The following is a 72,089-nucleotide window of genomic DNA, read 5'->3' as shown; positions in this document are numbered from 1 at the left end:
ACCGCACAATGCAGTTCTTAAATTCAAGGAACCGGAACCTAAAATACAGGTTCCGGTTCCTTTCCCGGGTACCCTATAAAAAATCAATTACCCCCTATTAGTTTAAAAAATGACAAAAATACCTTAAAAGTTTACAAATACACCCCTAACAAATTTTGATTACTCATTCATTTGCGTCCAATGTAACTCATAAATCCTCTAATTTCTAGGCAACACTTGAATTCAATCGATTCATCATAATTCACATAAAATTTCTCAATCAAAACCAAGAGACAAACAATTATTCATCTGTAAATTGTTAATTTAATGTTATAAATTGTTAATGTTTATAATGTAATATAATAATATTGTAATTAATTAAATAATTATTTAATTATAATATAATGTTATAATTAATTAAGTAATCATACTATACATGTATAATATAATGTTATAATTAATTAAAATTCTAATTATTTAATTAAATATTGTACTAATGTTTATAATGTAATGTTATAATTAATTAAGTAATCATACTATAAATTTATAATGTAATGTTACAATTACTTAGATTTTTTAACCATTTAATTAAGTAATATACTAATGACTAATATAGTAAATTAATAATGTTTATAATGTAATGTTATAAATTTGTAACTAATTAAGTAATCATTTTACTATGTAATGCTATAATTAATTAAATGATCATAATATAATGTAATGTAATAAAGTTATAATTAATTACATAGTAATTTAATTAAGTAATCATTTGTTTATAATGTAATGTTACAATTAATTAAGTAATCGTACTATAAATTTATAATGTAATGTTAATATGTTATAATCAATTAAATTTCTAATCATTTAATTAAGTATTGTGCTAATGTTTATGTAGTAAATTACTAATGTTTATAATATAATGTCATAATCAATTAAGTAATCATTTAATTATATAATGCTATAATTAATTATGTGATCATACTATAATGTAATTTTATAATGAATTAAGTAATCATACTATAAATCTATAATTTAATATTGTAATTAATTAAATTTCTAATCATTTAATTAATATACTAATGTTTATAATGAAATGTTATAATTGATTAAGTAATCATACTATAAATGTATAATGAAATGTTATAATTGATTAAAATTTTAATTATTTAATTAAGTAATGTAATAATGTAGTAAATTATTAATGTTTATAATGTAATGTTATAAATTTATAATTAATTAAGTAATAATTTAACTATGTAATGCTATAATTAATTAAGTGATCATAATATAATGTAATGTAATAATGTTATAATTTAATTAAGTAATTATTTAACTATAATATAATGCTTAATTAATTAAATTTCTAATCATTTAATTAAGTAATCATTTGTTTATAATGTAATGTTATAATTAATGTTTATAATATATTATCATAATCAATTAAATACTCATGTAATTATGTAATGTTATAATTAATTATGTAATCATACTATAATAAATTAAGTAATTATATCATAAATCTTTAATATAATATTATAATTAATTTTTTTATAATATAATGTTATAATTAATTAAGTAATCATTTAATTATAATGTAATGTTATAATTAATTAAATTTCTAATTATTTAATTAAGTATTGTGCTAATGTTTATGTAGTAAATTAGTAATTACTAATATTTATAATATAATGTCATAATCAATTAAGTAATTATTTAATTATGTAATGTTATAATTAATTATGTGATCATACTATAATGTAATTGTAGACATAAAAATCTACCTATACGGAAAGGGGGGTCTGATCCCGTGAGGTTGAGGCCACTAGCGATCTGTTGTACCTGCACACGTAGAGAAACACACGCGTGAAGCGGACGGGAAACACCAGGGTGGTGTTTGCCGTAGGCACTCCGACGCTCAAGTCAGCAAGGCTGAAAGACTAATATAGTGAAGGCTAGAGGGTAAGAGATTACCGGAAGTCTAGTCGGGGACTGTGACTACGGTGGTGAAGCGAAGCTCTCAAGTAAGAGCTCCGGTTGTGGAGGTGTAATGTCGTGTCCTTTGTGAGATGGCTGGCCTCTGCTTATATAGTGATCGTCTTGTCTCCCAATCCTGGTGGGAGTAGGAGTCCTAGTATGACTCTGATGCCAACCCTAGAAGAATCAGGGCCGTAATAAGCTGTCTTACCAGTGTCCAGATAGGAAGGTGATTCTGATTAGGAGAATAACTCCGAGTAGGAAAGTGATCAGGAATGGGAAGGCGACCTTGAATAGGAGATTGATTAGGAATAGGAAAATACTCTGAGGGGCTATAGGCTCTGGACTCGCCCATGGACCTAGGAAATGGACTGGGATTAGGAGGCTCGCGTCCATGTCGTTTGGGCCGGCGATACCTCGTATCAAATAGGACTAATCTGAATTGGACCTCTATAGGACTGGGCCTGGTCTTTCTTCATTAGTGGTCCTGTTTCCCTATTTGGGCCATGGACAATTTTTGTCCCTAACAGTTTGTCCCCCACTCTCTGAGTTGAGAGTACCTTAAGTCAGAGAGTAGGTTACGCTCAAGGCGAGCTCGGTCTTTCCTCATGGACGAACGATCATTGGAGTGAATGCTCTGACCATTGCAGGTGATCCTTGATTGGACGTCGTTCGGTATCCACTCCTGACCAAGAGCATGCCACCATCGCGATGTGCCTGATCGGTTCGACGAGCCGAAGAGCAGAGAACTAGATATGGTCGCTCGGTACATCCACGCGACTAGCAAGGAGACTACGTAAGGGGTAGTCATTCGTCATGCCAGATCGGACGGGTTCAGGAAGTTCACTAAAAAGCTTCATTCGGTCGGGATGTTGGGACGACCAAGTGGGTGAGGCACCCCAACTACACGTTGTCCACTCGTTCGCCATGGACGGACGAATGGGAGAGGCTTCCAGCTTTGTTTTGAAGAGGGCTCAACCCAGGCTATTCCAAGCTCATGCATCGGTCGACCAAGCCTTCCGGGCTGGCTGAGCATGGGATGCTTGGGAGGGCTCCTGAACTGAAAAGCTGAGTCGGTCGGACGGATCGAGTGGCCAAGTGGACTCGTTGGGGTGTGAAGGTTGGATGCGCATCGGACTCATTTTGGGAGGTACAAGCTGAGTCGGTCGGAAGAGCCAGGCGACCGAGACGTAACTTTCGTACAGGGCCACGGTTTCCCAGGTGGTCTGGATCGCTGCCACATGTATGGTGGCGATCGATCTGTCGTTTCGAGAGCGAGAAAACGAAGAGAACCCCTGACAACTGGCCAATCACGAACTGCCACGTGTCTGCATTTTCTTTACAAAACGGAGGAGCAGACTGTTCATCTTCCGTCCGCGTTTGTTTCGTGTTTTCACCAAAGGAAATCTTTTTTTTTTTTGTTCTTCTTTTTCTCTTTTTTGTCCTAGTTTCTTTGAGCGACGGTGGTCTTTTCTGTAACAAGGTAACCATTTTTTCTTTTTAGGCCGATTTGCTGTTCTGTTTGTGGTTTTTTTGTGGTTGAAACTTTGGGAGGTAGGATGAAGGTTTTTTTGAACTTTTGAGGGGGTTTAAACTGGGTTTCCAAGTGTTTTGGTGTTAGGATTCAGAGAATAGGTATAGATTTGAATTTTTTGACAGATATCCGGGAAGAATCCGGCAATTTCGAGCATTTTCTGGGTTTTTTAGTCGGGATCGGGAAGACGAAGTCGTGCTTAGTACGAGGTCGTTCGGTCAGTCCGCTTGACCGAATAAGGTGTAATCTCGCTGGAGTTAAGAGTTAGGTCGTCCGCTCCATCCAACCGGGTGAGAGGGGGCGCGTGGAGCGGACTGAAGAGGCGGTCGGTCATTCAGGGCGAGTGGGAGTTTTTAGGTTGGTGGGTTAGTGAGCAAGGCGAGTAGGTAACTTGGTTTGAGCTTGGAGATGGGTCAGTCGCCTGGGGCGAGCGAAGTACTCTACCGAACCTAGTTCCAGGGTCGGTCGGTCAGTTGGAGGGGTCGACCAAGGGTAGGGTGAGATCTGGTTATCGGGCAGGTCGACTGGTAGCGTGCCTCTTCCTTCGGTCGGTCGGTCAGTTAGGTGGGGCGACTAATCGTCTAAGGTTCCGTATTCTCGATAGGACGGGTCGACTGAGATTGAAGAGGCTAACTTTCGAGGGTGTCAGACGGTGTTGAAGGGCGACCGGTAGCTAGGTTGACACTTGAGCGTTTCTTCTAGTTGAGTTCCATAATAAGGAACGAGTCGGTCGGTTAGGACGGGCGAGCGATCCGATATGTCAGACGATACGTCAACAGAGTCGAGTCGAGATGTGGTGGATGTTGGGGATGAGTATGAGCGTGCCCCGACTATTGTGATGATGCCTGAAGGGAGCGTCCCGGTAGGCGTGCTGACCGGAGTTAGTGTAGCCGCTTCGGGTGCGAGTCGGGCTGGGCCGAGTGGCTCGGGCAGCCATGGTAGGAGTGGGGAAGACTCCGGAGGGGCTGGCAGTCCATCTTCGTCCGGTAGTAGCTCCGAGGAAGAGCCAAGCCAGCAGGGCAGTGGGATTCTGACCAGGGATTATCCGCCCGTGCTGAAGGATAGTGACGTGTGGTGCATCCGTACATTGTATCATATCCCTGGTTCGGTCAAAATTCGGACCCCGCGGTCGTACGAGCGGGTTGATTGGGAAGCTGAGGGCTGGGTCTGTGTGTATGAGAAATGGTTTCACGACGGGTTGAGGTTGCCTGTGCCTCGCCTCGTCTGGGAGGTGCTGAACCACTTCATGATCGCCCCTTCCCAGCTTATGTCGAACGCTTGGAGATTGCTGATGGCCCTGGAGAATCTGTGTGTTCGGCACCAAATTGTGTTTGGGTTGCACGAGCTGTTGTACTTCTACTTCCTGAAGGAGAACGATAAGGAGAAAGGCCGATATTTACTGAACTTGAGGCACGACCGGTCTCATCTGGTGACCGACCTGCGGTTCAGTGATAAGAACTGGAAAGACCGTTACTTCTTCTTAAGGGGTCAGGCCGTTTTCGGAGAGAGGGGCCTGGGCGAGATCCCGATCGGCTGGCGAGCCACTGGTGAGAACTTAGTCGTTTCTTTCATACTTTTGATTACTAAATCTTGATTGTGTTTTTTGTTTAAAGAAGTTTGATTTCAATCGTGCTGGGCAGAGCGGGGACGGCTTGGACGTAGCTACCCAGAAGGTGTTAGCCATCCTATTGGAGCAGAGGGATTGGCGAGTAGTGCTAGCAGAGTCCAATCTAAGGACCATCATTCTTTGGGCTGGAGTAGAGGCTATTCAGAGAGGTACTCCCTTCCCCTCGCTGAAGTAGACATGGGATGTGCTTCTTAGCCGATACTGCAACCATATCATTTTTGGTGAGTCCGGGCTGAACCCACTAACAGTTGGAGAATTTGCCCTTGCAGAATCGTTGATGAAGAAGTTACCGTCCCGAGCGCAAGTGAATCTATTGCCCGGCGCCGAGAGAAGAGGAGGAGAGAGTCCTTGGCTAGGGAGGATAGGAGGGTAGGAGATGTGTTGGCGACACCGCCGAGTCAGCAACCGCCGAGTCAATAGCCTTTAGTAGGAGCCGGTTCGTCCCAGGCTGCCGTTGTAGATAAGGAAGCCGGGATTATTACTATCACGATTCCGGCTACTGCATCGACTTATTTCGACGCGACATCTATGAGTAGGCTAGCAGACTCTTTCCTGTTCCCGACGGACGAGGCACGCCTAAATCAGATGGGTGCAGTTGCTGCCGCCGATTGGGGTGTATCCCGTGCCGTTCAGGTACGACAATACTTTTTATTTTTCCTATTTTTGGCTTTGTTCTCGTTGCTGAGTTTTGTTGTGCAGGTACTCACTAGCAGTCTTCATCTGAGGAAGTCTGTCGTGGCACAGGAGAAGCGGATGCAGGAGGTATCCAAGGCCAACACTGGTTTACAGCGGAGGCAGGCAGCATTTCGGAAGGCTGAGCAGGAGAGCTAGCAGCGCCTCAGGGATAGTGAGGCCGAAGTCGAGAGGTTACGGCGCGAGCTGGCCGAGAGGACCGCGGAGGTCGAGTCCCTCAGGGAGCAGTGCATCTCCATTACTGATGACGCCATCATTAAGGCCCGAGGCGAGCTCATGCTGGAGTTCAAGGAAGGGCGGACCTTTCATTGGGATCTGGATGAAGACATTCTGCTTATGCAGGAGTTGTTGGAGGAAGGAACTGGTCATCCGGGGGGCAGGACGAGGAGCAGGCGCCTGACCTTAGTCAGCCGGGGCAGTCAGGTGTTGGGGACGTGAGCGACCAGGTCGCGGAGCAAAGCGCTAGTGGTGCGGACATGGCGACTGATTTGGTGATGGAGGATGAGGCTCGTGCTAAGGATGCTTAGCGCTCTCTAGGTTTTGTATTTTGGGGCCTGCGATGCCCTTTTGTCTGGCGTCTATACCGTTTTTTGTATTCTGAACTGGGGCGTTTGATGCCATATATACCACATTTGACTGTTTTGATTTCTAGTGTTGTCTCCTTGGATGAATAAACTGTTCTTTTATTTCTCTTTTGGTAGATGCATTATGTTTGTGTATGTTACCTCAGCGTGGCCCAATGGCTAAGGCATGTAGGCTTTATGTTGGGCTGGGTTGGTGCTTTGTTTGTCAATGGTGTAGGAATTATCCATTCGGTCTGGCCGACCGAGTGTGAAGTCCCCTGGATGAATGACGTTGCATCTTCAGTTCAGCTTTTGGGTCGAATAGGGCTGGTCCCAAGGTGTCGAGTCTGGGATTGGGCGAGGCCGATCTGAAGATGTCATTGTGAGTCGAGCGGGGTCGATTCGCGGGTGTGAGTAATTCATCAACCGGGGTCGATTTGAGAGGTGTCCGTATGTATCGGGCAAGGCCGATTTGAAGGTGCCCGTACTTTTATCGGGCAGGGCCGACTGAAGGTGTCCGTACGTTCATCGGGCAAGGCCGATTTGAAGGTGTTCATCAGGCAGGGCCGATTTGAAGGTGTTCATCAGGCAGGGCCGATTTGAAGGTGTCCGTACGTTTATCGGGCAGGGCCGATTTGAAGGTGTCCGTACGTTTATCGGGCAGGGCCGATTTGAAGGTGTCCGTACGTTTATCGGGCAGGGCCGATTGAAGGTGTCCGTACATTCATCATGCAGGGCCGATTTGAAGGTGTTCTTACGTTTATCGGCAGGGCCGATTTGAAGGTGTCCGTACGTTATCGGGCAGGGCCGATTTGAAGGTGTCCGTACGTTTATCGGCAAGGCCGATTTGAAGGTGTCCGTACGTTTATCGGACAGGGCCGATTTGAAGGTGTCCGTACGTTTATCGGCAGGGCCGATTTGAAGGTGTCCGTACGTTTATCGAGCAGGGCCGATTTGAAGGTGTCCGTATGTTTATCGGGCAGGGCCGATTTGAAGGTGTCCGTACGTTTATCGGGCAGGGCCGATTTGAAGGTGTAAGCAATTTGTCGACCGGGGTCGATTTGAAGATGAGAACTCCTGAATAATACTTCATTAAATATCTAGGCCATGAGGCCGATTATCTAAGAGGAGGTGGATAGGCCCACTCATCCTTTTTTTTTTTTTTTAACAATGAAAAGAAATGACAAACAAATCCTCAAAAAATACAGGGTTCACCTAGGAGTAGTAGCATTTGAGGTGAACGACATTCCAACTGTTGTTGATGTCTTTGCCCTCGGGGGTCTGGAGTTTATAGACGCCCTTCCCTGCTTCTTTGATTATCTTGTAGGGGCCTTCCTAGGTGGGGCCGAGTTTGCCAGAGTTAATTTCCTTGGTGTTTTGGAAGACCCTACGAAGGACCCAGTCTCCTATCTTGAAAGTGCGGATCCTCACGTTGCGGTTATAATGTCGGGCGGCCTGTTACTGGTAGACTGCATTGCGGATGCTCGCCTGTTCCCGTAGCTCATCCATAGTGTCTAGGTTCTGGCAAAGGTTTGACTGTTTGATTTCTCGTCCGCCCATTGGAGCCTGGTGGACGGAACTGATACTTCAACTGGAATGACTGCTTCGGAATCGTATGTCAGGGAGAAAGGGGTTTCACCAGTTGATGATCGAGCCGTGGTTCTGTATGACCAGAGGACTCCGGGTAGCTCGTCTGCCCATGCGCCCTTAGCTTTCTGTAATCGCTTCTTCAATGTCTGCATGATTGTCTTGTTTGATGACTCGGCCTAGCCGTTAAACTGGGGGTTGCGGGGTGTTGAGAAGCTCAACTTTATTCCCCACATGTCACAGAAATCCCTGAAGCCTGAACTAATGAACTAGGATCCATTATCGGTGACAATCTCCTTCAGTATTCTGAACCGACAGATTACATTCTTCTAGATGAAGGCCTTTACCTCTCGATCTCTGACTTGTGCAAAGGCTTCGGCTTCGATCCACTTGGTGAAGTAGTCTGTCACCGCCAACATGAAGACTCGTTGCCTCGGTGCAGTAGGTAGCTTTCCCACGATGTCCATTCCCCACTTCATGAATGGCCAAGGTGTGAGAATGGAATGGAGTCGTTCTGGTGGGAGGTGTGAGATATGGGCAAACCTTTGACAGCTGTCGCACTTCTTCACGTAAGCGGTCGAATCGGTGCGTATGGTCGGCCAGTAGTATCCCGCAGTGATCACCCGGTGAGCAAGACTGTGCCCCCCTGCATGGTTGCCGCATTCACCTTCATGGAGTTCGGCTAGAACACTTTGGGCCTCTTCTGGGCTTATGCATTTGAGATAGGGGCCCGAGAACGACTTTCTGAGGAGTTGGCCCTCATCTAGGGTGAATCTGGCAGCTTTTGCTTTCATTCGGCGTGCTTCGTTCTTGCCAGCCGGGAGCTCATTGTCTTCCAGGTACCTTACTATCGGGGTCATCCAACAGTCAGCTTGTTCAACGCCTATGGCTTCTACAGGAGACTTGTTTGGTGGCGGTTCCTTCTAGTTGGCCGGCCACTGCATGAATAAGAGGGGAATGGACGACTGGGAAGAACATGGGAGCGCTGAGCCAAGGTTGGCGAGGGCGTCGGCATGATAGTTCTCAGCTTTGGGGATCTGTATGATTGAGAACTCTTCGAATTGGGCTTGCAGCTCTTTGACCATGCTCAAGTAGGATGCCATCTTCGAGTCGCGTGCTTGGTACGTGCCTTGTAGTTGGTTAACCACGAGTTGGGAATCGGACTTCACTTTCAGCCTTCTTGCTCCCATTTCTCTGGCCAAGGAAAGTCCAGCTAGGAGGGCCTCATATTTGGCTTCGTTATTCGTGCACTTGAACCTACACCGCACTACTCGTTGGACTATGTCTCCCTCTGGTGCGATCAGTACTATCCCAAGTCCGCTCCCATTCACATTACTCGATCCGTCCATTAGGAGGGTCCACTTTGAGGGTGGTGCACCATTCATGCATAGTAGTTCCCTTTCCGCTTGGGTGATGGTGCTTGGTGTGAAGTCAGCAATGAAATCCGCTAGTGCCTGGGACTTGACGGCGGTGCGTGGTTGGTAGGATACGTCGAACTCGCTGAGCTCTACCGCCCATTACATGAGTCGGCCTGATAGTTCTGGTTTGTGCAATATTTTCTTAAGCGGGAAGGAGGTGATCATAACTATAGGGTGGCACTAGAAATACGGTCTGAGCTTCCTGGATGCATGGATAAGGGCGAGGGCAAGCTTTTCCAGTTGGCTGTATCGGGTTTCTGCGTCGAGGAGCGACTTGCTAATGTAGTAGACCGTTGATTGCTTTGTTTCTTCTTCCCGAACTAGCACCGCTGATATGGCTGTCTTTGAGACCGCTAGGTAAGTGTAGAGCTTCTCCCCGTCCATAGGTTTGGAAAGAAGCGGGGGGGTGGTCAAATACCTCTTCAGCTGTTGTAGGGCTTCTTCGCATGAGGGGGTCCAATCGAACTTGTTGGATTTTTTGAGGGCATGGAAGAACATATGGCACTTATCAGCTGACCTGGAGATGAAGCGGCTCAGGGCGGCCACTCGTTCTGCAAGGCGTTGGACGTCTCTGATGCACGTCGGGGATGGTATGCCAAGGATCGCTCTGATCTGGTCGGGGTTGGCTTCTATCCCTCGCTGAGTGACCATAATGCCTAGGAATTTGCCTGATGAGATGCCGAATGAGCATTTGGTTGGGTTCAGCTTCATGTTGTATTGTCGTAGAATGGCGAAAGCCTGGCTGAGGTGGTCGAGGTGTTGTTCGGCAATCAGGGACTTGACGAGCATGTCGTCGATGTAAACTTCCATAGTCTCTCCTAAGTAGTCGGAGAACATCTTGTTGACTAGTCATTGGTAGGTGGCCCCGGCGTTCTTGAGTCCGAATGGCATTACTTTGTAGCAGTAGGTCCCTCTCTCTTTGATGAAGGCTGTCTTCTCCTGGTCATCCGGGTGTATCAGGATCTGGTTGTATCCAGAGAAGGCGTCCATGAAGCTAAAGAGCTCGTGGCCTGCAGTCGCATCTACCATCATGTCGATGTGCGGGAGCGGGAAAGAGTCCTTGGGGCAGGCCTTGTTCAAGTCAGTGAAGTCGATGCAAACTCTCTATTTCCCGTTCTTTTTCTTTACTACCACGATGTTCGTTAGCCATTCGGGGTAGTGTACCTCTCTGATCATGTCGTTGCTTAGGAGTGTGTCAATCTCTTCGTTGACGATTCGGTTCCATTCTGGTGCAAACTTCCTTCTCCTTTGCTTTACTGGTGGGTGATCCAGATTTACCTTTAGCTGATGGACCATTGCTTCCGGACTGATTCCGGTCATGTCGGCGTGGGACCAGGCGAAGCAGTCTTGGTTTTATCTAAGGAACTCTATCAATTTCTCTCTTGTCTCGGGCTCGAGGCGGGAACCTATGTGGGTCTTTCTCTCGGGGTCATCCGGGTGTATCTGTACTTCCTCCAACTCTTCTATTGAGGGCTGATTTGGCTCGGTTGGAGGGGTTGGATGAGACTGTAATTGCTATGAGGAGTTACCCTTGCTCTTGAAGGCGTTCTTGTAGCAATCTCTGGAAGCTTTGGGGTCGCCCTTGATCTTTCGTACCCCCCACTTGGTTGGAAACCTGATCGTCTGGTGGAAAGTAGATGGGACTGCCCACATGTCGTGGATCCAGGGCCACCCCAAGATGGCGTTGTAGGGGGATGGGCAGTCGATCACCAGGAAGACTGTCTGTTTATTTACTCCGCCGGCATAGATAGGAAGGATGATCTCCCCGATAGTGTATTTCTGCTCCGAGCTGAATCCAACTAGCAGTGTCGGTCGTCTGTTGATATTTGCTTCTTCCAACCCCATTGTTTTTACTACTTCGAGGAATAGGATATTTGCTGACGAACCTCCATCTACGAACACCCTTTTCACTAGGATGTTGGCTATTTGCAGGGAGAGGACTAAAGCATCGTGGTGAGGAGCTGCCAGGGTGACCGGTTCGTCATCCTCGAACTGAATTACTTGATGAGAGTATGACCTCGAGACCGGATGGATGGACTAGACTTCATGGTGGTTGTTGGTTCTAGCATACCGCTTCGCCAATGAGTAACTTACCCCACTGATTTTTTATCCTTCAGAGATTAGCGAGCAGAAACCCTTCGGTGTGGGTTCTTGCGGAGGGGGCGACTGTTGTTTGGAGCCCTTCTGGCTAATGGTGTTCTTTCCCTTGTCAGTGAGTAGATCACGGAGATGTCCCCTCTTCAGAAGTGCGGCAACCTCGAGCCGCAAGGCGATACAGTCTGCGGTGTTGTGCCAGTGAACGTTGTGAAACTCGCACCACTTGGTTGTGTCTCTCCTTGCCTCGGGATTGAGCTTACCAGGCTACTTGACGGCGGATCCTATTCCTTTCATTATCGCTATGACCTGGGTTGGTTCGACGTTGAGGTTGTACTCTGGTATTTTGTGCTGGTTCGATCCGAAATGCCTGTTATCATTTCTCGCAGGTTGGCGATCATAAGGTCTTCTGGTTCTGCCCATATTGCGTGCTAGAGGTTGGTAGCGGTGTTCTACCGGTCTAGGCTCTGGCTTCCTGTCGCTCCGCCTTGGTTCATATCTGGAATGGGTAGCTCGGTTCATCTCATCTTCCTCCCACCTTATCTGGATAACGGCTCGGGCTAGAGCGTCTTCCATTTTGTTGCAGCCCAGCTTTGTAAGTTCTTTGTATAGTTCTCCATCCATGAGGAGGCCTTTTCTGAAAGCTTCCACATCATTCTCGGGGTTACATGAGGGAATAGAGATCTTCTCTTTGTTGAATCTGCTAACATACTCTCTTAATGGCTCTCCCCTTCGTTGGTATACTCGGTACAAGTCGACCGACAACTTCTCTAGCTTCTTGCTACTGGCGAACTCTTCCATAAAGGTGTCAGTAAGCTGAACGAATGAATCGATGGATCCGTTCGGAGGTTTGTGTACCATTGGAGTGCCGGGTCGGACAAACTAGAACCAAAACTTTTGCACATGCAGGCTTCTCTAAGCGGTTGGGGTATGGAGACAGTGAACATCCGCTGCTTGTATGAGGCTCTGTGGTCATCCAGGTCGGTGGTACCGTCATATGGTTTCATGTTGGGGATGGTAAATTTCTGGGGCATGTCACCCAGGGCGATCTCATCCACAAAGGGTGAATCGGCGTAGCAATTTGGCCTGCTCTTCTTGGTTGGGATTGGCATTCCTGGGATGCGTCTCATTACTGCCTCAACGTCGACCAGTCTCTTGGCCAGTAATTGTTCCACAGGGGAAGGGGATACTATCGGGTCATCCCGTCTTACCGGGTCTGGTATATTTCGTTGGGTCATCCCTCGGGGGGTAGTCTGATAAATCATTCTGTCGTGTGCTCCTTGGTAGCATGTGTCTTCGTTCATCCCTTCTGGTTGGATGACTCCCATTGTCACTGTTCTATTATTCTTCCCTACATGAATGATCAGGGGAGTTGTCTAGTAGTCGTTCGGTCCGTCAGGATGGATGGGCTCAAGTGCTGGAGTTGGTTTGGTTTGGCCGTTCAACCCGCGAGGGTGAGCCGAGCCGGATGGGGTTTGTGTTTGGGTTGACTGGAGGTGAATTGGGATGGTGGGGATGGGTTGATCCTGCGGGCTCTCTATTACTGGATCGTTTTGATCATGAGGCTGGGATGGGTCGACTGGACCCTGGACCGCACGCTGTTGGCATATCTTTATCTCCGTTAGTCAGAACGGAGTAGTCGAGCGCCAGTGCGTTTAATTGACGCGGCCCTTTACCAGAATTCGAGGGTCGATGCTCTGGTGTGGAGAGAGGTTGCATGGATAGGATAGTGGTGCGGAACCAATTGGGGGGTGCTTGGTCGGGCAGAAACTCGAGATCGTAGAATCGACTTACTTTCTCCTTTAGCGACTAGTTCTCAACCCTGATGGAGGTGTTTTCGGCTTCCAGCGTGGCCACCTTGTCCAAGTTTTGTTGCATGAGAGCGGTCAAAGCCTCCAGTTTGGCCTTGAGGCCTGAGTTAACGTCGTCGGGATTGTCAGCCATGGAATATTCCTTCATGTAGCAAGATTCGTCAAGCCGAATGATTGCTAGAGGCCCCACGGTAGGCGCTAAACTGTAGACATAAAAATCTACCTGTACGGAAATGGGGGTCTGATCCCGTGAGGTTGAGGCCACTAGCGATCTGTTGTACCTGCACACGTAGAGAAACACACGCGTGAAGCGAACGGGAAATGCCAGGGTGGTGTTTGCCGTAGGCACTCCGACGCTCAAGTCAGCAAGGCTGAAAGACTAATATAGTGAGGGCTAGAGGGTAAGAGATTACCAAAAGTCTAGTCGGGGACTGTGACTACGGTGGTGAAGCGAAGCTCTCAAGTAAGAGCTCCGGTTGTGGAGGTGTAATGTCGTGTCCTTTGTGAGAGGGCTGGCCTCTGCTTATATAGTGGTCGTCTGGTCTCCCAATCCTGGTGGGAGTAGGAGTCCTAGTATGACTATGATGCCAACCCTAGAAGAATCAGGGCCGTAATAAGCTGTCTTACCAGTGTCTGGATAGGAAGGTGATTCTGATTTGGAGAATAACTCCGAGTAGGAAAGTGCTCAGGAATGGGAAGGCGACCTTGAATAGGAGATTGATTAGGAATAGGAAAATACTCTGAGGGGGCTATGCGCTCTAGACTCGCCCATGGACCTAGGAAATGGACTGGGATTAGGAGGCTCGCACCCACGTGGTTTGGGCAGGCTATACCTCGTATCAAATAGGACTAATCTGAATTGGGCCTCTGTAGGACTGGGCCTGGTCTTTCTTCACTAGTGGTCCTGTTTCTCTATTTGGGCCACGGACGATTTTTGGCCCTAACAGTAATGTTATAGTGAATTAAGTAATCATACTATAAATCTTTAATGTAATATTATAATTAATTAAATTTTTAATCATTTAATTAAGTAATGTAATAATGTAGTAAATTAACAATGTTTATAATGTAATGTTATAAATTTATAACTAATTAAGTAATCATTTAACTATGTAATACTATAATTAATTAAGTGATCATAATATAATGTAATGTAATAATGTTATAATTTAATTAAGTAATTATTTAACTATAATGTAATGCTTAATTAATTAAATTTCTAATCGTTTAATTAAGTAATCATTTGTTTATAATATAATGTTATAATTAATATTTATAATATATTGTCATAATCAATTAAATAATCATCTAATTATGTAATGTTATAATTAATTATGTAATCATACTTTAATGAAATGTTACAATGAATTAATTAATCATACTATAAATCTTTAATATAATATTATAATTAATTTGTTTATAATAGAATGTTATAATTAATTAAGTAATCATTTAATTAATGTTACAGTTAATTAAGTAATCGTACTGTAAATTTATAATATAATGTTATAATTAATTAAACATCTTATCATTTAATTAAGTATCGTGTTAATGTTTATGTAGTAAATTAGTAATTACTAATGTTTATAATATAATGTCATAATCAATTAAGTAATTATTTAATTATCTAATGTTTTAATTAATTATGTGATCATACTATAATATAATGTTATAGTGAATTGAGTAATCATACTATAAATCTTTAATATAATATTATAATTAATTAAATTTTTAATCATTTAATTAAGCATTGTACTAATGTTTGTAATGAAATGTTATAATTAATTGGATAATTAACTAATTATACTATAAATCTATAATGTAATGCTATAATTAATTAAATTTCTAATTATTTAATTAAGTAATATACTAAATGTTATAAGTCAATTAATTAAGTAGTAATCAATTAATGTAATGCTATAATCAATTATACTATAAATCAATTAAGTGATGTTATAAAATTATAATTAATTAAGTAATTATTTAACTATAATGTAATGTTATAATTGATTAAGTATGATATTTAACTAGTAATTAAATTTATTAATGTTTATCAATTTATCATATATAATTAATTAATTGGTAATTTACTATAGATATACTTATAACTTGATAATTGAAGTAAATAACTAAATATATTATTATTCAATCAAATATACTATTTTATTCAAAAATGATTCTTTTAATAACATTAAAACACTTTTAATTGGACCCTAATTCTAATTATACACTTAATTAATCAAAACTTTAATATTAATATATTATAATATATTAAAGTTTTTAATATAGTGTAGTTTATATGTAATAAGTATCATTATATATTTATTTAATTAGGTTATTCTAAAATTTTAACTTTTTCTATTTTAAAATTTGTTATATGTAAAATAATGAAACCCCCCATTATTCACAAATATTTCATTGGAGCCCAGGTTCCAAAACAGGTTTCAAAAATCGGTTCCAAACAGGTTCCAAATCGGGTACCCTTTACAGGTTCCAAGTAGGTTCCAAACCGGGTACCCGTTTCAAGTTCTTTTTCCAGGTTCCGGTTCCAGTTCCTCCACACATAAAAACTGAAACCGAAACCGCACAGTGTCGGTTCCAATAAAATGGAACCGGAACCTACCCACATAGTGCCAGTTTTGGGTAGGTTCTGGTTCTGGTTCTACCCGCTACCCGTGCTCACCCCTAAATTTGCGGCTGAAATAGGAAGGTGCAAAGTCCACAGAATATTGGTAGATAATGGGAGCGTTGTTAACATCTTGTTTCAGCGAGCATTCAAGGAAATGTAGTTAGAGAAGACAGATCTGAAGCTTGTCTCCATTCCTCTTTATGGCTTTACCTGGGATCATCTGATTCTCAAGGGAACAATTGCACTTCCTATCACTTTGGGTGAGACCCACAAAGTGACTAAGATGACATAATTTTTGGTAGTAGATTGTTCGTTAGCTTTCAATAGCATCTTGGGACGACCTCTATTATGGAATTTTAAAGCTGTCACTTCCATTTATCATTTGAAGATGAAGTTTCCCATTCCAACAGGGTATGGGGAAGTCAAGGGGTCTCAATATGAATCTCACGACTACTATGTTAGAGTAGTGCAGATGGTATGCAAGGGAAAGGAGAAGCCTATAGGCATTTCCTAGTAGGCAATGGTGATCAGTAGGATCGAACCACAGCCTAGTCTAGTGGAAGACAATATTGATCCTCGTGTTCAGGAGGAGTATTCCCCCAGTAGGCCTGTTAAGACTTTATCTAACGTTTTTGTCAACCAGAATGAGCCAACTTGTGTGTTGAGAATCAGAAGTAATCTTAGCCCTTAGCCTGCAACTGATTTTACAAGCTTCCTCAGACAAAATATAGATGTTTTTGCATAGACTCATGCTGACATGGTTGGGATCAGCCTAAATGTTATATGTCATGCACTTAACATTGATAGTGAATTTAGACTAGTTCGCCAAAACAGAAGAGTTATGAACCCAAAGCGTTATGCCGCTTTTAAGGTTAAGGTGGACAAGCTCCTCTTAATTGGGTTCATTCGAGAAACTCATTACCCTAGTTGGGTCGCTAATCTTGTTTTGGTGAAAAAACCCAATGGTAAGTGGCGAACTTGTGTTGATTTCACTTATCTCAAAAAAGTATACCCAAAGGACAATTTCCCTTTGCCCAAAATTGATCAGCTCGTTGATGCTACTTCTGGGCACGAGCTATTAAGCTTCATTGATGCCTACAGTATAATCAGATCCTAATGTTCACGCCTGACGAGAAACATACCTCGTTTATCACAGATTGAGGACTATACTGTTATAAAGCCATGTCTTTTGGTCTGAAAAAATGCTGAGGTGACTTATCAACATTTGGTTAATCGTATGTTTTCCAAGCAGATCAGAAAGTCGATAGAGGTCTATGTCGATGACATATTGGTCAAGTCGCATGTCGCTTCAGATCACATAGCTAACCTCGCAGAAATGTTCGATATACTCCGGAGGTATATAATGAAACTTAATCCTTTTAAGTGTTCATTTAGAGTATCCTTAGGAAAATTCCTGGGATATATGGTTAACCATTGAGGAACTGAAGTCTTGCCAATCGCAAACAAGTCTAGAGCTTGAATGGGAGAATAACAGCTCTCAATCACTTCATATCAAGGGCAACAAATCATTGTTTGTTGTTCTTCAATATACTAAGGGTCAATAAGAGATTTGAATGGACTCCAGAGTATGAGCGAGCCTTTCAAAGCATAAAAGAGCATCTCGAAAAATCACCTCTTCTGTCTAATCCTCTTCCCAAGGAAATTTTATTTCTCTACCTGTCCATCTCTTAATATGCGGTTAACGTAGCTCTCATTTGGGAAAAGAACAGAATTCAGTGGCCAATGTATTATACAAGCAAACGACTGCTGGACGTCGAATCAAGGTATCCAAATATGGAACTATTAGCTTATGTCTTGCTGATTGCTTCCAGGAAGCTGCAACCATAGTTCCATGCCCACACCATTCATGTATTGACCAATATCCACTTAGGTAGGTCCTTTAGAAGCTAGAGGCTTCGGGTAAATTGCTCAAGTGGGCTATGGAACTGAGTCAGTTCGATCTGCATTATAGACCGAAAGTAGCAATCAAAGGGAAAGTTGTTGTTGATTTTATTTTGGAGTTCTCCTATCAGCCAAATCAAGAACTCGAACAATCAACTAGTGAGGTTATCCAAGAAATTGTTTGACACTTGTCAACTTGGAGTCTCTTTGTTGATGGGTCTTCTTACAAAAGAAGAGTAGGAGTTGGTCTTCTGCTTATTAGTCCTGAGGGAATTCGCATTTATGGAGCCCTTAGGTTCAGATTTAAAGCTACTAATAATGAGGCCGAGTATATAGCATTATTTGCTGGTTTACGACTAGCAAGAAAGATGTGTCAGATATGATTCACATCAATAACGACTCCCAACTGGTAGTCAATCAGATTATGGGAGAGTATCAAACCAAAGAAGAGAATATGATCAGTTACTTGAAGAAAGCCAAGGCTGCACTCGAACTCTCCAAGCATTACATGATTAGACAAATCCTAAGAGACAGTAATTCAATCACGGATGCTTTGGCAAAGATAACCTCATCATTAGACTCCGATGCGCTAGATAGTGTTCAGGACAAATACATCAAAGTTTCCAGCAACAACTCACCCAATTAGGTAGTAGCTACAACTAAATCTTTGTCTTGGATGACTCAAATCATTCAATATCTCAAAGATGAGGTTCTTCTCAATAGTAAGACTAAGGCAAGGATCCTACAAACTAGAGCAGCTCGTTACATCCTCATTGGAGTTTAGTTGCATAAACGAGGGTTTATCACTCCCCTCATTCGATGTGTAATAGATGAAGAAATAGACTACATTATGGAGAGATACATGAAGGGATCTATGGTAATCACACTGCTACACGATCTCTCGTCAATAAAATTATTCGTTAAGGATATTATTGGCCTCTACTTCATGAAGATGCTTACAACTTTGTGAAAAAGTATGACAAGTGCCAGAGATTTGCAAACATCTTGCGAGCTCCTTCCCACTAGTTAACAATGATGACCAGTCCTTGGCCATTTGCTATATGGGAAATTGATCTCATCGGTCCTATGCCAACCGGTAAGGTGGTGTCAAATATGTTGTGGTCATAGTAGATCGAAGCAGAACCTTCGGTCGCGATCATTACTAAGAAGCTTAAAGACTTTGTCTTCAAGAACATAGTGTGCCGCTATAGAATTCCTCATACACTCATCTCTGATAATGGGAAACACTTCGACAATGAAGATTTCAAGTAGTTTTGCAAAGAGCTAAGGATTCATAAGAAATTTACCTCAGTAGCAAGACCGCAAGCTAATAGTCAAGTTGAAGCAGTCAAAAAGACTATCAAGCACACATTGAAGGCCAAGCTTGGCGCAGCCAAGAGCAATTGGGCCGATGATCTCTCAAAAGTTCTATGGCCATATAAAACAACTAGGAGGACCTCTACTTCAGAAACATCCTTCTCACTAGCGTATAGCTGCGAGGCAATGGTTCCAGTAGAAGTATGAACTAGTTCACTTTGGAGAGATTTCTACAATGAATAAGACAATGAAACACTTCTGTGTGCAAGTCTGGACTTAGTTGAAGAACACCGCAACAAAGCTCGGTTAAGGATAGCTTCCTACCAATAGCGGGTAAAAAGATTCTTCGACTTTAAAGTAAGAAGAATAGACTTACTAGTTAGTAACTTGATTCTAAAAGAAGTTCTTCTCGATATAAGAGAACTAATTGCGGGGATATTGGGACCTAACTAGGAAGATCCATATTGCGTCTCTAAGGTGATACGACCTAGAGCATATCATCTCAAAAGGCTTAATGGTTCTGAAGTACTACAAGCTTGGAATGCTGAGCATCTGCACCTTTATTATTAGTAATTCTGAACTCTTGTATAGCTTAAACGATCAGTTTTACTTGTAATTTTCCTGTTGTAAAGGTCATAAATAAGATTATCTCATTTCTTCTCAAGAATTACTTGTGTCGTAATCTCCAGTTTTAATAATCTTATTGCTTACAATGTTTTACAAGTTTTAATATCAGCAAAGCTATATTTGTTTTGTGAAGTACTTAAAATAGAAAAGTGCTATCACAGTTAGTTAAAAGTCTATTTATATATTGCAACGATATGTACAATGGATGACCAAAAGCTACAATGAAAAGTGAAGATAAAAAAGACTCTTTGTAAACAAACAAATGAACAGACAGAGAATAGGTCGATCACTTGTCTTGAACTTCAGAATCCCTGGCTTCGGTCACTACAACCTCGGGGTCGTTTACTTGACCTACAAGGACTTATGTTTCTTGCTAATCTTCCTCTTGGGAGGATTCCTGATCTTCTTGCTCTTTAACATATTGCATTGAAACAAGAGTTATTTGATACTCCTCGGGGAGGTTTGAAATGTCTAAGTTGGGATTGTTCGATTGCAGGCTATGAATGGCTTGCAGGCCCAATGAGCCTCGAGATTCAGTTGCTTCATTTGCTTTGTTAGCAAAATGAGCCGCCCATGAGCTATCTCGAGATCTCATTTTTTTTTTTTTTTTTGTGAGCTTTCCCACAACTCAGCTTGAGTCTTCTCTATTGCCTTCTAGCGCTCTATGCTCTCTTGCAACTCTTTTTCTCTTTGGCCCAACTCTTTAGTGAGCTTCGCTATTGTTATTTGAAGCTCTTTGGTGTTATCGTCTTTCTTCAGAAGCTCGTTCTTCTGAAACTCTATTCTTCACAGATTAGAGTTCCTTTTTGTTAGGGATATGTTTGCTTGAACCTTAGCGGTGTTTGTAGCTTCGTTTGAAGTTGCAAGGGCTTGCTTGAACTTGGCAACCTCATTCTTCATTTCATGAAATTTCTAGAGGAGTTGATTTTCATCTTGTTGTAAGCAACGTTCAAAGTGAGCAGAGACTACAAAAGAAAGGGATAAAGAGTAAGTTTTTTAAACCAAGGAATCAACTAATATAAAAGAGTTCTCAAAGAGAAAGAGGTGTCTTACTTGACTTTGCATTTGAAGGGCAGTGGCTTCCAGGTCAGTAGGTTGGGAGGCCACGTACCTCTTGAAGGTCGATGCCAATTGGCATTCTAAAAGGGTAAAGACCACCGGCCTTAAATGCTCTGACATTTACCCTAAGAGGTCCAATACAGACTGGTCTTACCTTCTTGTGGTAGAGACCTCTTTGGTTCGCTCTTCGCTAGTTTCTCTTTGAGTGGCCATGCCTTCGCCCGCTTGCTATGTTCCTTCCCTTGCTTGCGAAGTTCTTGGGGCGCCTTGTGAGGTGACCTTAGAAGAAAGAGGTTGGTAGGGCTGTTGTCCACCCGGTAATATTCCTAAGACTTCTAACTTAGATTCAGATTCTTTGGTTGGTATTATTTTTCTTTTCTTTGTCTTCGAGACCGTGGTTTTCTTCCTCGTTAGACGATTAACAGTAGGTTGGGGAGCTTCTTCATATCACTTTGCAAGTGGTTGCCTTTCGACACTAGCTTATGTCCTCGTTACAAAGGCATTGCTAGAGGTCACTCTAGTTGTTCCAATTGAGTTTTGTCTAAGGAAGGTGAATCCCGCAGACTTCTTCAATGCCTTTGACTTCTTCGGTTGCATGGCTACTACATGGCATACGAATCGTTAGTAAAAAGAGTCTAATTTTATAAAAAGACTTGGGTTTTTTTTTTTGTTTAAGAAACACTTACGAGCTGAACAGTCTAAGTATGCGTCAAGAGGAAAAAATATGTACTTCCAGAGATTTTCAATTGTCACCAGTAGTCTTGTGTCGCTACTCTAGTCGAGCAGTCGACCAAATGTTTCTATGCAGCTGCGATCAGCTAGCATCAATAATCTGGTCGTTTTATTTTCTGCAAAGAAACAAAAAGTTCATTAGATTATTGTTTAAAAAGAATTAAGGTTAATAGACAAACGACTTGAAAATTGAAAGGAAAACCTACTCGATTTCGTAAATTTACAGACACTGTCATACTTGAAGAAAAAATATTTGGTTTCGTAAGCCCCTATGTTGCTGGGGTGACCAAATATCACTCTTTTGATTGTTGATTGCTTGGAGAGTTATTACAGATCTTTATCTTTGCTCTTCTTTAAGACGTAGGCATAAACAAGCTCATGCGTCCTTGGCTCCCTAAGGTCGTACTCATCAAATGCAATATATATAGCGACAACTATCATATATGCATTTGATGTCAGCTGGAATGGCGCGACCTAGAAATGGTCGAGGATCGATCTGATGTAGGGATGAAGGGGTATCCTCACTCCACATTTGAAAATGGCTTCCGAGATCGCGACCATTCCCTTAGGAGGATCCATTCCCTTAGGAGGATCTTGAGTAGTGTGTGACTTGTGTTGATACACGTCCACATTGATCGTGTACTGATTTATTACACTCTGGATCTCTTCTGCAGTAGCAGTAGATTGTATCACCTTTCTGAGACCTATCAAGGTGCCCGGTGGTTGCGAGCTCCCCTCTCCAACTACTCTTGTCTTAGGGATCTCCATTGCCTTTTGAGTCTGTAAAGGTGTGACATGTAGGGGTGACTTAAACCCTAAATAATCTACCTCGTACGATGACTCAGAAGAGTAAACGAACCCTAGTTTCTCTTTCATAGCTGTCAAAGCCCCTAAAAACCCTAAAAACTCTTAAGAATAATCTTTTAAAGATTTGTACCCTAAGTTTTGAATCTTAAAAGTGTTTCTTTCGATCACTACCTAGAAACGTTCATCATCTAAGCCTACCAGATGCCCATGCCACTATGACTGTAAAAACTAAGCTTTTTTGCATAAATGAAAAATGAGAAAAAGGGAGAAGTTTCCTTACCTCTTGGTTGCTGGGAACAGGTGCTCTACTATAGCGTTGAGTTCGCATTAATTGGACAAAGATGAACTTATGTTTTGGAGCTTGAAAACATTGTTTTTCTCTCCAAAGAATATGAGTTCTCTGAAAACTTAGGGTTTTATAAGGTGGAAGATGACGCTTCGCTTTCTTTTATAAGTGGCGTTTGGGTGGGAACGCGCTCCTAGCCGTTGATTACGATCACATGTCGTCAATCCACACAAAAAGTAACCCCCACGCTTCGTGAAAATCAATCGGTGCTTTTCTTTTTTGAAATTACCAAGCGCCGACGTGATTATCTCCTCCGCATTAAAGGCGCCCTCATCTGCATTTAATGCTCTAAAAGGGAATGTCGTTTCAGCATGATTTGCATTTAATGCTCATGGCTGACACTTATTACGCAGAGACACGTTTGTCAGATAAAGCTTATTTTATTGATCGAGCCAACTGTCAAGTACAACAGATAATATCTGAAGAGGTCGTTCCAAATAAGACATTTATTCAACATGTTAGACTTGGACACCGAACAAGATGGTTCTCAGTTTTCAACAATAAAATGTTCTAAGTGTTTTCAGGTCATGAAATGACAATTAAAGTTCAAAACACATCTTGATAGCACAAGACAAGATCAAACTCAGGTTGATGAACCTCTGCAAACAATCACGTTAGGTCGTTTGCATTACTCTCAAAGTCTAGATCATGACCTACACTCAGTTTCCTAGTCATATCAAGCAGTCGGCTTTAGCTCGCCTGCAATGATGTGACTATTTTCAGCTTTCAGCTCGAGCAAACAATTCTAAAGTCAAGTCAGGTCGCGGCATAATCATGAAGTTCTCAAGATCCAATTCCTTGAATCTTAAGAATTGAGGAGCTTCTGTTATGCTTAAAAAATCAGGGCTATCATCAACTTACATCAGCAAGCATCAATCAAAATTCAAGAAGGCTTTGCACCGTCCAGGAGCTGCTACATTGCCCTAAGACAGAGAGGATACAACTGTCACCAACCCAACAGATTCAGGTTTTGTCTACAAGTGAATGGGGACCGCACACTTGTCCAAGCCCCAGATAGTTTGAGGATATTTACTAAGTTATCAACCAATAGGAGGCAAAGAAGAACTTGCACGACATCTATCCACTTACAGATTTGTAATCGTTACCTTGAATTCAGCAACTATAAATAGAGGATTCTTCCTCACAAATTCGGGATCGATCATTCTCTGATTTTCATAATATTCAATAGCAAAGACGACATACGAGAAAGAGATTGACTTACTATTCTTTCTAAATATACAGTCATTGTACCTCTGTTCGCTGTTTGCTATACGTGACCTCTTGTAACACATTTATATAAAAGAAACAGTGGATGTAGGAATTGTTTTAAGCATCCGAACCACTATAAAAATCATATCTTATTTATTATTTGGTCTTTGCATTCAATCCAACTCAAAATAATTTCACGTGTAATTTTTAAGATCCTCTTAGCATTTTACACGTGCGAGGTCGTTGATGTCAAAATCATGCATCAACAAAAATGTTATCAAATAACTTTGGCTATTGATTAGGTGGTTGACTAAACAAATATGAATCAGATTTTTTATCAGTTTCGCTTTCCCCCTTCCCCCAAATTGTACTATTAGTTAATTAGCATGTGGCTCTTATGATTTTTAAGTTTTCTACAACACACTTATCAGTTGGTCCAACATATAAAGAATGATTTTATGTATACTTTTTTTCTTTAGTGCATAACCTTTTCTTGATTGCTTTAGTGCATGAATCTTGCTTTTCCTCATCCCATGTGACTAGGAGTGAGCAGCTCTGGGTATCCTGTATTTTTTGAGGGAACCAGAACCACACAGTATATGTTCTTAAATTCAAGGAATCGGAACCCAAAATGCAGTTTCCGGTTCGTTTCCCGGGTACCCTTTAAAAAATCAATTATCCCTTATTAGTTTAAAAAATTACAAAAATACCTTAAAAGTTTACAAATACACCACTAAAAATTTTTGATTACTCATTCATTTGTGTCCAATGTGACTCATAAATCCTCTAATCTCTAAGCAACACTTGAATTCAATCAATTCAGCACAATTCACATAAAATTCCTCAATCAAAATCAAAGGACAAACAATTAATTAAATTAATTAAACAATCCTACTATAAATTTATAATTTAATATTATAATTAATTAAATTTCTAATCATTTAATTAAGTATTGTATTAATTTTTATAATAGAATATTATAATTAATTAAGTAATCATACTATAAATCTATGATATAATGTTATAATTGATTAAATTTTTAATCATTTAATTAAGTAATGTAGTAGTAAATTACTATGTTTATAAAGTAATATTATAAATTTATAATTAATTAAGTAATCATACTATAAATTTATAATATAATGTGCTAATATAGTAAATTACTAATGTTTATATTATAATGTCATAATTAATTAAGTAATCATTTAGTTATTTAATGTTATAACTAATTATGTGATTATACTATAATGTAATGTTATAATGAATTAAATAATCATATTATAAATCTTTAATGTAATATTATAATTAATTAAATTTCTAATCATTTAATTAAGTATTGTACTAATGTTTATAATAAAATGTTATAATTAATTTAGTAATCATACTATAAATTTATTATGTAATGTTATATTTAATTAAATTTCTAATTATTTAATTAAATATTATACTAATATAATAAATTACTAATGTTTATAATATAATGTTATAATTAATTAAGTAATCATTTAATTATGTAATGTTATAATTAATTATGTGATCATACTATAATGTAATGTTATAATAAATTAAGTAATCATACTATAAATCTTTAATGTGATATTATAATTAATTAAATTTCTAATCATTTAATTAAGTATTATACTAATGTTTATAATAGAATGTTATAATTAATTAAGTAATCATTTGTTTATAATATAATGTTATAATTAATTAAATAATTATACTACAAATCTATAATGTAATGTTATAATTAATTAAATTTATAATTATTTAATTAAGTAATGTACTAAATTACTAATGTAATATTATAAACTTATAATCAATTAAGTAATCATTTAACAAGTAATGTAGTAATGTTTATTAATTAATTACTAATTTACTACAGATATACTTAGAACTTGATAATTAAAGTAAATAATTAAATAATATATTATTATTCAATCAAATATACTATTTTATTCAAAAATAATTTTTTTAATAACATTAAAACACTTTTAATTGGTCTTAATTCCAATTATACACTTAATTAATCAAAACTTTAATATTAATATATTAAAATTTTTTTTATATGGTGTTGTTTATATGTAATAAATATAATTGTATAGTTATTTAATTAGGTTATTGTAAAAATTTAACTTTTTCATTTAAAATTTTTTTATATGTAAAATTACAATAGACCCCCCATTTTTCACATATATTTTTCAACCCAAGTTCCAAGCCGGGTACCCGCTACAGGTTCTTTTTTCTAGGTTCTGGTTCTAGTTCTGGTTCCTCCACATGTAGAAACCGGAATGAAATCGCACAGTGTCGGTTCCAAAAAAATGGAACCGGAACCTACTCGCACGGTGTTGGTTCCAGGTAGGTTTTGGTTTCGGTTCTGGTTCTACCTACAAATTTTGGCTCTACCTGTGCTCACCCCTACATGTGACTATTCATTATCTAATCTTGATTTTAATACTTTTTGTCTCTGTACTTTTAGCATTTATACTTGATATTTGATTGTTTACTTATGTTTGTGGGGATTTCAAATTTCTTAATCATATGTTTATCAGCAATAATATCTCAAGAAAGTCTTTGTTCATGATATTTAATAAAGAATAATACTATATTTACAAAGAAATTTTACAAAGATTTTCTTACAAAATGATGTGGCAAAAAATGAATAGAATAGTGAATTTAATGAGTTTGACTTTTTGTTTAATAAAATGCTAGGACTTATGATCATTTTGTTTCGTGAATTCTCAGAATCCTCCTTGGGAAACTTGCCTCTGTCAATTTACAGAACCTCACCCGTCAGGAGAAGCTTGCATTCTGGATAAACATTTACAATTCCTGCATGATGAATGTACATGAGCCCTTCTTTGAACATAAGTAAAACCTCCTCAACTGTTATTTTGAATTCAATAGTTTTTTAGCCATCAATTTTCAAATATGTTTTACTACATTACTTTATCTAATCCATGTTTGTGATTATTTATGTTCAGTTAAGTGGTAAATTTGTTCTGTGCCTCTGCATTAGAACCTTGAAGAGTTACCTAATTTAATTGGACTTTCTTTCTATTTCTAATAAAGTTTTGAGTTTTGGTCCAAATTACTAAGACTGGAAGAGTACAAGAAAGGTCATGTGGATGCAGCCAAAATATTGAACATTCCTTACATGTTTAACACACAGAGGGTATAAAATTTTGTTTTTACTAATGATCTTTACCTTCTAAATTAAGTTCTTTAGTAATTCAGTTCAGTGAGTTTTAAACCATATGATTTATGGTTTCAGGTAGAGTGAAGAATCTTGATTTCTTGAAGGAAGTTACATCCCTTTGCAAGGAGGAAGATATTTATGTCGTGGTAATTTGTCATTTTCTTTAATTATTATTACAGTTCAGACTTATCTAATTTGAAAAATTTAGACCAGTAATAAAAATTATATAGTTTAATGACATGTGATTGATTCTGTAAATAGGGCTGTCAAAGTGGAGTCAGATCTCTTCATGCAACATTAGAAGATAGTGCAAAATATATTAATGGCTACTGCACTCTTCAGGGAAGTTGTAAAGGAAGTAGATGAGTTTTGCAACCTTTAAGTTTGAAGAATAAAAAAAGTTCAGCAAGTACAGGAATTCCAGTTTAAGGGAGAGCAGATTGAATGTGTGTTGGCAGATTGGCAGTTTGGAGAAATTTGGGAAATTTGGATTTTACAAAGGTTGATCGTGTTACATGTCTTTTTTGCAGATGTGCAATTAATTGTAATAATAAAAATATATTAAATAAATTTCACTTCAAAGTTAAGATTGCTCAATATTAAATTGACTACTTGATTCTCTATATGCTACTTTATTTTGCTTTCAATTTTAATCTTTACCAAATCCAACAATCCCTATAATATTACCTACGAAAAAAATATACTTGACAATTGTTATGGCTGAATATAAATGGTTTTTGTCATTAGCATAAATCTATTTACAAACTGTTTCAAAAACATTTAATAAACATACCCGCGTAATGCGTAGACCTTTCATCTAGTTTACTTCTAAATTACTCGGGTATCTTGATCTTGCCTTAAAGACATCAAACGGATAAAACGTCCGGTTGTTTCCATATTTTATATCTTATTCTCAATTCTATTCTCAAAATAACCGTTTGTTTCATTATCCTCAAAATACTATTATATTTTCTTCAACTATTTTTAAATCCCTTAAGTTTATTAATTTAACTAAACACCCTTGGAAAAAAAAAGTTTAAAAATTAATAAAAACACCCCCATCCACCCACCCACCTTTGTCAGATTCCGGTCACCACCGTCGGAAGGTAGCCAGAATCTAGTATAATGGCACACTATCAGCTGGATCTGGCTGGTAGTGGGCCGATTTATCATTTTTCGGACAGATCCATGGCCAAAGGCCAGATCTTTGGCTATAGTTGGTCGTCAATGACGACCATATCTTTGGCCATAGCTAGTCGCCAACGGTGGCCATATATTTGGCTGTCGTTGACGGCCAGAAATGGCCGTAGATCTGGTCGAAAAAGGCCATATTGGCACACGAACGACCAGATCCGGTCGGTCATGGGCCGTAACGCTAGATTCCGACGGTGGTGGTGGGAATCTGGCAACTGTTGATGGGGGTGTTTTTGTCATTTTACAAAAAATTTATATATTGGGGTGTTTAGTAAATTAGCGAACCTAAAACTATTGATAGGGGTGTTTTTGTCATTTTACAAAAGTTTTATATATTGGAGTGTTTAGTAAATTAGTGAACCTAAAAGGGTGTTTTTGTTAATTTTCAAATTCTATCTCGTTAGTCTCACCCAACTCTAAAAATATGAAAAATCTTATCCAAAATAATAAAGGCTCTGTTTGGGTCTCTTTTGGGAATACTACTATTAGTATTCCCAATAAATTTAAATAGTAAAATAACAAAAACACAATATTATTCAATATTATTCAACTTTTTTTAAACCCCTTAAATTTGTTAATTTAATTAAATACCCCTAAATATTTTTTTTAAAAATTGCAAAAACACCCCAACAACCCACGTTTACCAGATTCAGGCCACCACTGCCGAAAGATGGCCGGAATCTAGTATAACAGCAAACTATTGGCTGAATCTGGTCGGTAGTGCGTCGATCTAGCCTTTTCTGGCTAAATCCACGTTGGATCTGGCCGAAAAAGGACAGATCTAAGGCCAAACGGCCAGATCTTTGGCCGTAATAAACGACGACCATATGTTGGCCGTTGTTGACGAGCAAATATGACCAGATATGGCCATCAATGGCCAGATCTAGTCGTAGATCTGGTTTTTTCCGGGGAGATCCAACGTAAATCTGGCCGGAAAAGGCCATATCTGCGCACGACCGACAAGATCCAGCCAGTCATGCACCGATACGGCCACTCCAGCCACCCTCCGGCAGTGGTGGCCGACTGTCCATATTTTTTGGGTAGGTTGGGGGTGTTTTTGTTAACTTTTAATATTTTATTATAGGGGTGTTTAGGAAATAAATAAATATAGGGAGTATTTTTATTAATTTCCAAATCCTACATCGTAATACCTGCCCAATTCAACTTTTTTTAACTTTTTTCACAAATTTTTTCTAAAAAGTGTAAAAAAGTGAACCAAATGTAGCCAAAACAAACGGACCAGATATGAATTAAAACAAGTATTTTTTTAAATCTTTTTATAAATAAAATATATTAAAGTAATCATTAATTTTATACGTTAAAATAATAAGAAACTGTAACATTATTAACATAAACCCAAATTCATTTAACTTGATTTCCAGTTTGTTCCTAGTTTGTATGCCAAAAAAGAAAAAAAAAAAGTTTATATATATATATTCTCAGTTTTTGTGCACCACAAGTTTTCAAATAATTCTCTTTAGCTTAAGACTGTTGGCCGAGTAAGAGCTCTAATAGTCACTCCCCTATTAGTGTTTGGGATGACTCGAACTCAAGAGCTCATTAAATCGTCTTTTGCTTGCTTATCATTAGGCCACTCAATGGTGGTTCAATAATATTTTACTTTCAACTAAATCATATAATCAAGTCATATAAACAAACAAAAATTGTACAAAATTCATGTAATATCACTACTTTGTCCTTTGTTTTTTGTCTGTTTATATGATTTAGTTGTATGACTCGGTTGTAAGCATAGTATTGCTCATGGTGGTTTATAACCAAATATTTTTCTTTAAAAAAAAAATAAAAAATAAAAAAAACCCTCAAAATATTATGCCAGCTATGGAAGTACTCTTAATAAATGAGTTATGTAATGTAGATAAAAAAAAAAAAAAAGAACAAATCTCAAACAATAAAGGAAAATCTTTTCGTCCTTTATTGTTTCTCTGATGAAGTTGAAGTGGAAGAAAACATTTTCCTTGGATGGCTTTTAATAGCATTTACTGATTTAGCTGCTTCATGTCTCATAGTCTGTTAAAGTCAATTTATCGGGGTTTCAAGTCAAACCTAATATCTAACCTCAATTCCAAATGCTTGAGACTCCTTGGCATATGAATTTTGGGAATCCATTAAAATTTAACTATTCTTCCAATGAAAATAATAATAATAATAATAATAATAATAATTTACTGTCCTCACAGGTATGTGTCCAACATCAGCTTTCTCTATGCCTGAGCGCAGAGTGCCATTGTTAAAAATACAAAGCAAATAATGTATATGGCCCAGCAAAAGAGAGTAACAGTTCAACAAGAGAAGAGAGATTCTTTAAAATATATCCTTATTTATCTTCTTCCCTGAATGAAACAAGATTTAAAGCAAAAATCATGCAAAACAACTATATTTAAGTGGATCTAAAACTTTAAGATCTGCCCAAGATATTGTTTTCGTCACACTGACACTTGAAAAATGGGCATTTAGATAAAACTTCTCGGTTAGGTCTCCAGTAACATCCACCCAGTTCAAAAGGAGGGTCTTTAGAACTCTTGATAAAAAAAGGTCTACAGATATCTCCATCCGGAGTGCTCTGTTTCATTCATTGTTTGGAAAAAAAATGGCTAGGATATGATGAAATAAAGAAAGACCAGGTTGTCCAAGTGAGACAAAACCTTAAAGATGATAAAATTGATCAAACAAAAACATTCTATTAAGTAATAGCCTTCATTTGGTTGAAAATGAAATCACATTCTTTGAACTCAAATATATCAGTTGTTTGTACCTTTTTATGAACAACTTGTGGCAATGTTACTGATCTTTACTACACTTAACAAACGAGAAAGAAGCAAAAACCAACCACAAATTTCCAAGGGATTGTTCCTGCAAACAGAATATAACTATGTTTCTTCAAAATCATTGCACAATGAATTTTTTGTCACAGTTTTCCTTATATCATGTGCTCAAGCAAAGTAAAAAGAAAAGGACAAATTTGAAATTCTTGGATATTATAATAAGATGCAAACTGGCTTCAAAATACAAATACAATAAATTTTTTATCCGCGACTAAGCTATGCAAAAGCTATTAGTATTGCTTGCTGGTTCTATGAGCCTCTCAGCTTGTGCATCCATGATTCATTGCCGCCATCTTGAACATAAACTATTTCACAAAAATGTAGTTTATCTAAATCACTTTCAGATGATTTCAACACATGGATCTACCCCTGTAGTTGCAGATACTTGATTATGTTCCTTGACCATCAGTCTTCTCAACTTCAAAAACCACTTAACCAAACTCACAGCATAGTCATACAAACTCAGAGCAATATAGAGCCCAATCCCACCAATAATCCCATTTGCAATAGAATAAGTCAGTGGCATTAGAAGAATTGTAATAAAAGCCGGCACTGCCTCTTTCATGTTCTCCCAATTTATATCCTTCACCACTTTCATCATCATCACCCCAACCATCACCAGCGACGGACCAATGGCCCATGAAGGTACATTGGTCAATAGAGGAGTGAAAAATAGTGATAAAAAGAAATACAACCCAACAATCACAGCCGTTAATCCTGTTCGGCCTCCTTCTCTTATCCCAGCTGATGATTCTACGTATGTTGCAATTGGAGAAACTCCTAATGCTGACCCCATAATTGTGGAGCTAGCATCAACCATGTATGCTAAGTACTCCCCTTCGAAATTTCCTTTTTCATTAACAAATCCAGCCAATTCTGCCATGGTGTACAACGTTCCTGTTGTGGAAAGCACATCAACATATAGCAACGTTACTAAAGCCACCCACACTTCACTTCTGTTGAAGTTACTAAAACTGATAGCTCCTGCTGTGGATTGGATTTTGTGAAAGTCTACCACTTTCTGAAAGTACATGTAATTTTCATCACCAAGTGGAGTGTCAGGAAAACATGTCACAGCTGTGCCTCTAATCCATGAAATTAATGTTACAAAGACAATACCATAGATCATGCTCCCCTTAATCTCCTTCATTAACCCATAACAAGTGATTAAGAACCCAGCTAGGCCTAGCCAAAATGTTGGGCTCCTCATTTTTCCGTCCTGGCATGCACCAGTAACTGGGTTAGTACTAGCACAAGCAGTGATTGTGACCAATGTGGACGAATCAGGCCCAACGAGGCCCAGACCCTGGTGAATTTGCAACCCAACAAAGGCAATGAACAACCCGATTCCTACTGCACAAGCAAGCCGGACTGGCTGTGGTATAAGCTTAGCAAGCTTTGCGCGCAGTCCAAAAGCGGCTATTACAAGAAACACACAGCCCTCAACTAACACCACTGCCATGGCAGTCTGATAGGAGATGGGTCCAGAGCCATGGAACCCCACTAAATTATAGGCTAAATAAGCATTTGCGCCCATACCTGGAGCCAGGCCTAATGGCAGATTGGCTAACATTCCCATGGCTATCGACCCGATCATAGATGATAAAACAGTGGCTACAATAAGGTCGTTCTTTGTTTTCGTCAGGCAGTTTTGATAGCCAGCGTTAGGCTTGAACATGCAGTCAGGGGTAGCTGTTTGGTTCACCGGAGCTGAGCAGTCGGCGACGGAGCATGTGCCACCGGAGTCAGCAAGGATGGTGGCGTTAACAGTTATGATATAAGCCATAGTGAGGAAAGTGGCAGTAGCAGCACGTAGCTCCTTGGTGAAGCAGCTTTTTCTAGCTTGTAGCCTGAAGTACTTGCCCACTATGCTCTTTGAAACAGCGTCGTTCAGACCTTTCTCCATCTCTGTCCACGATCTTGCCACTCTTCTGCATAGCCCGGTTCCCATTCTTGAACATAACTCACCTCCCATGTCTCTCTCTTTCTCTCTTTAACGATGAGTGAGGTTAATGAAAGGGAATATCTTGATAGATTTTATAGAACAAATGGGTATTCAGAGGAGAGCAAGTACATTCATTAGTAGTGTTTTGCAATATAAAAGCGCCGCTTCATTACCTGGCTTTGCTATATAATATAGTTTAACTAATAATATTAATTTGCTAAACTATAATGTAAAGATATATTAAGCCAGGAATTAATGCTACATAAGATTCGATTTGACTCTCTGACTACACTATCCACTCAGTGTAAACTGTAACGCTTAATTTGTGCATTGTGTTTGCCTAATTCTTTTATGGTAATTAATTAATTAGCAATTAAGGATAATGACACTCGACAGAGAGGTACTTGCTGTGTTTAATTACTATTTCTTGTCCTCTCCCGTCAACATCTATCATCTTCATATCCTTAAAAGCTTAATACATAGATTATAGTTCCATTTTAAACTAAAGATATGGTATCACCTAATTTGATAATTAATCTAGAGGTATGACATCAATTGTCATGCTGTTTTCTTATATCAAGTTAATTACTAAATAATCAACCCCTGGGTGGTTGAGTGGTTTAATAAATACTTAATTTTCAGTATATTATTCAAGAGGTTCTGAATTCGAGTCCCTCCTTGGTTCCTGCTAATAAGGATGACAACTGGAGCTTTTATCCGACCAATAATTTCAGGGTTCTGAGAGATTAGTTGAGATACGCGTAAACTGATTCAGATACTTCCGGTCATTAAAAAAAAAAAAAAATTAATTACTAAATTCGAGTATTAAAAATGAAAAAGACACCCAACTAAGAATATATACTATATCTCAAATAAATAATATCTTTATTAGGGTTCCTTTAAGCATAAAGAAACACTTATACAAGACGCATATTTGCGTAATGCAAGGAAAGAGTATTAATTTTACAGGGTTTGGTTTGTCTTCATTGTCGAAATTTGATACTATGAGCGTGTGTCTGGATTCTTTGCTTACTCTTTCACCAACTGGGTGAGACGAAATTATATTGAGTCTGCATACTCAATATATGGGTCCAATTTTTGTATTTAAATTGTCTACCTGCAAACAAAGAAGAATAATTTAAACCCACTACCTTCTACTTTAGTCCATTAGAGAAATATTTTTTTTATATAGGAGTAGCTCGAAAATTCCAAAATGAAAATCTTTTGACGATCTAATTATAAATCATTTTCCTATGTACAACTCAACTCACTATTCAAAGGAATCTATTAAATTGTTATGTGGCCCCTAGAACAGTACTGGTAGGCATTTAACTATTACTACAATAAACAGTAACGGGTTTTGTTAATTCCTCCAATAATATCATCAAGTGACGCGTAAACAAACCATTTTTGGGTGGTCGGATGGAATGATAGAAACTTTTAAGTGTATTATTCAAGAGATCTTGAGTTTGATTCGCCTTGATTGTTAATAAGGATGACTACTGTAAGGTTTACAGGATCGTTAACTTTAGAGCTTCAAGAGTTGCTAATAGGGATGACCATTGAAGGGTTTATCCGGTCTTTAACTTTAGGGCATCGAGAAAAATTAAAATAATAATAAGTGACATGTAAACATGTAGAGAAATAAAATAAACTACTATATTATTCTCAAATTATATATATTTTTGATACTCGATCTTCTTCCTTTGATCATTTATATTCTTTGTTCCATTAAAAATCAATATTTCTTGTAGAGAAATGAGAAAAATATATGGGCAAATGCATTTTTTGATGTGTTCAAAAGCTTTTCATTCTTCCTCGTTACTTGTAAGATTCCATTTCTTCAACTTTAAATGGAAATAGATGGTTTGATTTTTTTAATTAGTAATGGATTAATAAAATAAACAGAAGCTAGCTAGTTATGGAGTCGTGCTCGCGCATGCTGATGCTTTTTGAAATAATGTGTCGACCTGCCTTTTCTGGTAGCGTTTCTGTGATGAAAAAATAGCAATACTTTTAAGCATACCAAAGTTGAATATATATTTCTGGCATGCTTTTGTCTGCAAAGAGTTATAGATTTATCGTAACAAGAACCAATTTGGTGTACTAGTAAGTTAACTTTTGTTATACCTCAAAAATTACACTGATGTCAATTGTACCTAAAAGATAAAGTATATTAGCTATCAAACATATATCGTCTCTAAGATATTTTATATTAATCAGGGGCAGATCCAGCCCATTTTTGGTCCACCCTAACAAATATATTAATTGACAAAATATTAATATGTAATAAGTTTTTGTTTTGGCCCACCCTAAAAAAATTTTTTGGATCCGATACTGATATCAACCCTATCTCATTTTAAGATAAAGACAAATGAGAACTTTTTATGTGTTAAGACAACTTGCAAAAACACTCATTACATTGACCTCAAAGATGTATATATAAATGGGCACATCTTTTCGTGAAAAAGGGGGCTGATTGAGCATATGAGAGCTAGACAAACATTTGAGCTTCATTATTTCTCTCTGTAAATAAAGTATTTCTTATGTCTTATGGTCAATATCAGAAAAAAAGTCAAAGAATAATAAAATAACAGTGGATGTAGGATTCGCTTTAAGTATCCGAACCGCTATAAAAATCTCTCTTGTCTATCTATTATTTATGTTTCTGCAAACATATATAATCTCAACACTGTAAACTCTTTTTATTTATCATTCATGTGTAATTTTTAAATCCGCTTAGTATTTTGTATGTGCAAATAGTTGGTGTCAAAATCAAACATTAACAACTTTTATATAAGTTGTTAAGGGAAATCTTGATTGATGGGTATCGGATGATTATTTTTATTATGATATGCATATATTATAGAAATCTTAGTGGAGCATGCGTGAAAAAGAGAAGGAATTTTTTTAATGCAATTTGAAACTTGAAGGTGCAGCGGGTTCATCTTTTCAGAGACAATTAATGGAAGTGGGAAAGTAGAAAGAAAAAAGTGTTGCAACAGCGTCAGGTTTTGGCATTACTTAGAGAGGTCGAAGAGAGAAATGGCATATTGATCAACTCATTAAAGTTATAGAATTCATCAGAATTAGCCGGATGGCTTTATTCTTTTCAGGTTCTGAATTTTGTGTTTATCTCCATCATTTTACCCATTTACGATTGTGGTCAGGTCAAGAATAAAAGTCTTATAAACGTGTTAACTGATTAATTTAATGGATCCTTTTTGGGTTTGAAAAGCATATTTGACTCTTTTTTGTCTGCTTTATTATATATAAATTCAGTTTGTCTGTGATGAGTGAGTAATTACATAGAAATTTAGAAAGAACTGATGCATGATGCTTCAATGGCATCTCTCAAGTATAAACGATTAACGATATATCAATATGTCGTTTAGTGTTTCATGCAAATGAGAATTCCATATCAAAACGACATGATTAGTACTTGATCACCTATAAAACCCCTTAATTGACAACTGTGTGATTACTGATTAGCATTGATCATATGATCGATCATGTTCTGCATCAGACAACTTTCTCTGTAGAATAAGTTCTTATTAGCGTATAAACTGCCACGTTTTTTTTGTTTTATATGCCATCCCTTCATCGCAATCACAACCGAATAATCCCAAAAATGAAACAGTGGCGATTGTCGTCTATGCGTATGAGTATCAGGTTCAGGTTCGTGAAGAAATTCAGTGGGGAAGGAATTTATTATTCATGGCAAGCAGATTAGGTTATGTTACGTTCCATCAAGTAATTTATCAGCACGGAAATCGAATAATCTCATTCTTATGGATACGACTACGAGAAATTTTGGATTAGGATAATGACGTCAATGAAGCGACCGCCCATCAATTACAAATCATTCAGATATGTCGGAGGGGCGTCACCCGCATAAAAATTACGTTTACTTTTTAATATTCAAACTGGATATATACCATCATCAAACTATTATATTTATCTATATATGCATGCAAATTAGCTTGTTTAATTTTATGTCAAAATATAGGTCGACCTATTCCGAATAATTCAATATATTACGTATACCTGCCAACACTCAACAAGGACATTAGTAAATGGTTATAACACCCAGATTAAGGTACGTAACTTTATTTATGTCCTAATATCCTTAGTTAGATTTTGTTAAAGTTATCTTGAACAAGTGTTAAGGAAATTCTTTAAAATGTTATTAGGAGTAAAATAGTCTTTCACTCATAATTAGTTGAAAAAGTGGGGAGTGAAAAGAAGTGGAATAACATGAAGAAGTTAATAAAAATGAGGACATTTTTGTAATTAACTAAGGGACATAGATGAAATTTTTAGAAAGTGCAAGGATAAAATGGGAAACTATATATATATTATTATATAATAAGAGTTCAAGAAGAGAAACTCTAACCACTCTACCCATAGTTCACACCACCTTCACCCCAAATTCTCTCAAATTTCTTCACTCAATTTTCAAGGAAATTCATAGGATTTTAGTTCAATTTTGATAGATTGTCAATCCTAAGCATCCAAAGGTAAGATTCTTGAACCAAAATGTGAGATTAAATTTTAAAGTTTTGAATTCTTATGGTTTTATATGCTTAGAGATTAAGGGGAAAATGAATTCTACCAAAGAGAGATTATAGTGTTGGAGTTGATCAAATTCAAGGTAAGGAAATCCAACTTTAGCTTTGATTAGATAAATACTTGTGTAGAGAAATTTTTATATGTCGTATGTGTGTTTGGATGATGAGAATTATGGATTGAAAATTGAGGTTGTTTGATATGTGAATTTCATGGCCATGAGAAGTAATATATTATATGTGATGAGAAGTAATTTATTATATGTGATGAGAAGTAATTTATTAGTATGTGATGAGAATTGATGTATTTGCATGTGTTGAGTTGATGGGATTTTGGATGAAAAATGAAAGAATACATGTAGAAAGGTGGAGGATGAAATTCGGCTAGGTTGATTGTTGGCTTTAGAGAGTTGTTTGCTCCAATTTTGGTGACTTGAGAGATATGTAGAAGTGTAACCAATTTTAGAGTTTGTATGTGCATGTAAGGTGTTTGATGAAATTTCAAAGTGAAGTGTATATATGAGTATGTTAGATTATTATCTTGTTATAGAAATGTTGTTGGTAGAGAATGTTAGTTCCATAATGATATCTTAATATGCCATAATGCATTCATACATTTGAGCATTTGCATTTAGAAAAAATAGCAAAGAATGAACATATTTACATGCACATATACATGTATGAGAACATTAAAGAATAAAAAGAAAGAAAGAAAAGCAATTAAATGTAGAATTATTATTTTAAGAAATATAATTAAAGAACAATTCAAATATGAAATTTTACTTAAAGAAATATAAAAAGAGAAGAGAAGAGAAGGTTGTTGTGATGGGGAGCCCGTGAGTGATAGAGAAGAATAACCCCGCATGCACGCTGCCTTTAGTGAGCGACCTCAGAATAAGAAAGAATAATTAGTACAGTTCGTAAGAAATGCATGTGCATGAGAACTGTACCCAAGAAAGAATTTGAGAATACACTCACACGGCCAGGGTTCCGAATCTATGCCTCAACCGAGTCCGATCGGCAAAGAAAGAATAGAAAAGAAAGAAAGAAAAGAATAGAAAAAGCAAGAAAGAAAAGAAAAGCAAGAAAAACATAAAAGAAAGAAGAGAAACATAAAAAGAAAGAAAAACAAAATAAGAAAACTGAAAAATTGAAAAGAAAATGCATTGCGTAGAAAAAAGTTTATGCATCTGTGCATATGCATCATGCCATTTCTATTATCCCGAGTTAGTTTTCTTATTTGTGCTTACACATCGGTAAGTGAGAAACCAGAATCGTAGAAAACAGAGAAGAATAGAGAAGTTTGGTGTAAGAAAAGCAAATTCAGAATCTGAGTAACGGAGAAAGAATAGAAGTATTGTGGGTTTACTTACTGAGCAATTAGTGTTCACCTCATTGATTTCACTATTTTTGTAGGTAGTAGATGAGATGCGGTCGGATGTGACGTCAAATAGCGGAGGAAAACAACAACACTGTCAGACTGTATTTTTGAGTTTATTTTTGTGACTGTGGTACTTGATGTAGAGATTTGAATATAAAAATAATGCTATTTTTGGGCACAATACCTTATACATATATCCATATATGTTTTTCTATGATATATTTAGTGAGTTTTCATTTTATACCTCCCAAGTATACTAGCTAGAAAGAATATTACAATGGTTCAAATATTTAAGTTGATAAATTTATAATAAAATTTTGTGAAGTTAATATGAATTTAAATAGGGTTAAAATTGTAAATATAAAATGTTGATGCCAAGTTTTTGCACCAACGAATTTTTACGTGTATAATGTTGATTGGCTGTTCAATACACATGGAANTATAGTGTTGGAGTTGCTCAAATTCAAGGTAAGTAAATCCAACTTTAGCTTTGATTGGATAAATACTTGTGTAGAGAAATTTTTATATGTTGTATGTGTGTTTGGATGATGAGAATTATGGATTAAAAATTGAGGTTGTTTGATATGTGAATTTCATGGCCATGAGAAGTAATATATTATATCTGATGAGAAGTAATTTATTAGTATATAATGAGAAGTGACTTGTTAGTATGTAATGAGAATTGATTTATTAGTATGTGATGAGAAGTGATGCATTTGTATGTGTTGAGTTGATGGGATTTTGGATGCAAAATGAAAGAATGGATGTAGAAAGGTGGAGGATGAAATTCGGCTAGGTTGATTGTTGGCTTTAAGCAGTTATTTGCTCCAATTTTGGTGACTTGAGAGATATGTGGAAATGTAACCAATTTTAGAGTTTGTATGTGCATGTAAGGTGTTTTATGAAATTTCAAAGTGAAGTGCATATATGAGTATGTTAGATTATTATCTTGTTATGGAAATATTGTTGGTAAAGAATGTCAGTTCCATAATGATATCTTAATATGCCATAATGCATTCATACATTTAAGCATTTGCATTTAGAAAGAATAGCAAAGAATGAGCATATTTACATGCACATATACATGTATGAGAATATTAAAGAATAAAGAGAAAGAAAGAAAAGCAATTAAATGTAGAATTATTGTTTTAAGAAATATAATTAAAGAATAATTCAAATCTGAAATTTTACTTAAAGAAATATAAAAGATAAAAGAAAAGAAGGTTGTTACGATGGGGAGCCCGTGAGTGATAGAGAAGAATAACCCCGCATGCACGCTGTCTTTAGTGAGCGGCCTCAAAATAAGAAAGAAGAAATTGTACAGTCCATAAAAAGTGCATGTGGATGAGGATGATACACAAGAAAGAATTTGAGAATACACTCATACAGCCAGGGTTTCGAATCCATGCCTCAACCGAGTTCGATCGGCAAAGAAATAATAGAAAAGAAAGAAAAGAATAAAAAAGAAAGAAAGAAAAGAATAGAAAAAGCAAGAAAGAATAGAAAAGCAAGAAAAACAGAAAAGAAAGAAGAGAAACATAAAAGAAAGAAGAGAAACAGAAAAAGAAAGAAATGCAAAAAAAGAAAGAAAAACAGAATAGGAAAACAGAAAAACAGAAAAGAAAATGCGTTGCATAGAAAAAAGTTTATGCATCTGTGCATATGCATCATACCATTTCTACTATCCTGGGTTAATTTTCCTATTTGTGCTTACATATCGGTAAGTAAGAAACTAGAATCGTAGAAAACAAAGAAGAATAGAGAAGCTTGGTGTAAGGAAAGCAAATTCAGAATGTGAGTAACGGAGAAAGAATAGAAGTGTTGTGGGTTTACTTACTGAGCAATTAGTGCTCACCCCATTGATTTAACTGTTTTTGCAGATAGTAGATGAGATGCGGTCGGATGGGACGTCAAGTAGCGGAGGAGAAAGGCAACACTGTCAGACTGTATTTTTGAGTTTATTTTTGTGACTATGGTACTTGATGTAGAGATTTATATATAAAAGTAATGCTATTTTTTTGGCCCAATACCATATACATATATCCATATATGTTTTTCTATGATATATTTAGTGAGTTTTCATTTTATACCTCCCAAGTATACTAGCTAGAAAGAATATTATAATGGTTCAAATATTTAAGTTGATAAATTTATAATAAAATTTGGTGAAGTTAATATGAATTTAAATAGGGTTAAAATTGTAAATATGATAAAATATAATTTTTTTTTTTTCAAAGTTTGAGTATGTTTCAATATGAATTTAAAGGGTCAAAATTGTAAATATTATAAAATATAATTTTATTTTATTTTGAAGTTTGAGTGTACTATGGAATGGCAAAATCGAAAAAAATATGAATATCATGGGGGTATTATGTCAATCATCTGTATCACCCATCAATGCATTTCCATTACCTACAAATATTTTTTTCTCTCCTCAATCTTTCCTATTAATATGATTGGTAATTATTAATTAAAAATTTATATAACAATAGTATATTGGTTGGTGGTGTAAGTGATGTAGTAGCCTTATGAAATCATATATATTATGAGTGCGAATTATAATTTTCAACGTATCTACTTTTAGTATAATGCAATATTTTAAAACATAGCTTGGCCCAGTCGATTTTACCAATCGGACTAGAAACTGGGGCCTTCGTCGGGCTGGGTCACCCATTTTCACTGTTTAAAACCCCAAATTCACGAAGAAACAAATCTTAGAGAAGAGGGCGACGATCGGCAAGTGGACGGTGGCAGGGCTATTGGGGGTTTTGGAGAGAAAGTACTGCTGAGTCAAAAGGTAGCAATGTAGATGATTTCCAGTAAGTGAAACAATCGGTAAAGGCAAAAGTTGCGCGGCCACAATAGCGAACTGATTTCGGAGATTTGATGGGGAATGACTCAAAAAATGAGTGGGATTTGCATTTGGTGTGTCAACCCGGCCAACTAGTCGACCGCTAATTTGCATTTGGCCAAATTACAAGGGTGTGTTAGCTGGATTTCAAACCTCTGGATATAGTGACATCACCGGTCTGACCCGTCAGTCAAATCGGTTCAATCGATCAACCCGAGACCTGCCACTTTGTTAGGTTTTACCCCGAGTCGGTTATTAAAACATTGGTATAATGCAAGTATGAAGCACCATCTCTTTAATGAGTGTTTATAAGATTAGCAACTTAATTGAGGGACAAAACTAGGAAATTGTCTTTGACATCTAAGTTCAATGTTGGATTGAGAGGGATGAAAAGAATACTGAATTCTAAAACTTGCATTTAAGGGGGTTAAAGTCTAAAGTTCATTGACTAAGAGCACAAAATTTTAAGTGAATATTAAGGAGTAAGATTGATGTTGCTTTTTTATTTATTATGCATATATTGAAGGCTGTTTTGTATTTGTTTTATAAAAAGGACATAAAAATAGAAAATCAATATTGTGAATAACGACTTTTTTACAGTATATGACTTATAATTACAAAAATGTTCTCGTAATAAGAAATAGACTATTTTAGGTGAATCGTAAAATATGAAATGACAAAATCACCCGCAACGATCATATTAGAATTTAGAGGAGTGGAAGAAGCAAAAAGGCCAACGCGCAAATTTGACAACGGCAAGGGCAATATCGTCTTTTACACGCTCACATTTATTTTCCCTATACACTCAAATCGCTCACTCGCTTAGGATTTTGACTTTTAAAAATCGTTTCAATCGCGACAATCTTAGGTTTCTCCTATTTTAACAGTTCTTTTTTATTCAATTCTCCCACAGATCTTTACTTTTCTATGATTTGATTTACCAAAATGATATATATTTACGTTGTGAAATATGTTCGAAACATTAATCTAGAGATTATTNCGAGTCGGTTATTAAAACATTGGTATAATGCAAGTATGAAGCACCATCTCTTTAATGAGTGTTTATAAGATTAGCAACTTAATTGAGGGACAAAACTAGGAAATTGTCTTTGACATCTAAGTTAAATGTTGGATTGAGAGGGATGAAAAGAATACTGAATTCTAAAACTTGCATTTAAGGGGGTTAAAGTCTAAAGTTCATTGACTAAGAGCACAAAATTTTAAGTGAATATTAAGGAGTAAGATTGATGTTGCTTTTTTATTTATTATGCATATATTGAAGGCTGTTTTGTATTTGTTTTATAAAAAGGACATAAAAATAGAAAATCAATATTGTGAATAACGACTTTTTTACAGTATATAACTTATAATTACAAAAATGTTCTCGTAATAAGAAATAGACTATTTTAGGTGAATCGTAAAATCTGAAATGACAAAATCATCCGCAACGATCATACTAGAGGAGCGGAAGAAGCAAAAAGGCGAACGCGCGAATTTGACAACAGCAAGGGCAATATCGTCTTTTACACGCTCACATTTATTTTCCCTATACACTCAAATCGCTCACTCGCTTAGGATTTTGACTTTTAAAAATCGTTTCAATCGCGACAATCTTAGGCTTCTCCTATTTTAACAATTCTTTTTTATTCAATTCTCCCACAGATCTTTATTTTTCTATGATTTGATTTACCAAAATGATATATATTTACGTTGTGAAATATGTTCGAAACATTAATCTAGAGATTATTGCATTAGAAAAATTGACAAATTAATTTTCAAGTTAGAGAGTATTGCTACTTTTTATATTGCTTTACAATAATACTAAATGTACAAATAAATTGTTGAGTTAATCTGTAATCCTAACACTTCAAAATCATCCACCAATCTCACACACAACACACATAAACAAAGAATGTAAAGAAATCAAGAACAAAGACACACGAATTTTTACCGTGGTTCGCTTATCCTATATAAGATAAACTACATCCACGTTGAGCTCAAGAAACTCAGGAGTTCGCTGTACTAAAGATTAATATAACCTGATACAAACAGATTTTGCACTCAAACCCACTCTCAAATAGCGTATCTCACTCTCACAACAACCTGAAATTTTTCCTATGAGAACTCTAAATCAAATCCTCAAGACTCAAGGGAAACACAACCCTTACAAGTGATTCAACCAACCACATAAAGATTCCAGCCAAGAAAAGAAACGGAACAGAGCAGATGTTCTTTACACAGAATACACAAAACTGAAAAAATAAAACCCAGCAGCAAAACTGAAAAACGCAGCAGCAAGGTAAAGTCGTTTTTTGCATTCTGTTTTGGGTAGAATGAATCCTGGCCATCAGATTTTAATGTCCTTCAATGGTCTGGATTTCTTTGTGATGACAAGAGTAAAACGACAGTGTTCCACTAAATGCGACGGCAACGTTTTGTGTGCTTCACTCTAACATAAATCTTACAAAGATTTGTGTACAAACTAATGTGGCATAAAATAAATAGAAGAGTGAATATAAAAAGTCAAACTCATCATGTTCATTCTTCCATTTATTTTGTGTCACATCAGTTTATACACAAATTTTTGTAAGATTTGTTTGTACATATAGCATTACTCATTGTTTTATACAATTTATTAAAGTAGACAGACCGACAAAATTGTGAAAATCTATGTTGTTTTTACCCTCTGATCAATGACTAGTCTATGTATTGGGGCAACAACGTGTGAATTCAAAAACATTTAATCAGAATATGTACAAGTGTGCTTCTATTTTTTTTTTTTTTTGCTTTATTTATTTATTTATTTTTTTTTGGATTGATTTATGCTTTGTGAGAATTTTTCGGATTCAAGAATTCTGCAATTGTGTGGTTTGTAGCATGAATTATCGAAGCATGGATCAGAGAAAATTTGAGAAAGAGTGGTAAAAAATTATTGGACTTTAGAGAAAGATAATTAATAGGGAAGAGGAAGGTGCCCTTGTGCTAAAACAAGGGAATGATGGAAACCAAAAATTTGAAATGATGATTGTAGTCTATTGAAATCAAAATTTTGGCTTCTATTCTTCTAAAGTTTAGAAAAGTTTCCCCTTTTCTTCATCCTCCATAGTTAGGAAGCTGCATTATCTTGATCAGTACAAGTTTTTAGGTTAAAGTTTCGATGTGCTTCCTAACTTAAATGTCACCTATTTAAATTAATCACCTGTGAATATAATTATTATATTATGACAAATAATGTTAAAACACAACGTTATACCAACTATCGCATTCTTCCTTGATTTCTTTGTGATGAACAAGTTGACTTCACTCTCGGTTTTAGGGTTCATGCTTCGCCTAATAACATAGCTTGTCCATCCTTGATACAGGTTATTAACTACATGAGCCAATCCATAACGATCCCTACATTATTTTTCATGTTAAAATCAATCCCAAGCTAAAAATTGGAAAAAAAAGATTTGATCATGTTCTAAAATTTGATAAGCAATCACCTCGGCATTTGCTAGTTACAATTAGGTCCAAAATGTTTGAATACTATAGTAACCTTCATGTTTTTATCACTCGAGTACTCATCATCTTGCCCGAGAAGCATAACTTTGTCTTGGTTTTTGAACCAGTTGTTGGTGATTGTAACATCAATGAAGTCTCGAGTAACATCGATTAGACCAGCTTGACATTCATATAATGGACTGTGGATTGTGATCGATACAAAATTTGATGCTGTAACTAGCCTGATTCCATCACCATCTATTGCACCCAACTTCACAATCTTTGAGTTTGGATCAAAACTCATAACTTGGATGTTGAGTCACATGATCTTAAGAACTAATTTTAACTTTTTCTGGCCTTCAAAATCCCTTTTTTTTAGTGTCATTCTGAAGTAGTATATTAAGAACCAATTTAAACTTTTTAGGTTCATTCTCAAGCAGTAATCATAAAATTCCAGTGTGATATAGTATGGTCAACTACGAACAAATTAACAAAACTTATCCAAGTTAAGCATGCAAGGCAAAATATAAAGTTTACATACTCAACTAATACACCATGTTTTTTTTTTTTTTAGAGAAAGATGCTTTCGCAGCTTATTAACCCAAAATGGCTGAGAAGAGGAAAGGTTTCTTTTTTTAGGAGTACTTCCGAAAACAGAACCAGTGTAGACGGGGCGGGCCCTAATGGCATAAGGCTACAAATATGCAAATTGTACAGAGCCACAATACAGCAAGTTCTATTCTCAGCCTAAATTGCAATGTTTATTATGATTTAAACTCATTCCAAAACCCTATTAAGAATTAAATTATAAAATACTTTGACAATAATTTCCGTTGGTACCCAGAACACGGTCCAGAAACATTTGAGAATGTTGAGAATGAAGGGAGGAGTTGGAGGTACTTACCAGCAACCATTGTGTAATGGGACACCATAAAGTTAATTCGAGAATAAACTCGATAGCACATCACCTGCTGAGATAATAAAACATGAATATTGACGAACTAGTTGAAAATCAGACTCCAATACAGATAAGTTAAGCTCATCAAACAAGAAATATTACTAACTGAACTCGGTTTTAATCAACAAAGCACAAAGAAAAAAAATTAATCCTCCAATTCGATACTACAACAGCCTCGAATAGCAAAGCATGCTTCTTATAAACACACATGAAAACCCAGCATGAGGCCCATGAAGCATGACGTCCCAGTTTACTTTACCTGATGTAAAAGGAAATTATGTTTTGAACAGTGAAGCAGAGTGACAAGAAAGAATCTCACAAAAGAATAAGGTAACACAGGAAAAATCTTCCATAAAAAGTAAAGCATTACATAGGTTTTCACTGACAATAAAAATTAATGTTGTAGTTTTGCTGAAATGAGACCATGCTTAAAGTTATCTTCATAAAAAAATTATGATGATGTTCCCATGAATTATAAACTCAATATGATGAAGACATAGAAGCATCCTACATCAAAAAAGGTTTCTTCATTTACATCCATTATCAAATGTCATAAATATGATCGTCCATAGGAATTGCAAAGCCAATTAGCTGTTATCTCAGAACTTCTTTCAATGACTAGAATTGTGATGCAATTGCAAGATAAACAATCTCAGTAGATGCAGTGACACTGAACCAAAACTAAGTAATAGGTCACAGTACCAAAATTCGCCCATAGAGTTCAGGCAATCATCAATTCGTCCTGTTTTGTAATTCTTATAAAGATACAGCTTGTGATCATTCTCAAAACTCTTCTTTTATAGATTACAACAACGGGCTTGTGAATAAGCTTTCATAGTTTCCATATCTATTTTGAGATGTGATTATTTCTTGTCCAGCTCATCTCAATGCAGCTACATACCTTATACAGTTTGTCCATCTGAAGTTTCTTTGTCATCATTGATAATTGATTATGGCTATGGAGGAGTCCAATTCTCATCATTAACACCAAACAAATGATCACCTAAGAAAATGCAGTGATTCTTTATATAACTGCCCATCCTCCACAGCTAGCGGCATAGGCAATAATCACTTTGAAATAGCATGAGGTGTCAGGCAGGGGTTCTCAAGGATCTATGACTCCAAATGCATGGGATATCAATTCATTTGACAAAAGGAAACCTTCTGGATCACTGAGCCGAATGTAAGCTAGTCCATTCCCAATTTCATTTTCACTTAATATCAAGGTGTTGAATTCCTCTACAGTTACTGCGCTTCTCTGCTTATCCAAGCAAACAACATGCCCACTTTCCATGTAAGGTTTGTAAGCCCTGCAAAGAGAGTGAACAGCAGGGCGACCAAACACTTCCCCAAATGACTTCAAATCAAGGCCTCTTGCAGTTCTAAGGGATAGCATCACCACATCCATAGCCAAGTCCTTTGCATCAATTTGATTACTCCCACAGCAATCGACCACGCCATTCTCCAAATTTTGCACATAATCCACAAATTCTTTCATCTTCCTTGGTCTTGAAAACCTCAATCCACCAAGATAACTGGCAGAACCAAGACCAAAACCATAGAAGGGCTTGTTCTTCCAGTACGTAAAATTGTGCTTGCACTCAAATCCGTTTTTACAGTAACTGCTTATTTCGTAATGGTTGTAACCAGCACTAGAAAGCATACTGGATGCCATTTGATAGAAATTGGCAGATTGTGTTTCTGACGGCAGAGGGAACTCTCCTGGTGTGTACCTGAAAGCAAATTAACTTTGATGTCAAATCATTCATAAACCCAAAAGAGGGTTGAGTTACTAGAAACGATACTAATTCGACTTACAATATTCCAAATTTTGTGCCCTGTTCAACTTGCAAATCATATACTGATACATGATCAGGTTGCGATTCAATAGTTAACCTCAAACTCTCCTCCCACATTTCAGGCGTCTGGTGAGGGAGAGAAGAGATAAGATCCATACTCCAATTTTCAACCCCGCATGATTTAACAATCTCTATAGCCTCATACACCTCCTTAACCCCATGTGCTCTACCACAAGACTTTAACAAGCCATCTTGAAATGCTTGAACTCCCAAAGACACTCTGTTCACACCCAACTCCATCAACTCTTTCAATTTAGTAGCATCAAAGGTACCAGGATCCATTTCCATAGATATCTCAGCATCCAAATTCAAGCCAAACTTCGCCCTCAACGTATCCAAAATCGATAAAACAAGCCTTGGCGGCACTAGAGACGGGGTGCCACCTCCAAAAAACACAGTTTCAAGAGGCGGCTTGGTGTTACATCCTAGTTTTGTAGCATTAATTTCTCTACAGAGCAAGCGAATGTAGTTTGATATACGTGGGTCGTCGTCGTGACTGGTTTGAGTTGAACCTGAGGAAGAACCGAGAGCAACAATAGGAAAGTCACAGTAGTGGCAGCGTTTTCTGCAGAAAGGAAGGTGAATATAAGCAGAAGTTGGAATTGTGGCGGTGATGGTGGTGAGGTTGGGTGAGGCATTTTGTTGAACAGGTTGTGGAGTGTGAGAAAGAGTGTTGTTGATTGTCTGGGAGGAGATGAGTTTTGTGGTTTTGGATTTTGTGGGGAAAGTTGAGAGAAGGGTAATGAAGCTTGATTTAAGCATCCTTAGGTTAGGTGATGATGATAAATACTGAATACATTGAGCAGAGTAAGGTAAAGCCTTTGCAGCGGTAGCTTCCAAACTTTTTTGAGAAAGGGGTTTGTAGCCTAAATCCAGTAACTTGTGGCGCCAATCCAAAGACTTCGGAATACGGCCATTGCCTCCTAGTTCTAGAGTTTGTGTATTGTAGTTCAATAACAGATATTATTATAACAAGAATTTGCATTTAATTACTTTATGAGTTAATTTTAAGTAATATTTACTCTTTTTTTTTTTAATAATTAAAAAAAAAAAAAACATATTGAGATGCTAAAGAGTTATAAATTTCTATATTAGAGGAATTTAACTTACTTAAATTATGAGTTATGTGAAGTAATAATACGAAAGAGTAAGAGAAACAATGGGAAAATAACAATTTCATTCTTGAGGTTTGGTATAAGTAAACTTTAGTCTTATAAAAGTTGTTAATACCGTTTTTGTTTTGGTCCTTGTCAATAACAATTTGGTCCTTATTAGGGTACGTTTGGATCGGGAGCATATAAGATAACGGGGGTAGTGTTCATTTATTTTGCAAAATTCCGATGTTTAATTTGCAAGTAATAAAATATTATGAGAATCTTTTAATGTAAATAGTATTTACTATTTGTAATGTAAGGGGTAATCTGATACCCTCCCCCACCCTTGTGATTAAAACATTACTGGGTAATCTGATTTTTATACCTATTTTGCCCTTAATTAAATATTGTTTTGAACATAATTGTCCTCAAATGTCTACCAAATAACAATTACCCAGCCCCCCTTATATTTGAGAAATTAGCTAAAACACCCCAACCACAAAAAAATTTAAAAATTAACAAAATACCCTTAGTTACCGAAGACCATCGCCTGCCGTTACTCACCATTGACAGCTGTCGGTGTCAGTTGCCGTAATGGCGCACGACCAGCCAGAATAAGGCCTTTTTCGGCCATGGATCACATATCCATGACTGAAAACGATTAGATCTAGTCGTTTCTATGGCCATTTCACGGCAACATCTTTGGCCATGAAAATACCATAGACCTGGCCATGAAACGGCCATGGATTTGTGATCCGTGGCCGAAAATGGCTTTGCTAACGCATGGTCGGCCATATACAACCATTTGTGTGCCACTTCGTCGACTATCGGCGATGACCGATGGTGGTAGCTGGCTGCCGACAGTGGCTTAGAGTGGGTGGGGGTGATTTTTCTAAAAATTAAAATTTTATATGACTGGGGTTTTTTTAGCAGAATTTCAAATATAGGGGGTTAAAAAAATAATTCAAAAAATAATATTATTAAATAATATTGTATTAATATTTAAAAAAAAGGACAATTTAGTAATCTATATAACATACTCACCTATTTATTCTCCCAACTAAATATATTATTTATCAATTTATTCGAATCAACTAGACACATTTCTTAAACATTTTTAGTAATCTTCAAAGTACTAAACACATTTCTTAAACACTTTAGTAATATTTAAAGTAATTTTTCTTTTTGTTAATATAACATTTTCTTGTAATAAAATATTATATAATCCAATGTCCTTCTGATAAGTGTTAATTTCTTAACACGAGAAAGAATAGTGTTTGCATTTGTCAAAGAAATACATGTGAAATGACGGGGTTTGAAGTATATTATATTTATACTTATCTCCAACAATACGAGATACAAACAATTTATTCTAATTAGGTTAGATTTTTTATTTAAAAGTCTATAATACCCTTCTATATCTTATTTACATGTTATAAAAAATGAACAAAATGTTAAAAGCTAGATGTTTTGAATTTTTTGTTATCTCGGATTACTTAGATGATGTTTGATCGTTTTATGATTGTTGGTGAAATTAAAGAGATTTTGCAAACCATTCCATACATCTTTCATAACTGAAAGCATTAGTCGGTTTAAGAGTTGCAAGGCTGGTACCTTGCATTTGCTGCCCTTTAAGGCTGAAGGCATCTCCTCTTTTCTTCATGTACCGAATGACTGGTCCCGCCTACACCTACACATCAATCAATTATGAGCTACATTAATAAGCATTATTCCCAACCATACAACAAATTGACTCCATAACTATCCAATCGTAATACCTTTCACATTGCTATCTGTACAAACTATGTGGCTCTCTTGACATTGTTCACGAACTTTTGTGCTTTCTGTCGTCACAATTGGGCAACGTGGTGGTCCTCCCATCGTTCCTGCAAACCAACCCACAAAACAAACCACATAAAGAGGAAAAAAAACATAAATTATTACATGACAGTTTATAAATGCTAGAATACCTTCATCGTACTTTCTTGGGGACCTAAATGTTAGTTTCCATAAGTAGTGAAAATGCCACATTCAACATACTAAGACAACATACTTAAACGCACATACATGTACACATCCTTTTATACTTCACTACCAAAGTTATAAAGTTTTTTTACATTCCATATTAGTGATTCTGTACTTCCCGTAGTAACTGCAATCATAGACCATTACCATCTATAACTAGACAGACTGGTTTCACAAAAAAAAAAAAAAAAAAGAACAAAAGACTCATCCTGTATGCTGTTAGACTATAGGCAAAATACAACTAAGGGAATACAACCACTGTGTCAGATTCTAATAACCCTGTGCACAAAAAAGAAAACCATTTACAAGACTTCACTAGAAATCAAATGTTGGTCGTACTCATTACTTGCTCCAAGCTGCATCTTCACAAATTCTCTCTCACACTGCGGTTTACCCAAACAAGGTATCTATCTTGTAAGGTTCCTTGCAAATCTCTGTGGTCGCAGTCATCATCTCAGTGACTGTGAATCCTCCAATGTGAGAATGATGGAATACACCCTGCCTTTACGGTCTTTCTCTTGGGTCTCCTTCTTGAAGTAGTCAGCAATACCCTTGACTCTGCTTGGGTCCCATTCAAGGCATCTCAAACCTGCCCATGTGTGTGCTAGTCTGTTGCTTTTCCAGAATCTTTTTTCCTCCTCTTACGCTAACCAACGCACTCTGCTTTGACTGGCAGTGGCCGCTTGACAAGTAAAACCTACATCATCCTTTGGCGGGGCATTGGTGTGCCCCTCGACATCGACCTATACATCAGCATCGTATTCCATCTGTTCATCATTGTTCTCGGCACTATCATTATCTAATCCTCAATACATCAGCTATGTCTCTGCACCAACTCTATTGGCCTTGTCTTTGTCATAGATTGCGACAAAGATCATGTGGCCCCACGGTTTGTGTCGCAGTGCTCTTGCCAAAAGATGACTCTATAAAAACTTTAATCATCATAAGATATGCGACATCTGTATCAATAATATAAACTTGCAGTTTAGAATTTAAAATTTACACAAATAAACCAATAGAAGCATACTTACCCGGACCCAGTCATCAAAGACATCCTTGGTACATGTAATGCATTCTCGTCATCATTCCACCGAAGCCGCTACTTTTCTCAAGCTCTCGTTGATTGCATTATATTGCCTCCTCAACATCTTCAACCTCAAGTCGATATGTGGTTGTGCTTTCAGACCGCAATGAGAAAGCTTTTCCCACATCATCTTTTCGACCTTAGTTAGGTAACCGCACTTAAACCCCATTCAGTTCTCCAAAATGGCTGCTCTTTTAGCTCTAGCAAACACTCCACCAACACAGCGTCCTCCTTTTTTGTCCACTGCCGCTTACTTCCCTTCGCCTTTGCCTTGCCATTTCTGCCCCTTTCATAGGCATAGGGTCGCATGCATGCTAATACTCCTGTAACTCTGGGACCGCGATGCTGAGCTGTCCATATTGTTGAAACAACAAAAAAAAAAAAAAAAGCAGATTAGTGATATTGTACAAAAATCAGGTTACAAATGTTAGTTTATACACAGTCCGATCAACTAATATGCGCGAGTTGAATAATTTTTATTCAATCAGGAAGAAAGTACATGAACAGGATCACTTAACACTCAACCATCCATATTACGACAATGTAAGTCAATGTCAAAGTCCTCTAACAAAGGCAGATTAGTGTTTGGGTTCATTCATACATGCGCAATCAGAAAAGACATAAATTTTTTTAGTCACAACAGTACACATATAAACACAAGCACAATACATCATTCCGTGCAACCATCCAAGTATTGAACATTTCAGCCGCCAAATTGTCTCTAAATGCAGTCCACGCGGCACTAGGCTCAACGTGCCTGATCATTCCCCTTGTCATCCTCTTCCCCTTCATCGTTCACCTCTTCCTGAAGCTCTGCTTCAACCGTCAATGGCACTTAACATTATGAAATTGTGCAAAAGACAACATGCAGTAATGATTCTACATTAAGTTTTGACGGGTAGTAAGATGTGTCCTTCAATATTCCTCATTGCTTTCAGGATGCCGAAACATCGCTCAATACAATTTCTGCTTGAGAGTGTTTCATGTTGAAAAATTCTTATGGTGATGCGGTTGGTGACCTTGTTGCCATTCACTCAATGATATCGTTGTCCTCGATAAGGGCCAAAATCCTCCCCGTTAGTGATCCAGCATCGCACAAATAGTAATGCCCTGAAATAAACAATTTCAAGTCAATAACAATTACAGTGCACTATTATGGCAGACCCTAACATTAAAAATCATTTTTTTTGTTATATTACCTTGGGGGACCTTTAATCCATTTCTCCTAGTAATGGCATCTCTAGAACTCTACCATCTGTAGCGAACCTTCCCACCCAGCGGACATATATAACTGCATGTCAGGTGTGCATACACCAAGACATTTTGCGATATCACTTTTCCTTGACCGATACCTAGGATATCGACAGTCGGCACGTGAACCTATGTATGTTCCATCTAAGGCTCCCAAACAGTTCTAACACAAAACAACAACAACTTATTTTAGAGAAAACCCTAACTCTGATTTAATAAGGTACTGAACTACATGTGCATCGTAAACCTAGTTATACACTGTACCTTGAACCATTTCCACCGCTCATCAGTTGAGTTCTCGGGAATGGCCTCTAGTTTTTTAAACAGCAGGGTATGCAACTTAACACGACATTCATGACTAAGAATATTGCGGTTGATCGTCTCAGTGGATCTACGTATTTGACATTTCATTACTCTAGTCTTTTGGTTATAGGCAAGGATGTGAAGAAGGTCCTAACTAATTCTTCTACGGATGATGACGAGTTGATTTAAGTTGCCACGTATAGTAAGTAAATTACATAATTGTGAAATACCCCCTATTCATCCTACAGCTCTCAAACATACTCTCACTTTGAAAAGCATTGTGTGTAAATTGAGCGACCTAACCTAAACCTAGACGCAGACTCACTGGCATATGATATAGCAGCCCAACGTCTACCCCGTATATTAAGTGCATTACCCAACCCAACAAGGGATAGCATGGTGTACATGGTTTCCAACATGTCCAAATGGAAGACTAGAAGGGGAACCAAGTGCATCTTCTGCCTGACTGTTAACGAGCTATAACTGTTTCACATAATTCATGGGTCAAAGCATAATGAAGTCAATCAACCATGTACAACAAATTCGAAATTGACTGTGAGGGGTCCATTCAAAATGATAGCAATGTTTTTACAGATACTCTTCAGCAAATAGTAATTTCATTCCTTATCATATCAAAGAAAATGCAGATAGAACGGGTTGAAATAGAAGATAAAGAGAAAGTTGGACAGGATACATTCTCTCATGCATTAAATTAAAACCCAACAATTATACATAACAATGTATTAAGGTCATGTAGCATCCAAACAAGCTAACCTGTTAACCCATAGCACAAATTGGTTTACCTCTTGAGTTCGGTTTCAAAGGGACTAAAAATACAAAGTAATTTGATATATAAAAACAATGCAACCATACATCTCAATCTTAAAATTTAATAAAGGATACATAAAAGACAGACGCACACAAATACAAAAGGTAGCCAGAAAAGGTTGACACCTTTGAGAAACTTAAGATGATGACGCTTCAACAGATATATAAAATATTGATAGACATGCAGGGAATGGATTAGCTTCGAATGGGTTAATTCCTTACAAATAATTACTACTTGGTGACAAATTATTTTTCAAGCATATTTTTCACTATCAAAACAAACAGGAGTTGTATAAAACAAAATATGATTCCAACAATGTCTGAACGGATGAAATTGACATATTGATAGGTTAAAAATTGCACCACTGGAGGTGCCATATTTGCATAAAAATTTCAGGACCCACTTTAATTGTTCTTAACCATTTAACTTCCACCCTAGTTTACTCAAAACGGCAAACATAAATTAGTGAAACCATAGACCTCAAAATCTTTCACAAATTTTTGTAGACCATGTATAGACACATAGAGACCAATTGACCAATATTCCTATCACTCCATAACCCATAAACTAAGTATTCCTGTACCAAACATATAAACTGTAAAGAATGCAAGACACACCCCACTATCTATAAGCTCCCTTAAACTAGATACATTAACTAGATTAGTACAATATCTCTAATTGCTCCCTTAAACTAGACATACGAAGCATATCAATCAACTTATACTAATAGCCCATAAACTAGACCATATACCGATTTATAAAATTCAAACAACAGCATATTATCTTCATTATTTGTACTTTGTCATTCAAATCTTAATACCACAACAGCAGGATAGCCACTTATAGTTTCAACACATAATAGCAAAAGCAACAACTTGGAATCTCAACAATGAGTAGCAACAGACATAAAAGACAGCAACTTAGAACCTCAACAAAAAACACCTTAAATCTCAACAACAGAACAACCAAAACATCCTTAAATCTTAGTGATAGAACAGCAAAAACATCGTTAAAAACTCAGCAACAGAATAACAAAACACCCTAAAATCTTAGCAACAGAATGCAAAAACATCCTTAAAACTCAACAACATAATAGGCACATACAACAGAACAGGTGGTGAGGCACTTATGAAGCAAATGGCGGAGATAGTGGACCACGATAGACAAAATTTCAAAGTTAGGGTTTACGGTTGCAATCGAAACAAATAACGTTACATTCAAAGAAAGAGGGCAAACCACATACCGGAAATAGCGATCGGACTGACGAACAAGATCATCAGCAATTTTTCTCCATCGGCGGAACGATTTTTAGCGCAGAGATTTGAGAATGAAATCGTGCCTCCTGTGTGTTTTAGGAAAAAAAATTCTTATTTTGTAGTTTTATTAGTTAAAGGGCTATTGGTCACAATATGCAAAATCTGAGGATAATATGGGTACCAAATTAGCGTGGCATTTCTGAAATAAATAATAAAAATATGGGCAGTTTCATCCGGAAATAAAAAAACTGAGGACAAATATGTCTATTTATGTAAATTGGCTATTTTGTAATATTAATAACCAAAGGATATTTTCGTCCGCATAAATACTATTTAGGGCAAGATTGGACAGAAATTATGATTACCCGGTAACGTTTTAATAACAACCCCCCATGAGGTACAATATTCTTGGCATTTACCTCCCTTTGAGCACTGTTTGTCATCATTTTTCCCGTAAATTTTTTTTACGAATTTCCAAACACGGTAATCTGCTATTAAACAATATTACCCTTGTTAAAAATTTAACCCGATCCAAACAGCCCTTATTGTAAATTTAACTTACTTAAATTATGAGTTATGTGAAGTAATAATACGAAAGAGTAAGAGAAACAATGAGAAAATAACAATTTCATTCTTGAGGTTTGGTATTAGTCAACTTTAGTCTTATAAAAGTTGTTAATACCGTTTTTGTTTTGGTCCTTGTCAATAACAATTTGGTCCTTGTTAGGGTTTGGATCGAGGGTATATAAGATAATGGGGGTAGTCTTTGTTTATTTTGCAAAGTTCTATTGTATGATTTGCAAGTAATAAAATATTATGAGAATCTTTTAGGAGGTGTTTGGATCATATAATGTTTTTTTTATCTTAGTAATAAGATTATCGGAAAGAAAGATTACCGGGTTTAAATTATTATTGTGCTTGGTTCAATTGGGATGTATTAATAATTAATGTGATTGGTTGACAGTAATAACAAATGTCCTTAAATACCCTTTTACTATAATGCCCTTGCAATGATTACTTGTATTACCAATTAATCTGTTTGGTTTGCTGTAACAACAGATGCCTTGATTACATTTTACTAAGATGCCCTTTAGATGATTATTGAGTGTAAATAATTAACATGTTTGGTTAATACAAGAAATTATCAATCAACAAAATATTTTTTCTGGTATTTTAGGGTTGTATTTTATTGTTAAGTTATTTGTTGACAAATTTACACAGACTACTGAAACTCCAAAAAAAACCTATTGTATTTTCTGTTGGATATAAATTCAAAACCTGATCCTCGTATTATAACAAATATAGTTGGCATCTCCGAACCTAAAACTCTATCTAAAACTCTGATTTTTGTATCACCATAAATTATAATTCATACATGTTTATTTCTACTTTAATTCAATTGAAACCAATTTTTATTTTTCAAGGCAACAGAAAAATTAACTTTTTTTTTTTTTTTTTGGTTTACGCCATGGCTGGAATTTAGAAACAATTTTGCATATTTGAGGAAATCTGTTAACTTTTTCCACTTATCCTAGGCCGAAACTATGTGTGAAAATTGTGAGAATTATTGGTACATTTGTCATATCACATATTTCGGAGTATCTGTGCATTTACATTATGCTGAATCCAAGTAATGTTCCAATAAATTAACTAGAAGCTGAATAACGATGGTCTATAAACCTGTGAACCAATAATATTATATAATTTTGCACTTCGCAACAGTGAACATAATCACCACCATTTTTTACATGAAATCCATTTTACATCCGCAACTAATTACAAATACTCAATACACAATAAATATACATAAATGAATAAAATGCAGGCTATGCTATTGAACTTCACACAACAGTTTGTCACGAAAGGCTATAAATTCAGCTTGTGTAAACCAATCATGCATCATCTGTGGAGAATAAAAATCAACAACAATAACCCACATATTATAATTGAATAGAGACTAAACAAATCAACCTGATCAATTAAAAGACTGACTGCAGTACTTACAAAGTAAGGATACCCGTCATTGATTGAAAAATCTTCTGGGGCAGCTTCCACAAGCTTCATTATATAATACAGTACGAAATATCCACAATCCATCTGGTTCCGTTGTTGAGGGACCTGATGAGTGCATTTATCGGTCACAACAAATACATGAAATACTGAACATATCAACCATTAATTACCATCAACCAACACAATATGCTGTTTTATCACCTTAGGCACTAGCAAAGGCGGTTTGTCAACCAATGCTGGATGCTGGGGCATTATTCCTGATTCATAAATATCCCTCACAAACCTGCATAATTAAGCTTGGACAATTTGAAACCCATCCCAGTACCACATCTCCAACAATACAATTTCACCATGTGCTAAAATGTGCTTGCAAATAATTGTGAAACAATCAAAGTTTACCGTCGAATTAGAGGTTGCAGCGTCTTTCCGTTTTCTTATCCAAGCAAATCAAGCAGCACCATGCATCTAGTTTTAATTTCCAAGTTTACATCTCCACCAAAGTTGCACAAAATCAGTAAACTCCAATGACCCCTGTCAGCATAATTGTTGCATATTATCAATGTCAACTCTTAAGTAACCAAAATCAACTCATGTCCACGTTTGGTAAGTATAAAACCAATGCATACAGCCACAATATGAAAAAAAAATCACCACAGGACTACAGGAATGAACACATATTTCCTTGAGAATATGTTCAATTTGTGAATCCACTTAAGCACGTTGGTTTTGTACACTTCTTCTGTGTACATAAAAAACCACATGCAGTCCAAGGTGATGAAATTGTGCAAGTTGTCTACTTTCAAACTCCTCCACAAGTTCCTGCAGATCAATACATATGCAGTCTCATCATATGAGGTAAACATATTATGTAAATATGACGTGAAGCATGTCAATTGTAAAACAGTTTTGTACCCTATGTGAAGGTCAAACATACTGCTGCTCAACATGCCCCTTCCCCTTCTGTTTGCCAATCCCCTACTTGCCCTTCGTTGATTTGTGGCACCTACATATGTTCATCATTCATTTACATTAGCAAACCATTCCATACATCTTTCATAACTGAAAGCATTAGTCGGTTTAAGAGTTGCAAGGCTGGGTACCTTTGCATTTGCTGCCCTTTAAGGCTGAAGGCATCTCCTCATGGTGCTTATGTACCGAATGACTGGTCCCGCTACACCTACACCACATCAATTATGAGCTACATTAATAGCAATATCCCAAATACAACAAATTGACTCCAAACATCCAATCGTAATACCTTTCACATTGCATCTGTACAAACTATGTGGCTCTCTTGACATTGTTCACGAACTTTTGTGCTTTCTGTCGTCACAATTGGGCAACGTGGTGGTCCTCCCATCGTTCCTGCAAACCAACCCACAAAACAAACCACATAAAAGAGGAAAAAAAACATAAATTATTGACATGACAGTTTATAAATGCTAGAATAACTTCATCGTACTTTCTTGGGGACCAAATGTTAGTTTCCATAAGTAAGTGAAAATGCCACATTCAACATACTAAGACAACATACATTAAACGCAATACATGTACACATCCTTTTATACTTCACTACCAAAGTTATAAAGTTTTTTTACATCCATATTGTGATTCGTATCTTCCCGTAGTAACTGCAATCATAGACCATTACCATCTAATACTAGAACAGACCTGGTTTCACAAAAAAAAAAAAAAAAAAGAACAAAAGACATCATCCTGTATGCTGTTAGACTATAGGCAAAATACAACTAAGGGAATACAACCACTGTGTCAGATATCTAATAACCCTGTGCACAAAAAAGAAAACCATTTACAAGACTTCACTAGAAATCAAATGTTGGTCGGTACTCATTACTTGCTCCAAGCTGCATCTTCACAAATTCTCTCTACACGTGCATTGGTAACCCAAACAAGGTATCTATCTTGTAAGGTTCCTTGCAAATCTCTGTGGTCGCAGTCATCATCTCAGTGACTGTGAATCCATCCAATTGAGAAATGATGGAATACACCTGCCTTTACGGTCTTTCTCTTGGGTCTCCTTCTTGAAGTAGTCAGCAATACCCTTGAGCTCTGCTTGGGTCCCATTCAAGGCAGTCTCAAACCTGCCCAATGTGATGTGCTAGTCTGTTGCTTTTCCAGAATCTTTTTTCCTCCTCTTACTGCTAACCGCAACTCTGCTTTGACTGGCAGTGGCCGCTTGACAAGTAAAATCAACTACATCATCCTTTGGCGGGGCATTGGTGTGCCCCTCGACATCGACCTATACATCAGCATCGATGTCCATCTGTTCATCATTGTTCTCGGCACTATCATTATCTAAATCCTCAATAACATCAGCTACTGTCTCTGCACCAACTCTATTGGCCTTGTCTTTGTCATAGATTGCGACAAAGGAATCATAGTGCACCCACGGTTTGTGTCGCAGTGCTCTTGCCAAAAGGATGACTCTATAAAAACGTTAATCATCATAAGATATGCGACATCTGTATCAATAAATATAAACTTGCAGTTTAGAATTTAAAATTTACACAAATAAACCAATAGAAGCATACTTACCCGGACCCAGTCATCAAAGACATCCTTGGTACATGTAATGCATTTCTCGTCATCATTCCAGCCGAAGCCGCTACTTTTCTCAAGCATCTCGTTGATTGCATTATATTGCCTCCTCAACATCTTCAACCTCAAGTCGATATGTGGTTGTGCTTTCAGACCGCAATGAGAAAGCTTTTCCCACATCATCTTTTCGACCTTAGTTAGGTAACCGCACTTAAACCCCATTCAGTTCTCCAAAATGGCTGCTCTTTTAGCTCTAGCAAACACTCCACCAACACAGCGTCCTCCTTTTTTGTCCACTGCCGCTTACTTCCCTTCGCCTTTGCCTTGCCATTTCTGCCCCTTTTCATAGGCATAGGGTCGTCATGCATGCTAATACTCCTGTAGGACTCTTGGGACCGCGATGCTGAGCTGTCCATATTGTTGAAACAAAACAAAAAAAAAAAAAAAAGCAGATTAGTGATATTGTACAAAAAAAATCAGGTTACAAATGTTAGTTTATACACAGTGTCCGATCAACTAATATGCGCGAGTTGAATAATTTTTAGTCAATCAGGAAGAAAAGTACATGAACAGGATCACTTAACACTCAACCATCCATATTACGACAATGTAAGTCAATGTACAAGTCCTCTAACAAAGGCAGATTAGTGTTTGGGTTCATTCATACATGGCAAATCAGAAAAGACATAAATTTTTTTAGTCACAACAGTACACATAAACTAAACACAAGCACAATCATTCATTCCGTGCAACCATCCAAGTATTGAACATTTCAGCCGCCAAATTGTCTCTAAATGCAGTCCACGCGGCACTAGGCTCAACGTGCCTGATCAATTCCCCTTCGTCATCCTCTTCCCCTTCATCGTTCACCTCTTCCTGAAGCTCTGCTTCAACCGGGTCAATGGGCAACTTAGACATTATGAAATTGTGCAAAAGACAACATGCAGTAATGATTCTACATTAAGTTTTGACGGGGTAGTAAGATGTGTCCTTCAATATTCCTCATTGAGCTTTCAGGATGCCGAAACATCGCTCAATACAATTTCTTGCTTGAGAGTGTTTCATGTTGAAAAATTCTTATGGTGATGCCGGTTGGTGACCTTGTTGCCATTCACTCAAATGATATCGTTGTCCTCGATAAGGGGCCAAAAATCCTTCCCCGTTAGTGTATCCAGCATCGCACAAATAGTAATGCCCTGAAATAAACAATTTCAAGTCAATAACAATTACTAAGTGCACTATTATGGCAGACCCTAACATTAAAAATACATTTTTTTTGTTATATTACCTTGGGGGACCTTTAATCCATTTCTCCTAGTAATGGCATCTCTAAGAACTCTACCATCTGTAGCGGAACCTTCCCACCCAGCGAGGACATATATAAACTGCATGTCAGGTGTGCATACACCAAGGACATTAGTTGCGATATCACTTTTCCTTGACCGATACCTAGGTATATCGACAGTCGGCACGTGAACCTTTATGTATGTTCCATCTAAGGCTCCCAAACAGTTCTAACACAAAACAACAACAACATTATTTTAGAGAAAACACTAACTCTGATTTTAATAAGGTACTGAACTACATGTGCATCGTAAACCTAGTTATTACACTGTACCTTGAACCATTTCCACCGCTCATCAGTTGAGTTCTCGGGAATGGCCTCTAGTTTTTTAAACAGCAGGGTATGCAACCTTAACACGACATTCATGACTAAGTGAAAATTGCGGTTGATCGTCTCAGTGGATCTACGTATTTGACATTTCATTACTCTAGTCTTTTGGTTATAGGCAAGGATGTGAAGAAAGGTCCTAACTAATTCTTCTACGGATGAATGACGAGTTGATTTTAAGTTGCCACGTATAGTAAGTAAATTACATAATTTGTGAAATACAACCCTATTCATCCTACAGCTCTCAAAACATAACTCATCACTTTGGAAAAGCATTGTGTGTAAATTGAGCGACCTAACCTTAAACCTAGACGCAGACTCACTGGCATATGATATAGCAGCCCTACGTCTACCCCGTATATTAAGTGCATTACCCAACCCAACAAGGATGAGCATGGTGTACATGGTTTCCAACATGTCCAAATGGAAGACTAGAAGGGGAACCAAGTGCATCTTCTGCCTGACTGTTAAACGAGCTATAACTGTTTCACATAATTCATGGGTCAAAGCATAATGAAGTCAATCAACCATGTACAACAAATTCGAAATTGACTGTGAGGGGTACATTCAGAAATGATAGCATATGTTTTTACAGATACTCTTCAGCAAATTAAGTAATTTCATTCCTTATCATATCAAAGAAAATGCAGATAGAACGGGTTGAAATAGAAGATAAAGAGAAAGTTGGACAGGATACATTCTCTCATGCATTAAATTAAAAGCCAACAATTATAACATAACAATGTATTAAGGTCATGTAGCATCCAAACAAGCTAACCTGTTAACCCATAGCACAAATTGGTTTACCTCTTGAGTTCGGTTTCAAAGGGACTAAAAATACAAAGTAATTTGATATATAAAAACAATGCAACTCATACATCTCAATCTTAAAATTTATATAAAGGATACATAAAAGGACAGACGCACAACAAATACGAAAAGGTAGCCAAGAAAAGGTTGACACCATTGAGAAACTTAAGATGATGACGCTTCAACAGATATATAAAATATTTGATAGACATGCAGGGAATGGATTAGCTTCGAATGGGTTAATTCCATTACAAATAATTACTACTTGGTGACAAAGTATTTTTCAAGCATAAAGTTTTCACTATCAAAACAAACAGGAGATGTATAAAACAAAATATGAAGTCCAACAATGTCTGAACAGGATGAAATTGAACATATTGATAGGTTATAAAATTGCACCACTGGAGGTGCCATATTTGCATAAAAAATTTCAGGACCCATCTTTAATTGTTCTTAACCATTTAACTTCACACCTAGTTTACTCAAAACGGCAAACATAAATTAGTGAAACCATAGACCTCAAAATCTTTCACAAAATTTTGTAGACCATGTATAGACACATAGAGATCCAATTGACCAATATTCCTATCACTCCATAACCCATAAACTAAGGTATTCCTGTACCAAACATATAAACTGTAAAGAATTGCAAGACACACCCCACTATACTAATAAGCTCCCTTAAACTAGACTACATTAACTAGATTAGTACAATATACTAATATGCTCCCTTAAACTAGACAATACTGAAGCATATCAATCAACTTATACTAATATGCTCCCATAAACTAGACCATATACCAGATTTATAAAATTCAAAACAACAGCATATTATCTTCATTATTTGTACTTTGTCATTCAAATCTTAATACCACAACAGCAAAGGATAGCCACTTATAGTTTCAACAGCATAATAGCAAAAGCAACAACTTGGAATCTCAACAATGAGTAGCAACAGAGCATAAAAGACAGCAACTTAGAACCTCAACAAAAAACAGCCTTAAAATCTCAACAACAGAACAACCAAAACATCCTTAAAATCTTAGTGATAGAACAGCAAAAACATCGTTAAAAACTCAGCAACAGAATAACAAAAACAGCCCTAAAATCTTAGCAACAGAATAGCAAAAACATCCTTAAAAACTCAACAACATAATAGGCACATAACAACAGAACAGGTGGTGAGGCACTTATGAAGCAAATGGCGGAGATAGTGGACCAACGATAGACGGAAAATTTCAAAGTTAGGGTTTACGGTTGCAATCGAAACAAATAACGTTACATTCAAAGAAAAGAGGGCAAACCACATACCGGAAATAGCGATCGGACTGACGAACAAGATCATCAAGCAATTTTTCTCCATCGGCGGCGAACGAGTTTAGCGCAGAGATTTGAGAATGAAATCGTGCCTCCTGTGTGTTTTAGGAAAAAAAATTCTTTTATTTTGTAGTTTTATTAAAGTTAAAGGGCATATTGGTCACAATATGCAAAAATCTGAGGATAATATGGGTACACAAATTAGCGTGGCATTTCTGAAATAAATAATAAAAATATGGGCAGTTTCATCCGGAAATAAAAAAACTGAGGACAAATATGTCTATTTATGTAAATTGGCTATTTTGTAATTATTAATAAACCAAAGGATATTTTCGTCCGCATAAAATACTATTTAGGGGCAAGATTGGACAGAAATTATGATTACCCGGTAACGTTTTAATAACAACCCCCCATGAGGTACAAATATTCTTGGCAATTTACCTCCCTTTGAGCACTGTTTGTCATCATTTTTTCCCGTAAATTTTTTTTACGAAATTTCCAAACACGGTAATCTGCTAAATTAAACAAATATTACCCTTGTTAAAAAATTTAAACCCGATCCAAACAGGCCCTTATTGTAAATAATATTTACTGTTGGTAATGTGAAGGGTAATCTGATACCCTCCCCCACCCCTAGGATTAAAACATTATTGGGTAATCTGATTTTTATACTTATTTTGCCCTTAATTAAATACTATTTTGGATATAATTGCCCTCAAATGTCTACCAAATAACAACTATTCAAACCCCCCTACATTTGAGAAATTAGCTAAAACACCCCAACCACAAAAAAGTTTAAAAATTAACAAAATACCTTTTGTCACCCAAGACCACCGCCTACCGTTACTCACCACCGCTAGCCGCCGGTGTCAATTGCCATAATGGTGCACGACCGGCGGGATTTGGCTAGTCGAGCACTGATAAGGCCTTTTTTGGTCATGGATCACTTATCCATGGCCAAAAAGGACTAGATCTGGCCATTTCTATGGTCGTGTCATGGCCAAATTTGTGGTCATTGCACGACAACATCTTTGGCCGTGAAAAGACCATAAATTTGGCCGTGAAACAACCATGGATTTGTGATTTGTGGTCAGAAATGGCTTTGCCAACGCACGGTCGGCCATATACGACCATTCGTGCGCCACTCTGTTGACTGTCGATGGCGGCCAGCGGTGGTAGTTGGTTGCTAGTAGTGGCTTAGGATGGGTAGGGATGATTTTGCTATAAATTAAAGTTTTATATGGTTGGGGTGTTTTAGCAGAATTTCAAATATAGTAGGTTAAAAGAAATGATTTAAAATAATAATAATAAAAATAATATTATATTAATATTTAAAAATCAGGACAATTTAGTAATCAATATAACATACCCACCCATTTATCCTCCCAACCAAACATATTATTCATCAATTTATTCGAATCAACCAAACACATTTCTTAAACATTTCTAATAATCTTCACAATAATTTATCTTTCCGTTAGTATAACATCCCCTTATAATAAAACATTATATGATCCAACGTCCCTGTGTTAAGTGTTAAGTTGTTAACCCGAGAAAGAATAGTGTTTGCATTTGTCAAAGAAATACATGTGAAATGACAGGGTTTGAAGTATATTATATTTATACTTATTCCAACAATATGAGATACAAACAATTTAGTCTAATTAGGTTAGATTTTTTATTTAAAAGTCTATAATACCCTTCTATATCTTATTTACATGTTATAAAAAATGAACGAAATGTAAAAAATGTTAAAATTTGGATGTTTTGAATTTTTTGTTATATCGGATTACTTAGATGATGTTTGATCGTTTTATGATTGTTTGTGAAATTAAAGAGATTTTATTTTTAGAGATGCTGTCAGAAAATCATGGAGTTTAGAGATGCTGTCAGAAAATCATGGAGTTTATACATGTGGGAAACTATGATAGCCGACCTAAGCGAAACCAATCCACACAACGATCGGTCGAAATGATGGTCAAGGCCCTCCTTTTATCTCACACACACGTACACCCACACAGATTCTAACATCATCTAAAAGGGCTAGTGAATATTAAACAACCACATAAATAGAGAACATGAATATAAATGAAGAACATGTACATAAATAAAGAACAAGAACATAAATGAAAACATAAATATTAAACATGTTAAAGAACATAAATTAAAACATATATGGGATCTTTTACTATCTATAACATTTTCAAAGTATTACAACACCCTTGAGGTTGAGGGAAACTTAGAAATATGAAAGAAACATGGAAGAATGTAAGTGAAGATGTGTAGAGAAAGTATGGAAGTGTATGGAAAAGAAGAGTGAGAGAAATAAACAAAAGTGTTTGCAAAGTTTTACAACAAAGTTCCTCCTCCTCCCGAGAAGGGAAAAACCTTTATTTATAGATAAAAGGGAGACAACCACTCATAAATGAGTCATTAAATACAAGACTAACCTTTTTGACTTTTTTTTTTTTTTACATTAAGTAGCCTACAATTGTTGACAAAACAAAAGTTTACAATACTTGACTTTTTAGAATGGCTACCGGAGATATTACAATGAAAAGACAAATTACCATTTAGTCCATTCCTATTTTACATAAAGGACACCACCATTTAATTTAAGACACGCAGATCTTTAATCGTTTGACAAGTTGGTAACGTGCCACGATTCTTCATCCTGGAAGTCGAGACAACCCATTGATTGAATCCAGTCAGCAGGGATTTGTCGGGGAGATGTATCTGGATGAGTATCCGAAGAAATGTCTGGAATCTGAGATGTTGGTGCTGCAGATGTACGTGGTGCATTCACGTATTGTTGTCGCCTGGATTTATGGAGATAGTAATCACGAGACTGCTGAAGCTCTTCTTCCTGCACAGTATCTAGCTGTGAGTCCGGGTACCACCATTCGGGATAAGATGAATTGTCATCAGATTGAGCATTGATGGAACGTATGCATGTCTGTTTGGCGTGGAGCAATTTCTCAGTGTAGTCTGGAGGAAAGAGTTCCCACGGAGCATCATCGTGAAAGGATGGCCATATTGCATCTGGAATGATCTGATTTTTTTCAAAAATGATTTTTTGAATTGATCTAGTCTCAATAGGATGGTCAAACATATTATGGACAAGATCGTATGGATAAGACCGATGAAAGGTGACTTGATGGTGAGAAAAATATAGGCCATCAGATCGGATAGAGTGATGTCTGTGAAAAAACATTATAGACCATGCCATTTTGGTAGACATATGACCTTTGTATCGTGCAAGTTGTTGATCAAACACAGATTTCCATTTGTCGAGGGTTTTGAACCATCGGAGAAAAGTCATCAAAGAGTGCAATTCAGGGGTTGAGGTTGACTGGTATTGGGAAATTATTTTCAACATATGATGGATCGGGAATTGAATATCAATGTGGTATTGATGTAACATATACCAAAAGAACCACAATAATTCTTCTGGAAATATAATATCAAGACCTGGAGGTAAACAAAAGATTTTTGAAAAAGGGTAATCTGGATGGACCCCTAACATATCATACATGGATTGACCACATTTTTCAATGCATTGAAGTTGGGACGAAAACATGAGGTGGTAGCATTTTCATCAATGGTACGGTTTGAACAAGGTATCGAATTCGGAGGTACATCGGAGGACGGTTTGGGGAGAGAGATGATGAACAGGAACTGGACTGGGTTAATGGTTGGAACATAAAACATGGAGAGGTTGGATCTAGGGTTCATGAAACCAACTTGTTTAGTTTTAGGTCTGGATAAATAATCGCAATGGTGTTGGTGTGACCTTTGATATGCTGGCGGTGAAGGATATTACTAACCATTCTGCCCAGCGAAGTACTTTGATGTGGAACCTTTTTTCTTGGAAACGAGCATTTGATCAAAAGACTTCATATCGTTTCAACAAGAAAGATGTCAACAAGGTGGAATTCAAAACTTTCAATGGCATTTTTGACTGCTATACTTTGAAAGTAGAATGATAATGCTGCTGGTGTGGTTTGAATTGTCCACTCTGGTATCAGCACAGGTCGTACCTTGTCGTATCTTGTTCAAAAGACTGCACCCCAATGAGTGTCACTAGCACCGTCTGAAGAATGCTTTCCCCGAGAAGGAATCTTCAATGGCTGTGTATGGAAGGATGAGCGCTTGAGACTCTTGACTGCATTTGTCTGCTTTTCAGACCATTCTGGAGGATTCTTCTTAAGCATCTGGGAAAGTGGAGTAGTGAAACGAGAAATGTTGGGGATGAAACAGCGCATGTAATTGGCAATTCCAAGAATTGTTGTATTTCTTTCTTGGTTGTGAGAACATTGGGAATTTTGCAATCATTAGCAATATGAGGCTGAAGATCATACTTGCCACAGCAATCACCATACGAGAAAATCAATCTTTGTTTGCCCCAATTGCATTTTCTTCTCAGATAGCATGATACCATAGGTGTGGATGATATCAGCAAAGTCACGAAGAAGACGTATATGAGATCTCGTCTTTTGAAAAGAGAAGGATATCATCGATATAAATGAGCATGTATGCAGAAGGGGAGCAAAAATCTTCGTCATGGCTTCTGAAGACAGGGAAGGAGCGACTTTTAGTCCAAAAGGCATACTGTCCACTGGTAGTGGTGATTGGGTATACAGAAAGCAGTCTTATGAGATCATAGGAGAATTCCAAGGCCAAAAGCCACTTTGAGTCAAATTTTGAAAACATCTTTGCATATGGAGATTTGCAAAAAGAACTTGTCTGGAAGGCAGAGGAAATTTATCACGAAGAAGAAATTCAAGGGCTGATAATTGATGACCAGTTGAGTTTTCCTGGCCTGTTCTGCTCGTTATTGACATAAAGCTTCACATGCCATTGAGAGTCTGTGGGTTCAAGCAATCCTTGAGATAAAAGCTAGTACATTCTTGTTGGCGAGACTGAGATGTTCTGGTGACATCCGGAATGACTAGCTTTAGTGGGATTGATATCTTCGCTCTTGATGAATGGAAGGGATAAAGAAATCTGAATTCTTCCATAATGGATGAGCACATTTAGTGAGAAAATCAGCATGAGATCTGCGCAAGAAGACGGAAATAAGCTGGTCTTGATTGCTCATAGGATTGCCTTAATGAATAAATTAGGCTGTGTGTCCAGGATTGGAAAAACATCTTGACAACACCATCAGGGAGGATTCTAAGTTTATTGAGTTTAGAATAAACATCAAAACCTAGAACCATGTCTTTGCCAGGTAGATCGGAAACAAGAACTTATGAAAAGTGAAACATCTGGGAAAATTTGGATTTTATGGGTTGTAATCAGATGAGTAATGAAGGTCTCACTAAGCAGTGTAAATATTTCTGATGAGGTTCCACTGAGAGGCTGGAAGGATCTTAGGGTTGATAATGTACGAGTAGCACCAGTATCAAAGAATGCAATGACTGAAACAGGATTGAGTATTTAGTAGGGAAGATCTGAACTTTTGCTGTAGGTATGTGACATGAGAAGGCTAATGATGGAAGGGATTGTGGTGCGTGTGGATATGGTAGAAATAGTGACAATCATCTGAATTAGAGTACTCAGTATCAGTGGCTGCAAACTGGAAAATGGTGTCTGAGGTGGGTTCGTCATCCATTGAAAACCAACTTTCAACATCATCATCAGAAAAATCGATATGTGAGCTGAGAAAGTTGTTGCATCATTTTGACTGACTGCTTAGACTTGTTTGGACAATTTTTGGCAAAATGACCCGGGCGGTTGCATAAATAACATCGATTAGACGTTTGCCTTTGCGTTTCTTTTGCGAAGAAACTTGCGGTTCTTGAAACGTTGAAATTGCGTCGACCGGAGCATTGGGGAGAAACTTGATGCGTCTAGAAAACTTCTTCTTGGTAGGACAAGAACATGAGCGATCGATTTGCACTGATCTGCAAGTCTGGTCGTTGACAAAACTTTGTCACTGTTTAGAACGCTTCAATATATCAAAAAAATGTTTTGAGAACAAGCTTTTCCAGAGCAAGAATAACAAACTGGTAAATTTCACCAGAGAAGTAGACCAAGTTGTTTTTCTGGACTGCATAAGCTTGGTTGCTTCCTGACTTAGGGATTCAGGATTGATGCCAAAAAGGCTTGCTTCATATTAGGATCATCCATACCCTAAGTATATGATACCTTTTACCATCTTTATAAGACTGTCAGATCTTTCTTTTTTAGAGAACACACATGCATTTGAAATATTCTTTCTGACTTGGTTCCTAAGATGAGGTAATCCACAGAATCATTATACAGGAGATACAGGGCTTGGTTGATATCTGGCATTTTGATGAACAAATTTTGTCTATATCCTGAAGACTTATCCACCAATCAGAGAATGCCCCAAATCTAGCTGTAAACTGCGTAAGACAGTAGAGACTTGGGCATTAGGTTTAACATCTCAGCTTGTAAACAGGCCTGAAATTCATACATTCGAGTCTCCAGGGTGGAGGAAGATACACGACAGTAAAAGTTGGAGCTTGCTGAAGCTGTATAGAGTCACGTTCAGCCGGAGTATGACGAGATTGTCGGACATAGGCGGAGAGTCTGGAATGGAATCATCACCTTCAGGCATCTCATCATCGACTCAGAAACAACAGGTGGTCTGGACGATTCAGGTTGATGGGTCATCAGTTGGGGATAAACTGAGGATGGTGATCAGAAGTATCACTGTCAGAGTCAAATTCACTTTCAAATGATTCATCGGTTGAAGGTAGGGCTTCTGATTCTGATTTGTTTGGAAGGTTGATAGAGAATCTCAGAAAGACCCAGCGGCAAGACGTTGCCTTTCTGCCATGTCTCGAAAAAGAGCTCATAAAATTGGAGGAGACGGGATTTTCGGAAGAGTCAGGATTTGCAGAAGGTTGGCGGTTTTCCATCATCATTATGTGCATTGGAGCCTTATCCTTAGATAAAGAACGCTGAGGCTTAGGAGAGGGATCTGAGTGACTGGAAGAAAGAGTCAGGAATATCAGCGGATGGGATCCGCGGTTTAGCAAATACTTTTCTCTCTTCTTTTGTTCTCGTTCCAGCTTGATCTTTTCATCACGTTTTTACGAAGCTTGGCATATAATTGTTCAGTGTTGCCAAAAGCTTGAACAGCACCAGAAGGTATATGAGGTGAGACCAATGGTTGGCTAATTTTTGGGAAAGCGGGAAAGGAAAAAGAGGGTTGTGGCCATGTGTGTGAATCAAAAAGGTTTGGTACCAATGACATTTCAGGGAAAGTCTGTGGTTGTCTGAGTTTTTGCTTAAGATATTCCTGCTGAAGCGATGCCATTTGGGTTTAATGACTTCATTTCTGCTTCCTTCTGAAGAAACTGGTGAATAGCCATGAGAGCTACTGACAATATGCATTAACTCCTGATGGAGCTGATCAATCCGGTTTTGGAGATGATCAATTTGCTTTTGTAGCCGAGAAATCAGCAGAGTTTGGTTCGAGACTGAGAGTCCACCTGATGAGCTACTAAATCCAGTTTTGTTCAAGTCTAGTCATGGTTTTGTTTTGGGCTAAAGCATTTTAGTTTGCCAATTGAGAACTGCTTCAGCTGGGAGGTAGTTGGGCGTGGATCCATCAGGTGTATAACTTTGGAAGGAACCACTTTGGTTGTTGAGTGCAGTTTCTGAAGGAAGGAAAATCTGTGTCATAATGGAATGTTGTCCTGTCTTTGTG

General features: G+C 37.3%; 2 protein-coding genes across 3 annotated transcripts; both read right to left on the bottom strand.

The window, feature by feature from the left end:
• Positions 1-31,295: 31,295 nt before the first annotated feature.
• LOC116111476 (adenine/guanine permease AZG2) lies at positions 31,296-33,209 on the bottom strand. The gene has a single exon (XM_031397649.1). The coding sequence runs from the start codon at positions 33,117-33,119 to the stop codon at positions 31,485-31,487; it is 1,635 nt and encodes a 544-aa protein (XP_031253509.1). The 5' UTR covers positions 33,120-33,209; the 3' UTR covers positions 31,296-31,484.
• A 12,898-nt stretch (positions 33,210-46,107) lies between these two features.
• LOC116111473 (heme chaperone HemW) lies at positions 46,108-49,088 on the bottom strand. Of its 2 annotated transcripts, XR_004125076.1 has the most exons (3): positions 48,149-49,088; positions 47,232-48,063; positions 46,108-46,340 (listed from the first exon to the last, which is right to left on the bottom strand). XR_004125076.1 is itself a non-coding variant. In XM_031397644.1 (2 exons), exons 1-2 carry the CDS (start codon positions 48,949-48,951, stop codon positions 47,436-47,438), a joined length of 1,431 nt encoding a protein of 476 aa, XP_031253504.1. In that variant the 5' UTR covers positions 48,952-49,088; the 3' UTR covers positions 46,667-47,435. The 2 variants fall into 2 exon arrangements, 1 of the variants encoding a protein (XP_031253504.1); XM_031397644.1 differs by lacking the exon at positions 46,108-46,340 and having other exon boundaries at positions 46,667-48,063.
• Positions 49,089-72,089: the final 23,001 nt, after the last annotated feature.

This window comes from Pistacia vera, unplaced genomic scaffold (assembly GCF_008641045.1).
Source record: "Pistacia vera cultivar Batoury unplaced genomic scaffold, PisVer_v2 Contig639, whole genome shotgun sequence".
Classification (NCBI taxonomy): domain Eukaryota; kingdom Viridiplantae; phylum Streptophyta; class Magnoliopsida; order Sapindales; family Anacardiaceae; genus Pistacia; species Pistacia vera.
The sequence above is the reverse complement of the archived record's forward strand: the minus strand, read 5'-3'. Positions and strand labels throughout refer to the sequence as shown.

Coding starts and splice junctions, on each gene's coding strand:
- LOC116111476 (XM_031397649.1), bottom strand. CDS start 33,119: ATGGGAGGTGAGTTATGTTCAAGAATGGGAACCGGGCTATGCAGAAGA.
- LOC116111473 (XM_031397644.1), bottom strand. CDS start 48,951: ATGCTTAAATCAAGCTTCATTACCCTTCTCTCAACTTTCCCCACAAAA. Junction 48,064..48,148: donor GGCACAAAATTTGGAATATT/GTAAGTCGAATT, acceptor ATTTGCTTTCAG/GTACACACCAGGAGAGTTCC.